We start from the raw sequence: 56,469 nt of genomic DNA, 5'->3' as shown, positions 1-56,469 counted from the left end.
TAGAGTCTGAGGGATACAATCTGAAACAAGAGACGACATATGGATTAGTAAGTAGGATCGTGGTCTCTGATGTCATGTTAAAATTCTATCTAAAAATCCGATCCTTTATCCTAAATATATAGTATGGATCCTTGGAAGTGTTCGCCGCCACATTGCACTACTAAAAATGTTGAATATCCATGAATCCTTGATTATTGAACACGTAAGTATTAATTTTTACTAGAAGATTACTACTACCATTCCATTTTATTTGTCATTTAAATATCTTTTTAACATAAAAACATGTGTATTTTTTTTACCAAAATTTGGTACTGCTTTTATTTTTTGTTTTATTTTCAAATATAAAAAAAATAAATTACACTGAATTAATATGTATGATGATTTTTTGTTAAAAAAGATTAAGTTTTTGGTAGCAAAAATGTATTGCTTCCAAAGAAATAAACATAATGCCATCTTCAACATCAATCTTCATGCAGCGTAAGCCGTGTTTTATTAATTTGCAGAGAATAAAACACAAAATGACACCACCACCACCTCCAAACAGGCCGTAGGTTTTTAATTCTCATTAGCCTATGTACCTCATATACCATCTCTTGGGTTTGACCACAATGGTCGCTGGTGTTATTGGGTGTGATTCAATGATGACCCTGTCAGGGGAATGATGACCACCAAGTAGATGGCTGATTCTGGTATCTGCGGGAGCCGCATCTTGATGCTTAGGATTCCAATCTTTGAGCACCAGTCGGGGATTTGTCCCTCAGTTTGGGCCTTTTGGCCGCAAACTCACTCCTTGGTGCTTTGGATTCTCATATGCCTTTGAAAAGTCTTGGATGTCTCGAGATCACAGGCAGTGGCCATTAATTTTGGCTTTCACTGCAAAAGTCTGTTCTCTCTCCCATGCTTGTCTGACTTCTGGAGTGCCTTCTAGTCTAAAGTTCTATTAACTAAATGAAAAGATAAAGTTTCCCAAGATGTACCCTTGTTCCTCTTTAGTCCTTGCATCCTGCTCCTTTCTCCTTTAGGTTGCAGCCAAGAATCTATCATGGTCTCTGATCTCTGAGGTTTTTTATTCTTCTTTTGATGTCTGTACTCTTTTTTAGTGCTCCACAATATTGGCTCTTGACAGAAATTTCAGCTTATTGGTTTCTTCCACTTATGTTACAAAGAGGAATGTGGGCAACTGCCTATATGGGGTGGGAATTCCTTATGGTTTAAATTGGATGGATGGAATGTTTTATGGTCTACCATGTTGGGGGATACATCTAGAGTCCTGCCCCATGTTATGGGGAGTACTGCACCCATGTTCTAAATGCTCAGCTCCACATGGATTGATGCACATTCTCTGCTGACAGATGATTGGAAGGCCCACATCACATGTCATAATATGCTATGGTTCAGTCTTATCAGAACCAGTGATCAATTATGTACTCAATTCACATGTCCTTCAAACCATTCCTGGTCTATGTCTGCTTTATATTAGACAAACCTTCGGATGCGTAGATGGATAAGCTGCTCAGAACTTTTTTTTTTTTAAAAAAAAATCTCTTTTTAAAATGGGGAAAAAAGCTCTTATCTAACCAATCTTCATCATTTGCATATAGCCCATGGAGTTCTAGACTAATTCTCACTAGCTGCTTGTGTCCGGTCTCTGCACAGAACTTTTCTCTGTATCAGTAGGCATCCCACAAACCAAACACATATCTCTTTATCCATAATGACTCCAGAGAAGAATGGGTTCTATCCATCATTTCATGTCTAAAGTTGACGAAGTAAGAAAAATATATATATATATATATATATATATATATATACATATAGAATTTAGAAACACAGCTTTTAACAGAACAAATGAAGTTTTCAAACCTCTTAGTCAGATTATGCAGTGTTATCATTATTTTTCAGCTATAAAAACAGAAGTTGATCATACACCATGCCTCACCCTCTTTGATGAATGATGATTTTTAGGTGAACTTTTAATTTAGTGGTGGTTCCTATCTGTAAACCATGTATGAGATATTAACCCAAGCCAACATAATAAAGCTGTTCATATTGCTTATGCTTGACCAAGTTGTAGAGACGGATGGTCTTCAATGTGGCAGAACACTTTTCAGTTGTCAGAGGTCGCTTAGTCAACAAATTCACCTGACTAGGAGACTGATACAGATATTTTTCCCCCTGTCAATGCCTTAAATCCCGGCATTCCATGGAGCCTCTTTTAAGGGGGTGGCATCTCCATATGGATACAGATATAAAATATTGCCAATGCCTTCCTTTTCTCTTTCCAAGTAATGTGGACTTCGCCCCAACTACGAAGACCAAAACAGCATCAGTGGGCATGCCTTCCTTTTCTCAGTTTTGTCGGGATATTCGTTTAGCAAATTTGTCGAGATTGTTAGTGTCACGCCCCAAATTCGGATCATGACACGGCCGTGCTATTGCAAACCTTTACCCGCAATAACATGCAGCCACTTAAAAAAAAAAAACTTCAAATGTTTCATCAATAAAAGATTGATTACAAAGCATCTAAAAATAGCAACATTTAATGTGTCATTTTCTTTTCCCGATAACCCTGAAGCATGTCACGCTCCTCGTTCCTAGCATCTCCTATTCATCTGTAAGAACATAAATAAATAGGTATGAGCTATAAAGCTCAGTAAGTAACCATGCATAATCTTATCTGATCAAGCATAATATTTTCTCATACTAGTGCATTAATTTAAGAAACTAACAGTTGTAACAAAGTAAGCATTTCATATAACAAACCAGTCATAAAACTATGCATGTCCATTTATGCAACTTCATAAACATGGATATGCATCATAAAACTTTTGTCATTATCTCATGCTTTGAAATCCGTACTCGTCATTATTCATGCTTTGAAATCCGTACTCATCATTATTCATGCTTTGAAATCCGTACTCATCATTATTCATACTTAAAAATTTGTGCTCTCATATGATAGTGCAGCTATGGTCACTATTATTACCCGTGACAGGGTCATAATCTTTACCAACTATTATTCCTCGTTGGCAGGGTCTAAGCCAAGCTATTATAACCCGCTGGCGAGGGCCATAATCTTTGCCAACTATTGTTTCCCGTTGGCAGGGTCTAAACCGAGCTACTATAACCCACTGGCGAGGGCCGTAAGCCGAGCTACTATAACCCACTGGCGAGGGCCGTATGCCGAGCTACTGCAACCCGCTGGCGAGGGCCATAATCTTTGCCAACTATTGTTCCCCGTTGGCAGGGTCTAAACCAAGCTACTATAACCCGCTGGCGAGGGCCGTATGCCGAGCTACTGTAACCCGCTGGCGAGGGCCATAATCTTTGCCAACTATTGTTCTCCGTTGGTAGGGTCTTCTTTCAGTTACTATTACCCACTGGCGGGGGTCGTAAAGCCAAGTTACTTTTACCCACTGGCTGGGGTCGTATGCCTAGTTACTGTTACCCACTGGCGGAGGTCGTGCATAGCAATTTGAGAGTTCTTAAAAACATATCATGCTTTTTATAAATCTTTTCTCATCGGTACATTGGAAAGTGTATAATGGCATCATGCTGAATAAAATTCATGATCATGCTGAAAACTTTATTTTTCTTTCCATGTATCTTTCTACATCATCATAATCATGTGTAAATAATATAATAATCATGATGGATGCTATTTATCCAAAATCATGCAATCATTTGCTAACACATGTTGGATCCTAATTTTGTGAAAATATAAATAATCATATACAATTTCATAACAAATAGTCACAAGTATTTGATAGAACATAAGATTATATCCGGGTTACTTACATTTTTCACAATTCATATACACAATTCTAATAATACTTTTTCATCATATAAAACGTGATACATGATCCATAATAAGATTAAGACAGGTTACTTACATTAATTTGCTCACCAAATGCTAATTCTCCAATACCTAGCAATATCATTAAATTACATGTTACTTGCACATTTAATTTCTTTTTATTTATAATCTTAAAATCATTTACAGCCCATCCATAGGACTCAATTTCATTTTCGGGTCCACAGCCTAATTCAATTTCTGGTACAGGTCTGGGTCAATTGCATACTGATTCAGATCTGATTCAATTTCTGGTTCAGGTTTGGGTCAGCTTCTGGTTCAGACTTGATTCAACCTCGGATTCAGGTCTGATTCAGCTTCTGGCTCAGTTACTTCTGGGTTTAAGGATATTGGGCTCAGACCAGGCCCAGTCCGGCCTCGGGCCTTTAAAGCCCAATTCATTTGAAGCCCACCACCGATATCGGCCTAATTCGGCCCACAGTAATTTTTTATTTTATTTTATTTTTCTTTCTTCTTTTCTTTTCCTCCTTCTTTTCTTTTCTTTCTTCTTTTTCTTTTCTTTTCTTTCTTCTCCTCCCTTCCTGAACCTTCTCTTTCTTCCTTTCTTCGTTCCGTCCCGATCTCCTCCTCCTCCTCTCCTCCCCCGCATGAAGCTAGGGGCGAGCTCGGAAGGATGCTCGGGATGAGGCCGGCCCGAAGCCGGCGGCACTGCAGCCAACCGGCGGTACCTGCAGCGGCCGTGGCCCGGCTGGCCGCTCCCCTTCTCCACCTCCGATGGAGGAGATAGGGCACGGGCACCCCCCAAGAAGCAGAGGAACCGGCCGAAGCCGGTGGTGCCCGCGTAGCACGCGGCCGACGCCCGTGATCGGCCTGACGGCATCCTCGGTGCCCCGAGTCGGCGGCGGCTATGGGCAAATAGAGAGATCCCCCTTCGGCTCTTCTTCTCCAGTCATCTTCGGCCAGAAATCAAACCGGTTCCAGCCATGGGAACCGGATCTACTCCAGCCGAGAGCTCTTCCGTGTATTAGAGGTAGGTATACATTTAGGGTTTTTTAGATCTAGGGTTTTAAAGGAAGGGAAAGCCATCGTTGAGTGGAGGGGAAGGTTCTTCAGCATGGGCCGTCAATGGTTTCCGGTCAACTGATCCAGTGCCGGATGAATGTCGCCCATGATGAGATCTTCCCCTCTACTACATCATCTTCCTACCCATCTTTCTCTGTTAACATCTCCTAGTTAGGTTAGATCTAGCTTAACAGCATGTCAATGGAGTTAGGAGTTTACCTAGCTTCGAGGAGCCGTAAAGTGTTTCCGGCGAGCTGCTGTGCCTGCTCCGGTGGCGCAGTGCGACGACGAGCTGTCAGTCCCCCCCCTCCTCTGGTGCCACTGCTATCTGGCTCCTTGCACAGAAGGAAGAAGGTGAGGAGTAGGGAGAGTGTAGTCGATGGGGTCCTATACTCAGGACTCCATGGGTTTTTATAACCCTCCATCAACCTCAGAGGGTTGGGGGACCGCGGCTGTTAGGTGGTTATAACCGCCTCAACAGTTGCCGCCCTCCACCTCCTTCCTTCCAAAATTTCCAGATGGACCGTCGGCTTTGGTCCATGCCGGTCCATCTGGTCCGGGGTTTACAGTTAGTTGTGTATGAATTGGAAGAGACATTTTTTGTGGGGGTAAAAGGAAGATATATTCACTATGGTATTGGACTCACTAGATCCTGACAGAAGTTATATACACATACGTGTGTGTTTCCATGTTCTACGCCATTTACATGCTTGAATTCCGTTTCCTGAGAATTAGCCACTTTGCGTTGCAGCTATCATGAGTTTGATTCCACAATGAGGCCATGAGGTGGCAATCCAGGAGTGCTTATGGGACAGGGTCTCTGATCCTTCCTATGTCTCCAATAGTTTGCTCTCCTCAAATGAATTCCCAATAGTCATGGGCATCGAGCCGTGCCGGGCTGGCCCAGGCCCACCGGGCCACGGACTAAACGGGCCGTGCCTGGCCCTGCACGTTACATCATAGCAGCACCACCAAATGGTGGAGGCGGAAAGCAGCTTCAAAAGAAGGGCGGGTCACGGCCCGCTCAGCCAAAAACCCAAGCCCGGCCCGGCCCTAGGCCCGTGGATTGGCGGGCTGGGCCCGGCACGGCACGAGACGGGCCGTGCCAGGCACGGCCCATGACGGGCTGCCAGACGGGCCGTGCCAGGCACGGCCCGTAACGGGTCCAAACGGGTCGTGCCTGGCACAGCCCGTCTGGCAGAAAAATTCTGCTCGTTACGGGCCATGCCTGGCACGAGACGGGCCGTGCCTGGCACGGCCCGTTTGGACCCGTTACAGGCCATGCCTGGCATGGCCCGTCTGGCAGGGGGCAAGAAAATAGCCGTTTCCAACGGCTTTTTTTTGGTTTTTTCCCCAAAATACCACTCCCAACAGTCCAAAAACGGCTAATTTGAGGGGTATTTTGGGAAAAAAATTTTGGAGTCCTATAAATATCCCTTTTCTCCCTCATTCTCACCACACCAAACCAACTATTCTCTCCTTCTCTATTACTACTATTTCTCTCTTCTAAAGTGCTCTTCTAGCAATTTAATTTTTAGTTTGCATTTAGCAAGTGTTCAAGTGCTACACAAGAGGAGGTTCCTGTTGAGAAGAGAAGGTCACTCCTGTTGAGAGCACAAGAGGAAGCTCAGAATCTCGGCTCTACCTCTGCCCTCTGACCCTCTACTCAATTCCTTCTTGTGGTTAGTTTTTATTTTTTGCATTCATCAATTTAGATATGTCATCTTTTGAGGAAAGTCATTTTGGCATTCCTCCTGTTTCTGAGGGAGAAGAAACTAATCCCCAACCCCATGTTCCTAGTTCCTCTAGAACTAGTGAACCGAGTGAAGATCAAACCTCTTCTCGTAAGAGGACTAGTGCTGTATGGAATGAATTTGATAGAATTATGGTTGATGGAGTCTGGAAAGCAAAATGTAAAAAATGTGCCAAACTTTATAGTTGTAGTAGTAGTGGGGAAACAGGCCATTTAAAAAGACATCAAGAGAGTCATAGGGTGCATGATTCTCATGCTCAAAGTATCCTTAATATACAAGGGGGATCACTTGTAGGTAATTTTGCATATAATCATGAAAATTAAAGAAAAGCACTTGTAAAATGGATAGTTAAGGATGAATTACCTTTTAGTTTATGTGAATCTTTTAATTTTGAAGAATATGTTCAATTAAACCTACAACCTGCTTACAAAAGAACTAGTAGGCGTACATTTAGAAGAGTAGCTATGACTAACTTTTTAGCAATGAGGCAAACTTTAATTGAAACACTCTCTACTTTAAATGTAAAAATTTCATTAACTTCTGATATTTGGTCAGCATCTATAGGTAGTAATTGTTTTATTGCCATTTCTGCTCATTATATTGATAATGATTGGCAATTAAATAAACGTATTCTTGCTTTTCGTGTTTTTGATTTTTCACATTCTGGGCAACAAATTTCAAATGCCATTTATCAAACTGTATGTTCATATAATATTAGTGATAAAATTATGTCTATTACTTTTGATAATGCATCTAATAATAATTCTGCTGTTACATTATTAAAGGACTCATTGCATCCCATGTTAAATGGAAATTTATTGCATATTAGATGTGCATGTCATATCTTAAATCTTTCTGTTCAAGCTGGCATGGGCATGATTCAAGATGTGATTTCAAAAATTAGAAATGCAGTTTCTTTTATTCATGCTTCAAGATCAAGACTTCAAGAATTTAAGGAACTATGTATAAATCATGGTAAACGTTTTAAAAAATTTAAACTTGATGTAATTACTCGTTGGAACTCAACATATAGCATGATACATGATGCATACCCATATAAAAACTTATTAAGTGCATATATTAATGATCGTGGATTAGGCTTTACATTGACTGAAACTGATTGGAATAAAGAAAAAATTTTGGAAGATTTTTTGCTTAGTTTTTATAATGCTACTAATGTTCTTTCTGGTATTTATTATCCAACTTCATATTCATTTTTACAACAAGCATATATAATTAGTCAAAAATTTGCAGAACATAGATATGATGATGTTTTAATGCCTATTATTGAACAAATGGAATCTAAATGGAATGAGTATTGGGACAAGATATGTCCTATGCATAACTTAGCTGCTGTATTTGATCCAAGAGTTAAATTAAATGGCGTGCTAATTTTACTTGATGCATACTGTGAAAATATGACTCAAGATCCTGAACCTGCTAAAATTGAGGTAAAACAACTTCTTTATGATATTTATGCTATATATGATGAAAAAATTCGTGGATCTAGATTCTCCGTACAAAGCTCTATTTCTTCTTCTAGTAGTTCTCGTTCGTCATCTATTTTTTCATTCATTGCACAGAGAAAATACACACATGCTTCAAGTTTATCTTCATCTTCTTCATATTTAAGTAGTGAACTAGAATTTTATTTACGAAATGATCTTCAGTCTGCATATGATGAAAATCAAATAGAGAGTCTAGATGTATTATCTTCGTGGAAGAGTGTTAAAAATCAATATTCTGTTATGTCTGCAATTGCACGCGATATTTTAGCTGTGCTGATGTCCACAGTAGCATCGGAATCCACTTTTAGTGCAGGTCGGCGTGTTCTTGACGAAAAGAGAAGTAGGATGACTGGCGAAACGGTTGAGATGCTTCTCTGCTTCAAAGATTGGTTGGATACTGAGGCAAGACTTCAAGATAAAGGTAGACATAATACAACATCCTCTGATGATGATGATACAAACACTACTGAATAGTGAATACTGAATCACTGATGATTAGTAAGATTTCTTAATTTTTTATAATTGTACATTTTTATTTTTTTAATTGTTAAAGTGAGTCATCTCTATTTTTTCTCCTTTCTTATTGTATTCTGAAGGTCAGACAAAGGTCCAAACCTCCCTTCATGTACCATTTTGATTTAAATTAATAAACTGGTAGGGGTCTATGCCAAACCCCCCACCATTAAGGTGGCTTTATATTAATAAATCCTTAGTTTTCAATATTTATTAATTTATTAAAAAAATTATTTCCATTTATTTAAGGGGGACGGGCTGTGCCTGGCCCGGCCCAGGCCCGGTTCAGGCCCTTATGGGCTGTTCCGAGCTGGCTCGCGGGCCGTGCCGGGCCCAGGCCCTTATGGGCCGTGTCGGGCCCGGCCCGCGGGCCAGAAAGTGGTAACCCAGCCCGGCCCCCTTTAAGGGGCCGTGCTAGGCATGGCCCGTTACGGCCCGCTTCGTGTCGGGCCGTGCCGGGCCATGGGCGGCCCGGCCCAGTGCCCATCTCTAATTCCCATGCCACCTGTTACTATTTTCCACCCAAGTTGTGAGCACTATTGTTAAAAGTTGTGTTATCTCCAAATTTTCTCAAGGTTAACTTTGATGAATGCGTGCTAGATGGTGGCAGGAGGAGAGGTGCAAGTTTCATCATCAAAAGCTCGGACTCCAGCGAGGTTGTTGCTAGTGGGTACCAGATCTTCGACACTTCTATCCTTAAGGTGGAGTTTAGGGCGACTTGGGCTAGTCTGGATCATGCTCTGCGCATTCTGCGAGCTAGAGTAGTCATGCTTGAGGATAATTCGGCTACGATGATCAACTGCATCCAGAGGGTACCGATGGCATGGGTGGGTGCCATCTCTTGCTCTGAGACATCTGGGCCATGGTTAGCAGTAACGTGGCCTTCCAGGCCAAGTATGTTTATAGAAAGGCTAATGGAACTATGGATTAGATAGTCTTTATGGATTGCGAAAAGGGAGTTGCCAAAGTGCTTCAAGATTTATTGTATTTTAACTTTTATGGATGTATCCATACTAGAAGTATATGCGCAAAAAAAAAAAAAAAAAAAAATCTGTATTGCTCTTTAGATTAACTTTGATACTCTATTTAAGAAAGAGAGAGTTACTATGATGCTGTTGAATGTAGTGGAGAGTATGATATAAGTAATTCTTTTTTTCTCCTCCTCTCCAAACAACAAAATTAACTCATGCAATATTTCCACTCTTTGCAGAAAGGATAACTGGGAGCGTCCTATGCAAAGGTAGCCATCCTCGGTAAATCGAATTTGAGAAGGTGGTGAAACTTGAGACTATAATATATGTATCGACGTTAGAATACATTACATAAACAAAAGAAATCTCAACAGCGCAATGAATGGGTTGGCCAGGGATGGTAAAATGGCAAGAATCTTTGTTCCTTGAGAAAAAGGATTCCAACCATTTAGCTTATCCCAAAAAAACGGTAAGTTTATCCAATAACTGTCCTGATGCAAATCAAGAAGAAACACCATCCAAACCAATAAGCAGCAGACGCATGGCACAGAGACAGATAGAGAGAAAGAGAGAGGCTCCACTCCTTGTCAAATTGATGTGGACAAGATCTTACAAGGGTCAATGCCCCACCTCCCCCTTCTCCCGTACAAACGCCGTTCAAAGCTCACGCCCCCAAACACTCCCAAGTGACCCCACTCGATACCTGTGCCCCCAAACATCACACACATCACACCACAACGGACCTACAGTCACATCCAACGCTTCTTGCTCCTAGATGAAGCTAAAGAAGAAAACACTTACTTAATAACAGACCCTCCCGTGCCCTCCTTAGCTGCACTGGGGTCCTTAACTCCATACTAAAACATCTTAACCAAGCTTGCACCTAAACCTAAGTCTATAATACTATATTATAGATAACAATGGGACTCATACATTCCATTAGTTGTCGAAGTGCGTTCGGTCTAGAGCTGGCCAAAGGAGTGGGCGAGGTAGGCGAGGGCACCCACGAGGGGGGCGTTGATATAGGTGGCCGGTTCGGACTGCTCGTAGTCGGACCGCTGGTCCGGGAACCGGTCCTGCGCGTCCGGTCCGCCCACGACGGCGCCCACCAGGACGTTCGGGTTGGGGGCCGGCGAGTTCAGCGCGGCGAAGCCGCTCGAGCACGGGATCCGGGCCGGATGGGCCGCCACGGACGGCAGCGACGAGGCCCGGTGATGGATCCGCTGTGGGTATCTTGCTCCGTAGCCCACCATGTACGACATCCTCGCCGGGTTGTCCCCCAGCAGGTAGTCCACCTGGGACCCACACCAAAAGCCACACAGCGTAGAAACAGTCAGTGAAAGATTAACTCCGCGGGACAAGTTAACGCGTCACGTTTCCCCCGTCCGTTTCACATGACGATTCTTCCCCTCTTCTGGCGACAATGTGATCTCATGGGCAGCAGCGCCCCAGCTAGCATCCGATCACGCGGTCGCCAGAATATGCTTGTGAAGAAGTTCGGAGGAAACGAACTCGGGAATCGCGTTTCCCTAGAGGGGGCTTCAAGTGGGGAGGAAAGAATGGGCTCACCTGGCGCTTGGCAATGGCGCGGAGCTTCTTAGGGGTGACGGAAACTCCACCACAAGAGACCACCTTGGAGGAGTAGGTCAAGTATTTGGCGTAGGTAAGCAGCAAGAATGAGGTGGAGGTCACATACTGCATGTTGCTGTCACTCATCTTAAACAGCAGCCCTCCTGTATTTCCCACAACATAAGCACTTTTAGCTGAATCTAAGCCAGTAGAGCATTTATTTATTGTTACTACCAAGAATGCTATGAGATGGAGGAGAGACCTCGAGTGTACTGGGCTTGAGAGAAAGGAGTCCCTGGGATCAAGGAGCAAATGAAGTTATCAGCATGGCCCTTGTAGTCATGAAGGGACTTCACATTTTGGACTAAGAAAGCCTGCAAACCCGACAAAAGAAAACTTGGTTAGAACCTGGAAGTTGAAACCAAAAACCTGTTGTTCCAATAATTAATAGGATGATGGGAGAAGAGGCTAAAAGGAGAGGACTGATGCCTTGGAGAGGAGGATCCTGGCTCCCACATGCTTGTTGTCCCAGCCAAAGGTATTGTCAGACTCATCAGCTCCAAGAGTTTGACCGTTGACCTGAATGTAGTTAAGGTAGGTTGGGTTCTTGGTGGCCTTGTGAAGCCAAGCAGCTCCCCACAATAACTCGTCCTTAAGCATAGGAAACAGAGTATTTGGGTTTAGGAACAGAGGAGCGGAGGGGGTAAAATGTTTTAGGGGAGAGAGAGCTTAGAAACCTGGTAGCCAGAGTAGGAGCAGTAGAAGGGGCAGACGACGTTCTTCAACCCATTGCTATAGGGGCCTCTGTGCTCGTCTGCAAACTTAAAAACCTGGAAGCCATTTGAGGAAGAAAGGTGGTTTCAGAAGGGCGATTAATTAAGATGGGTCTCTGTTTTGAGATGTTGGGGTGGTGGTTGCGTTACCCTGATAGCTCTGTTAAGGAGAAGCTTGGAGTAGGATGGATCAGACTTTTTGAAGACCAGTGAGGCGGAGGCAAGCGCTGCGGCGGTTTCGGCAGCGACATCGGAGCCCGGGTTGCTGCTATCTATCTTGAAGGCTACTCTTGGGGTGTCCATGTCCTCTGGCCTTTCCCAACAAGAATGGTCCTTGTTTGCATCTCCCACCTGAAACCAACAACCCCAAAGATAAAATGCTTCAAAACCTCCGCAAAAAATTCAAAAGCAAAGGAGCTAAAGCTCTAAAATACCATTTTCTTAGTAGAGACTAGAGTTATTTAGTGCTGCACTGCAGCATTACAAAGAGAAGGAAGCGGATGTCTGTCTTGGGGAATGTGGAGCATTTTCTTGCGCTTTTGTACTTTAACAAAGAAGCTACATTTGAGTTCTTCAGCATAAGATCAACAGAGGAGCCACATTGCTCACGGAAAGAGAGAAAACAGAGGAAATGTCAAAAGGACAGGGAATGGGCGGAGGGAAGGGAAACCTGGACGTAGATGGTGTTGGGGTGGGCAGTGGCTTTGAGGAGGTAGTCAGTGGCCCAACGGATGGCCTCCTTCGCGTTCTGGAGCTCCCCTTTCATCATCCCACCGAACTCTACCACACTCCATGAGAGCATGGTAGTGGTGAAAGCCATGGGGAACCCAAACTTCACATTGTCCCCTGCATCATAGTACCCACCCACCAAGTCCACCTGCTTTATCCCAACAAAACCACATTAGTTTTCCCCATAAAATGAGCTGAAAATAAGAGAATGAACAAAGAATGACTCGAGTTAGAGCTCTTGCATGCATTGTCGAGCCATCAGAGAGGCCAGAGTTCCTCCTCCAGGTCATCCTCTGGTTGGGTGGAAGCCTCCCTGACCTCTGCCCTTCGAAGAAGAGTATGGATTTAGAGAGGGCATCTCTATAGTTTTGTTTGGCGGGGCCGCGGTGGGGATGGTGGTTATGCTCTTGGGCTGGGAAGGCCAAGGTATTGGAGAGAAACAGAGAAAGGAGGAAACAGAGGAGCAGAGGCAAGTGAGGGAAGAGAGCCATTTAGCCGTTAACCAACCCAACTGAACCCCAGCTGAGATGAGCCACAATCAGTGCAAAGTGCCCTAGGAAACGACCTCTATTTATAGAGCCGAAAACAACCCACTACTACTCCCTTGCCCTGCCATTATTGTTTGCCACTGGAAATCACACTGTAAAGGCTTCGCCTCTCATTTATTAGGTCTTTCCCTGTGTGCTCTGGGTCACATGAGAGAGCAGGGCTTAAATTACTTTCCTCTGTCTTGTCTTTTTTGACCAACATGCCCTTATAGAAATGTATTTATGCCCACATAGAATAAGTATATCCACATTAACTTTCTTGGGGAAATGGACAATATACTTTATCACTTTATCCACTAGCAGATTAAGATTTTCTTTATTATATTAGGGACAGGTGGTGTATAAACGTAAAACGGATATCAAAACTAGGCTGTCTTTATGAGGGCTTTTGGTTTCTAACGGTCACCTTTAATGTGGGGTATGCTCCCGGACCGTGTGACAGTTTGTTGCCTTCGCTCGTTCCCTAATGTTGTAAACTGTCAAGTTTTAACTACAATGTTAGTCTATTAATTAGTACAGTTATTGTTAGTTAGAATTCCAGAAGTCAGAGTGGCATGGTTGGCCTAGGGCCTCCGGACTCTCTATTTATTAAAACCCTGAATGTATTTGGACTACCCCAACCATTGTTAAAATGGGCTGTAGAAATTTGAATAATAAAATCTAAATTTTCAGGCTCCGAGTATATTTTATTTCCATTCTCCATATTTGTGGCTTTATGAGAGTCATGTGAAGTGAAAGCTTAGCATGGGTATATCTTTGTAGAATTTATCTTTGTGGAGATGTTTATGAATGTGGTTTTCCCTCATCGTGGTTATTATCATATTTCCCTCATTGTGGAGATGGAATGAGTTTTATGAGAAAAATCCAAACATGGGCTGTAATTCACTTCCACCCAAAAGAAAACAGGCATGTAGGATCCTAACATTTCACATAACAATGCGATCTCTGTCATATAAAAAAAGGATGATGCCACACTTTTATCTTAACCATAAAGAGCACACCTGCAATATATATACCTTTCACACTGTTCATTGGCAAACTAAGTAATGTCCTCATTGGTTTCTTTAATTTTTTTTAAGCCCTCTAAGCTCGGAACCTAATTCTCGACCATGCTAACGTCCGGAAACGCCAATGGAACTGACATTTAGCAGCCAATGAGACTTGACACATGAGAACAAATGGCAAGAACACAGCGACGTAACGCTCAGAAGGGCACATGAGGAGCGTGACCCAAGACCGACCAGCTCCTGGCTCGCTGCACTAGCCTAGGCCAAAGCCTACTCGGACCCGGCTCTCAAAAAACACCTATCTGCCACTCTATTTGCCTATCTTTCAAACAATCGTATGGCTTCTCATGGGGAATCTCCATGGAGAAAGGAACCGAGGGATCGTTCTCCATGGTCTTCTATCGCTGAGAGAAAAGCTGGCATAGAAGTTATTTTGGGCAGGGCCCCTTTCACACATATTTTGGCACCACCTTTTACGAAAACGAAGAAGGGCACAGAGGTATGTCTACTTTCTCTTTTTTTTTGAGGAAAATTAGGGAAACACAAAAGGAGAGAAAGATATAATTTTCTTATAATTCCTTAAAAGAAAAAAAAAACGTGAATAAAGACCCATAAGCCTGCAATTGTATGCAAATTGCAAGCAGCAAGTCTAGCCCTTTGCAATTGCACATCTAACTTCTGGTCCATTCTCAATTTCACCTTCATCGTATTCAATCTAAGTTGGCAATTCTTAAATGTATATACATTGGACCTTAAGGACTCGTTTGATTTGCAAAAAGAATTTTTTCTCACTCGAATATTTTTTTAGAAAGTTAATACCTAGATATATGATGTATAAAAAAAATGATTCTTGCATGGTTGGTTGATCATGAGAAAGTGATATATTTCAGAGTGGCTTATGTTTGGTTGAGCATTTTAGTTCTTTGGAAAGTTACTAAGAATTTTATTTTTTTCATATCACATATAGATTTTTTTTCATGAAATATGACAATCTTATTTCCACAGAAAAGCCTCTTTCTCATCTTTCTCATTTGAAAAATTCAACCAAACATTCTTTTCCTCCCCTCTTTCTACAAACCAAACAAGTCTTAAAAGTTGACTAGTAAGATGAGAAGAAGGTGGACAATGCAAGCAATCTCCGATGTAGTGATGATTGCATATTCCTAAATAACAAAGTAGCTTGTCCTAAAAATATCCATAGCATTTCCAGCTTTAATAATTTACCTTTTTTTTACTTAGTTTCTGGTAGCTTTACCATATTTGTTCCATTAAAAATAATATATTTATTTTTCTAATTTCTTTGGTCTTAGGTGGTGTGTGTGGTGATGATTACATATTCCTAAATGACAAGTAGCTTGTAATGTATAAGAATATGAAAAGATAATATCCCTATTTTTAAATTTCTTGGTCTTATAGCTATTAGCATGTTGGCTAAAGAGCGAACTTAGAGAACATAAAAAGCATAAGAGGACAGATTTGACCTGATAGAGGGGTGCGGAAGGTAGGCCCTTTTGCATGAGCGACTGATTAGGGTCATGTGCTGCCTGAAATCTCGCACATGCTCCTCCCGTGCTTCTCCCATGATCCCATCCCCCATCAGCCGTAGCCCCTCAGAAAGCCCTTGCAATTGGCTGAAATCTCTGAGAGCGCCCTCACCACCTTGGGAGTCTCGCCAGGAAAAGGCGAACGCTGCCGCCGTGGAATGCGGTGACCTTTTTCGTCTTCGTCGCGGGGTTTTCGGCTGATTTCGGCGGGAAAAGAGCAAAAGGTAAGGAGAGGTGGGAACGGTCCGACCTCACGGCCCCACCCCAAACGGGACGCAATGCCGTTGGACTTCTGATGGCAACTAGCCGTTGCGCTATGGACGCATCCAAAGTTCAATTAGGATCCGAGGTGCTAACCTACTGGGGGAAACTTACCACAGCTTTACAGTCCACTGCTTGAATTCCACATGGCTCGTACCAATTCGTTTGCTCAATCAAGTGGGTGTGATGCTATCCACCGGCTACTTAACCACCGTTTGGCAGAGCTATTGCCAAGAGAGCTTTAGATAACTATATTTTTAAAGTACTGTGAAATTTTAATATGTGCTTGCAAATAAACTAAGAAAATATTTTAGTATGATAAAATGATCGTAAAGAACATTACATAATATTATCGAAAGAACATAATAAAATATATTATATATAAATATATAAATATATGATATAGTATAATATTACTATAATGTAATATAATATTATTATAATATAGCAATATGATATTGTATACTATAGCATAATAATGTAATATAATTTGATATTATATAACATAACATATTAATGTATTATGATATAATATAATATAATATTTATAGTATAATATAATAATAAAAATAATAAAATATTATAATTATTATCATTATATATTAATAAATATAATAGAATATTTTTCGTAATTAAAATATTTTATCATAGATATTTTATTTTAAAAAAATTTTATACAATAAAATAGCTTTTCGATGCATGTTAAAAGTGCTTTTTCGAAGAAGCACTATTTTGGAGCTTTTTCGAAAAAACTATTTTAATTTTCTGTCAAAATTAAAATAATTTTTTGATATTTTTAATAAATACTTTTATTTTATCTGAAAATATTTTTAGACGTCAGAAAGTACTGACCCACCAAAAGTTCCGCGGTCTTAATATCTTCTCCGCATGCCACAAGGCTTGTTTCACCTCGCCACTCCATTCCCTGTTTCGGTCCGTATGCCACTGTCCACTGGTCACCCACTGTGGGATAATTACCTGGGCCCCAACTGTTACGGATGCACAATTATTAGGGACCCTAACCGAGGATCTTTGGTTGCTAAATAGAGGAGCAAGCATGATTGCTGCTACAAGCCCCGGTTCATTTAATTCAATAATTATTATATCAAATTCAATTATTATATATTATTAGAGAATACTAATGTTATTTGATAGCATGATATACTCGTACGAGATGTGTGAGAAAGAAAACCAGCATGCTAAAATACTTAGGAGTTGAAAAGAAGCCGCAAGTCTAAATATGCTGAAAATTTAAAAGTTAAATAACCATTTTGACCGCTGTGTTATCCATATTTCTGAGGGGACCAATAAATCCAGCCACCGATGATCTCTCCATTTTGACACCCGTGGGCCAGTTTTTCTCGACAACTAAAGGTCCAGGGATCTTGCAAAGCTCATAACGTGATAATAGGTATCGAGAAAGGCACTTCAATTTAATACCCAAATTAGTGCACGTTCTATCAATTGGATGGGCAAAGCTTTTTAAGCCGTAAAAGGCCACTGCAATTGTGAGGCCTAGACTCATTAGGGCGGGTATGTTGGCCCGATCCAACTTTTAAATGCGACCGAAAGGTCCATCTGAACGAGAACTAGGGCAGAGCCCTAGTTCCGCACAGCAGAGGAGGACGAGTCCTCCTTCACCTCGGGCCATGCTAGAGACTAGGCAACCCTAATCTCCGCTCTTATGAGCTCCTCCCCATCCTCCCCCACTGGAAAGCCAGCCCCAATCGAAGCCTACCATCGAATTTTTTTTGAATTCCTCCTCGATCACCGATCGCAATCGCGTCGTCGTGGCTACAATTTTACTGCCGAAAAGCCAGGTGAGAATCTAAAAATCTTTGGATAACTCTTTTCTCCTTCCTCTGTGACTTTTGGAAGCTCGATTCCCGCCGGTGGTCGCCGGAATTTGGTCGAAAAGGGGCAAAGCCCCTATTTTTCCAGTTTTTGGAAAGCAAGATTTTTTTTCTTTTGATTTCGGCCGATTCTGTGGCCAGTCCTTGCCTCCGAAGTCTTCTTCCAATCTTCTACAATGGCAGGAGACCATGGCCAGAGCTCCGGCCATTAGGATGTTTGATTTTCGTGGTTAAAAGGGTCAGAACCCCTATTTTGAGTGGATTTGATGATGTCGGGTGCTAGTCGTTGTCAGCCACCAGCCGCTTGTTGGTCGGCCGTGCTCCTTGACCTTGACACCACTTGCAACCACTCTCTTCCTTCCTCTTCCTTCCTCTTCCTTAGTTAGAGAGGAAAGCTTGTTCTCTTTTCTCTCTCTTTCTTTCCCCACAAGACTCTCTCTCTAGTCTCTAGGGAACTTTCTCTCTTTAGATAGGCTTAAGAATCCTAGTGTAAGCTTTGCTCTCCTTATTGCTCGGATCCAAGTTGATTAGTTTGGAAACACTGAACCACCCCGATATCCGATTGTAGACTAGGCCATTACTTCATTACCAGTTAAATCTTTTGAAATTTAGCCACTATTGATCTTTACCTGACTAATTGAATCTCTTGGTTTGGACCCACCTTGGCAGTTGAGCATGAGGCTGTATCTCCAATAGTATTTTAATTTTAACTTTGCTTGACTTTTAATATATTGATAAAAATTAATTATATCTTAATGATATTAAAGCACACAAACTTGACTCGTCTAACTAGAGTAGGATTTTGAAGTGTAAGAGGTAAGTAACCTAATGCTTCAAAGTGTGTTTTTCAAATTTTTGGCAAAATAATAATCAGGTGATTAATTTGATAATAAAATCAATTTTATACTTAGTTAAACGGGTCAGGCATGTTAATATTATGACAGAAAATATTTTTAAAATTATATTATATATTATGTTATGAAATTTGGAAAATACGACTAGGCTAATTATGAAATTTATTTTATATGTATCTATTCTCAGCATGGCTATGATCTGGCCCCGCCAATAGAAATTATTTAGGGGTGCAAATGGGTTGGGTCGGATCATGAGTGACCCCGACCCGACCCGATTTCTTGTTTGGGTCCCAATTTTGGACCCAAACCTGATCCAATAGACGATTGGGTCGGGTCAAATCGGGTCCACCGTTATAATTTTTTGACCCAATGTGTCATTTGGATTGGGTTGGGTCCATATATAACCCAAACCCAACCTGAAAAATTCAGGTTCAGGTCGGGTCCCGTTCGGGTCAACCCATGTATGGCTTCAGAATTTGTTTGCACCCTCGTGGGCCCAATAATTTTATAGATTCGGGTCAGATTAGGTTGGGTAGAGTCAGGTTGTAGGATTGAAATTCCAAAATTATCCAAATTTCAAATGGATCGGACTGGTCGGGTCTGAATTCGGTAAATCCAAACCCGACCCAAAAAATGGAATGGGTCTAATTTTAGGTTCCGACCCGGCCCCACGAGTCATCCAAAATGGGTCGGGTCATGGGTCAACCCGACCCATTTGCAGCCTTAGGATTATTCGTTATCCCTGTTGACTTATAATTTGCGAGAAACTAGTTTCGACATCGCACAACCATTGATTAGAATAGTGGTATTTGGACACGGTACCATTGGTGGTTAATAATAGTAGTGTTTGACACTTTGTGCATTCTCACTCATGCCACTGGGTTACGTAGCCGTAGCCTGTTCTTGAATTTTTGGTATTTCTTTATGAAAACAATTAAATATACTTCGAAAAGAGATATACGTATTACTTAAGAATTGATTTACTTTGGAGTCAATATTTTGCTCTTTAACTTATTATTTGGCATACTTAGATCCCACTTTGGGAGTGTTATGTTGCTTACTGGGCTAGTGTAGCTCAATATTATACTTTATTTTTTTTAGATCCAGATGCATGATTGTTTAAACCAGTTACTTTATATTATTGAAGTTCTAGTCAGACTATTTAAACCAGTTAGAATATTTTATTTAATTTTAGTATATAGTTAGCATATGTTCACTTGTGTCACGTTAAAACTATTGTAAGAATTATTTGAACAAGTTATTGATTAAATAAATTTTTAAGAATTATTATTGCTTTGATATGATCTGTAGCCTTGCATGCTTGTATGGTTCGCCATACAAATATGCGGCATTTGTTCCGCTCTGGGTTCAGAGCGTGACAACAATAACCTAAGAAAGGGATCATAAAAGAATACATTGTTATTTGCACACTAGATATTCATTAAGGCAAACGGAATCAGGCGTGCCACAGACCAAGTTTACACACGGGGGATATTGGCACTAAAGCTTAGGAAATGGTTCAATTTGGATGAGGGTTTACGAGTTATGAAAGGAACATTTTTTGAAGGATTGTTTGTTCTGGTTGCTGGACGTGAAAACTCATCGTCTAATGGGCTAATCATACTCATATCGGAGTGCATGGGCCTACGATGGGATGCACGCCCAGGAAATATTACAAGAAAAAATTGTGTAACGTGCCCTATTCTAGAAAAGTTTTAGACTCCAGCAATTGATTCAATTCAACATTAAGGAAGATCGCAGCAACATCGATGAATTTTTCTTAAGTTAATCCCATACCACATTTTGAATTAAATCAAAGACCAATCCGACACACCCTTTCAAGCAAATTAGTCACAGCCCATAGTGGAAGGTGGCCAACATACTTCCTCAAGCTTTAATATTGCAACTATTAATCCATCAACCCTAGAGTAGGCAAAGCCTTTATTCCGAAAAATCCGAGGACTCGACGGCTAAGCTATTCCCCCTCATAACCCTGAAGTAAATGGAACAGAAGTTGCACCCAACCACTGATCACCCTGGATGAATGATGCCACGGTGAAGTTGCTAGCTTCTGCTGCACTGGTGATGACCCTGTATCCTGGCCATGTCACTCTTCTAGAGGTATTAGAACCTGGTCCTTGGTTCATGTACTCTCCATAGTATAGAGTGCTCAGTGCGAAGTCACCATCCCATTCCAGCCACCCTGCAGGATCTATCAAACTACCAAGGAATGACTGCATGAACACTGTCCTCGAGTATTGTTTCCATGGCCGACCCAGGTATGTGGAGAAGTTGGATTGCACCGGGATGAGATCGGAGGCTGCAGCCACCTTGCACTTCTGGATGGAAATGCCGGTGTTCTGATTGGGGTCTTCCCTCCCTTGGGCTGTGAATATATTCTTCTGGTTCGGATCGGGTTTCCGAGCATACAAGTTGCAGCTTTGGAGCACCACCGCTGCATTCCCAAATATGAAATCTACGGTTCCGTAAACATCACAGTCCCTGTAGAACTGGCGAAGAGAGTGGACGTATAAAGTGTCTTGGTAGGCCACAAAACTGCAACGGTAGAAGGCGGAGAGGTCAGCGCCAACCCTCAGGGCAACGGCTTGGTGCTTGCTAGGTCCTGCTGAGTTCTCTATTGTGATATCTCGCGCAAGGAATCCATCGCCAACCACAGCTGAAACCAATGCAGAGGAGATGATGATCATATTTTAGATCGATTGTAGAAGATTAAATTGTGCATGAACTTTAACAAATTCTTCATGGCGATGTGAATCACTAAGAGTTAAGCCCTGGTTCTCAGAAGTGTCGCAAATTATTAGAAATGCTGCAAAGATTATGGTGCCATATATAATTTTTTAGGCAAATATCCAAGTCTCCAAAGAGCTGGGTTCTGGATCTCTGTTCGTAGTCTTGATGAATGCGTGGGAAACCTCCTCTTTTCTCATTTCATATATGAGCTTGGTTAGCATACAAGTAAGGTCATCAAATCAACTGCTGTAAAGGATTTATGATCGCTTGGACCATTGGGTTTAGTTAGAGGTGCTAGTTACATGGTCTAAATAGATTGAGCTCGCCTCAAACACAGTGCGTAAGATTGGAGCTTGATTCGAAGTCAAACATTCCGTGTTTGAATCAACAATCTAGATTCGAAATTAATTTTAAATCATAATATATGAAAATAGTCTGCCTCGTCACCTCGTATCTCCCTCCGCCCAAGCCAAACATGCCTCAGTCAGTTCAAATAAAATCATAATTAGGTTGGAAGAGTTTGCATAAGGGTCTCGATCCAAAACTAAAGTTTCAATCTATTCTAGGTTCATAGTTGATACGATCATACGAACAATCAAGCATCTGGCCCCATTGTCCGTTTAATAAAAGTTTTGAAACAGCTTGTTTTTAATCCTCAAAAGCATAAAGATCGAAGTCTCCCATTGGAGCTTTTGGCCGAAAGCTTTACTTGTGATGTACGACAGCATTCTTTTTTAAAAAATAGCCACAAGATAATTTATAAATTAACAATATATACTTTATAATAATAGTTTTAGTAGTACAATGTAATAATAATATAATAAAATCATATAATATTATATAATATTACAATAATATTATATTACCATCATCATTATTATACTATAATAATTATATTATTATATTATAATAGAATAATATAGTATTTTTATAATAATAATATCATGCTATTATATAATAAAAATATTGTTAATATATAATAATAATATAAAAATATAGCTACTATTTTATAAAAAATACTATTGGACTCTCCTCATTCTTCTCTGATTATAGTTCACTGGTCATGCCTCGGGAGTATTGAAGATTAACTTCGATGGGTCTACGAAAGATCAACCTGCAGATGTTGGCTTCCCAGTTAGAGATCACAATGCAAAACTTATACATGCTAGATCAATAGCCTTCCCTCATCAACATTTATTGAAGATGAACTACGAGCTGCATAGAGAGGTATTTGCCTGACTTTGTTTAGGTATAAAGCCACTTAACTTTGGATAGAAGGCGACCCTCAATACAGTGGTACAAATGGATTAACTGTTCCTTTACTTCTGGTCCTCTTCATCTACCTCTACTCAAAGACATGGAATTAAGAAGTTGTTTATGTATTCAAGGCTTCTCAGATTTTTTGTGAAGGCAACCAATCAGCAGATTGGGTAGCTAATAAAGAAATTTTGGGAGATGTGGATTACATGAGGACTTCTCTATTCCAGTTCAGCTCAATGCCTTAATTACTTCAGACCGAGATGTATGAGTGCAGTTTCTTGAGAGTTTAGTTGTTCCAATTTTTGCTTTGGTATCCTTTTTTGCTCTTTCTTTTGTGAGCTTGTTCCCTATTCTAATTGTACTCCCCCCTCCAAAAAAAAAAAAAACTTCATAAATCTATCGATGACCAGCCTGCAATAGTCCGATGTGATAATCTCATCAATAAATGTAATATATGGACCATTCATAGCTCAATCTGATAAGCTCATTAAATGTGGACCAAAGTCACCAAACCTTAATGTGATCTGAGGAAAGATGTTGTTTCTTTGTCGTGCCAGGGCATCGTCGATGGCTGCAAGTGGCTAAGTTCGCTGTCCAGGGATCGATCAGTGGTTTTGCATGTCTGTAGGGATGAAGATAAGCCAATACATTGGCCGGCAACAGCTGTAGGAACTTGAAAATTTTGTCGTCGCCGAGTTAGGGTTGCAGCAAGTAATGACATTATATAGGTTGCAGTCCTTAAATAGTCCAAGCTCGTGTATTGTTTCTACCCTAACTTATGCATCCTTAGCTATATCCTATTTCGAACCGCATGTGCAAGCAGTTCAATTCTTAATCTTTTATTGTGATTAGGACAAAGCTTGAATCTAGTTTTCTGGTTGAGCCAAGCATAGATCTGCCAAAACTGGGTCACATGTACCTAATTCAATGCTTATGTTACTGATTGGAAAAGACTTGTCCAATGCCTTGTTCTTGCCCAAAGAAAGGCCTTATCTTCTCAGTCTTCTTTTTTTTTTTTTAACACTAATTAAGAAACAAAATGCAACTCTGGACCTCATTCAGTGCTTATCTACCATACGGAGGAATTAGATCTTGGATTAAAATCTCTGGTGTAACCCAATTAACTTGGTCGCACCCCACTCATACAGAAGTTTTGCCCTTAAGAGAATTAGACTTAGCCACACAAGTCTTCATTCTTGACTTGTATTATATAGAAAAACTTGAAGTATAAATACGACTTTTTTATATATTATATTTCTTTTACTACAACTAGATGTACTTATTTTGTTATTTGTATTGTTGCTAATATTATTACTATCACCGTCAAAGTAATATTTAGAATTTGAATTTTGGACATTTTTCGAGAACAAATTTTTAGAAAGAGATGCGCTAATTTTTTTTCATACTATTAATGATAATGCTATAAATATTATTGTTGTTGTTATTATTATTAGAATTTTTTGTATAAATACCTTACTCAATATCAAATTTTGCATTGATACCCTCCTAAAATTGATATTTACATATATACATATATACCCTTGTAAAATACTTGTTTTGCTATTCTACTCTTTTTTATCCGTATTTTTGCACACGTACCCACACCATCTAACGCCGTTAAAAAATTAACAATTTTCAAATAAAAATGACTAAAATATGTTTAGTGGGTAGATGTATAAAAAATATAAGACGACCACGATGAAGAACAAAAAAAATAATTTTATAATTTTATTTTATTTTTAATTAAAATAAATATGATTTTTACTAACGGTGTTAGAATAACCATTATATTAGAGGCATACGTGGAAAAACAGTATTTTATGAGAATAAAAAATAAATATAAATTTTAAAAAATATTTATATAAATTTAAATTTTTAAACAAATTATTACATCTATTGCTACTGCTGCTACGGTTGCTTTCTCAGCTACTGCTATTTTAATTTATTGCAGCCGGATGGAGACGCTGATCGATGAGAACAAAACACTTTCGGTCTTTTCAACAAAAAAAAAAAAAGAAAAAAAAAAGAACAAGACTTTCGGTCTTAATATTAAAGTAAAAAAGTTCTGACCTTTATTGGTTGGTGCTCGCCAACAAACCATTCATGTCTTGTGAGGACATTCAAACCCCGTAGATGCAGGGGAGCAGATCTATGTGCGCTCAACCAAGGAAAAATTATTACGTGGATCAGCTTTAGTGGACCGATCCAAATCTCGGAGCATATGTGCGGTGGCTAATAGACACCCTCATTTGATCATTGAATTGTTTAAATGCAAGGGGTAATATGGCCAGTGCATGCATCTCATAATTAGACCTTACAAAGATTGCACTACTCTGGTGGACCCAGGCCGGCAACTTCCTTGGCATTAAGTATGGAGGCACGTTATTCTCGGTCCCCGCTCTTTTAAAATAATCAAAAGTATGTCCAACCAAATAATGTTTTAGAACGCTTGGGGCTCAGTCATGACATGTAAAAAAAAATTATAGAGACATGCGAGGATCATAAAGATATTTTAAATCACAGTCAATCTCACCATGTCACAATTAATCTCACATTGTCGCATTGATCCTAAGGGTTTCGCCTATCTCCCCATGCCATATGGCATTGAGATTGTTTTTTTGAGTGAGTGTAGTACTTTTCGGGCCAGCCATATCTACTGTAAGACCAACGAAGCTACGAAGTACTAGATTACATTCTTTGTGGTGGAGTACTCTAGTGATAATATTATGTGCTGATTATGCGGCCGCATCTCTTCTTTTGTAACATATTATTTTTTAATTTTATTGAATATATTTATACTAGGCTCGTGTGACTCCTCCAATCTATCAAGAAAAAAACAAAAATAATCTGAGCACCAATCTACCATACATCTGTGTTTCTTATTTTGTTTAGTACCTGACCAATGAGATAAAGTATAGTATGGTGTCAGTTCACATGCATCGGTCACGCATCGAACAGGTTCTTTGCCGTTTCGAAGAAAACAAAGAAACGGCTGATGAAGATATAAGTAAAGATATTGCTCGAAAGCTTGGTGAAATGTCCACCTCTGCTCGTGGCGCTGTGCACTTGCATGCATGTGAGCTCGCTCGATTATCTCTACTTTAACACACTTTGTGAGCTAATGTTTGACAGAAGCTGAAGGCACCCACATAAACTTATGTGGCATCCGCAAGATAGAATAATTAGAACCTGAGCTATCTCCACTGCCTCTCTACGTGAAAACTGAGGCTCATCACCTGCTTTACTATAAATTGTTCTGCTGCCGTATCTTCAGCACCCGATAATCTTTTTCTAATACCTTAAGGGCTCATTTGGTTTACGAAAAGTATTTTTTTTCTAAAAATATGATTTTTTTAAAAACTCCAGTCAAATAAGAGCCACTTCATTACTTTTTCATTGACCATACTTTCTTCCCGTCTTTTTTCACAAGCCAAAACAAGCCCTAAATGGAACTCCTTGCTCTCTGGTAGTGCACGTCTCTGGGATGTAGACTATGTGCTTTATATAGCTAAAAATTTAGTAATATTATGTGGCTAAAACATTTGGATATTTGAATTCATGTTTGGCACATGATACATTAGAAATCGAGCACAGTGCCGAGCATGAGTCTTGAGTTTGCCGTATGCTGAATGTTCATAGATTGGGCTCCATGAGCTCCTAACTTTTTAGGAGCAGTTTGTAATCGGCTAACTATTTATCCCACCAAGTCAGTCTCAAGATGCAGTTATGTCACGTCACGCGTAAGTCAGAAAATTACAATAGAGCATGGAAATTAAAAAGAAAAAAAAAAACCTCACAACCCAGAGACACTATTTCGACAAGCAAATATGGATGGAAAGTGCGACTATGGAGTTAACCGTGTAGCAAAATAAATACATGGTATCGAAAACAGTATTATATTTAATACTAGATGGCTACTAGCTACAAAAAAAATGGATGGCTACTTATGCGATCAATCAAACTATATTATAAAACTCTGCATTAGATCTTTCATTTTGATTTTTAAATACTTTATTTTCCCATTCCTACGAATATAATTACTATTGATTAATTTAATTTAGCTGACTTATCAAAAAAAGAAAAAAAAACTAGATGGCTAAGAATTGATGAGTGTGAGATATATATAAGAAAAAGAAGAACTATAGATGGCTAAGAATTGATGAGCGTTGAGCGAAGAGTAACTCACCAACAGTAGCCGACCTGAAGGTGGTCCAGCCATCCACCACATTCCGGCTGGCTTTCACCACCGTCTTCCCGATCCCGTCCCCGATGAACATTAAATTCTTCTTGTTCTTCGCCACATCCACGTTCTCGAAGTACGCCCCGGCCTTTATGTAGATCACGAACCTCGTCGCCGAGTTGTTCGGCGCAGCCGCCACCGCCTCCCCGATGGTGGTGAAGTTGCCGCTGCCGTCCTTCGCCACCACCAGGTCCGGCGACGTCGCATTCGCCGCCGCCTGCAGCAGCCGCCGGTCCTTGCTCGTCACCCACGTCGGAAACCCCCCCGACATCCGGCCGTACTCCTCAAACGCCTCCCTCCCCCGACGCTGCCGGCGGATCTTTTTCACCATGGCGAGGGAGTTGCTGACGAGGTGGGAGACGTGGTAGAGCCGGCCCTCGATGGACGGCCGAACGCCGCCGCCGTTGACGTAGGCGAAGCCGTCGAGGCAGGTGTACTGGTTGGTGATGGCGGCGGAGAGCACCGTCTGGAGGTCGCTCACGTGGGCGGAGGAGTTGCAGCCGGCGAGGTCGGCGATGGCGGTACGAAGGTCATCGAGGGTCTGGTCGAGGAGTTCAAGGCAGTCGTTGAGGGCGAGGCGCTGGCGGAAGTCCATGTGGCCGCGGCGGTGGAGGTAGGATGTGCAGTTGGAGGCTGAGGAGCGGACGGCGGCCGCGGTGCGGTTGACGACGGCGGCGATCACGTCGGGTAGGGGTTTGGAGCTGAGGTTGGGGATGTCGGCGAGTGTCGAGACGCAGAGGTCCGGGTAGAGGGTGCCGTCGCAATGCCGGGAGGCGACTTGAAGGTGAGACCGAATGTGGAGATGGTGCTGGCGGCGGCCAATGGCCGAGGGTTTTCGTTCTATGGGAAGTATTAGCAGCAGTAGAGGGAGAGTAAGGATGGAAAGTATAGCGAACGAGAGCTTTGCGCTTTTGTTTAGCGTCAACATGGTGACAGGAATAGAGCAAGAGATGGAGAGTGATGGGACTGGTGAGCTCGTAGCGCTCGGCTACTTCTAGGATCTTATATTTTTGAGACAAGGAGGGATGGGTAACGCTGAGAATTCTGTGACAGCGTCGGCTCCGTTGGATTTGTGTTGTGGGATTTATGTTGTTTTGAGGGCCGGAGAGGTTGTGCATGAGAGGGCATGGGACCGGGTTCACGTGCGTGGTGAGAGAGAGAGATGAGGGGAGCCGATGGTTTGGGTTGACGTCTTGACGAGTGTTGGGGGGGATGGGGCTCACCATGTGTTTGTTGGTCTATGGAATCGTGGATGGACTAGGCAGGGAGGTTTAGAGGTTTTATGAATTTTGGAATGGAAGGAAAGCTACCTTGAGATCTAGGAGGGCATAAAGCTGCAATCAAGACTCTAGTAAAGCTTACAGCGCTGCTTGCGATCAGAATTGTCATTGTCTTCTAAGAGTCCCCGCATTCTAAATTTTTTTAAGATAAACTTTGAGAGAAGATAATGAGAGAGTGAATTTTATGATTAGAGACCACAATGTTCGGCTTGTTGCGATCGGAAGCCGGCATTTTTTCGATGCTACTGTCCTCAGAACATAGCTGAAAGCTACGTGAAAGAGCATCATCTATACGAAGCTTGTTCCAGGTGCGAATAGCATTCATCTTGAAGGAGAATTTAAAATTAGCATAGCTATGATGACGGACATTCGTTGCTCCGAGACATATGTAGGCTATCGAGAAGTTGTGACACTTTTCGGACCATTCATATCTTTCGAAAGGTGAATAGTGCTATTGGCTGGATCTTTTTTTTGGATTCATTATTTTGAAAGGATTTTAGAAAAATCTAGTGTCGGCTTCTTTCTCTCTTTTACTTTTTTTTCTAATTTTGTTGGGGGTATCCACGTACGTTTGGTGTAAATCGCTATTGCATATTAAAAAAAAACCCGTACAACGCTGCTTTACAGTCCCTATGGTAGGTTCGCAGGTTACTAGAGTGCAGAATTGTGAACGTATACAATCCATGCAACTGACAAGCTTTTATTGGCTATTTGGTCCGTGCAACCATCGGCTATTGGAATCTGAAACCACGAAGTCGGTCTGAAAGAGGTAAAGAAGTTCTCAATTTAGTAACTCAAAAGTGTTACTTGATAGAGTCATTTAGCTGGTGATTACTTAATAGAGTCATGCAATTAAGCAAAGTTGATGGTGCAAGACAGCTGAACAGTGCGTCTTTTGGGTGGTTCTCACAGTTATTTGCTCAAATAATTTCATAGAGTCAATCGTAATCCATGCCACGCAATTGATTTGATGAAGGAAATATTGGTCTTGTTGGTACTAGGTAGGCTATTTGTATCTTATTACATTAAGAGATAAATGGTTGTATAGAACGAAATAACTTCCTCACACTCAAAGAGAGAGTTAATGTTGCCCTGAAAAATTGGCCTACTTTCATAAATGTGAATGCCGATTTTGAAAACAGGAAAGCTAGTTGATTAACTATAAATAGGTTGGAATGGCTTTCCCCCCAAAAAAATAAGGAAAAATCAATTTAACCGAAAAAAAAACTCTTATCTCTTTGATTCTCTATTCTTCTTTTCTCTTTTACTTTCCACCGACAGAGCTTTTACTGATTTAAGCATTGGTGGTCCGAATGGACCCGATCCAGCGAGCGTTCACTTTTTATCTGTTGTTATTTTGCAAATCTATAAACACGATCGGCATCGACATCTTAAGATCGGCAGCAACAAACCTAAACACTAACATAACTGGTGATACAAACCTCACATTTATCTTTGCATTAAAATTAAAGTTTCTGCCGAATAATCTCTATGATCCTAGTAGGAACTCTCAAGAGACAAATCTTCGCCTACTTTTTGATAATTTCAAATTTATCACCGTCTCGCCGCTATGCGCGGCTGCCACCAGCGGGTCCTACATGTTCTTCAAATAAATAAAGCCCATGCCAAGTAATATCTCACTATTCTTGCACGCAAAATCCGCGTCCCTTCCACCACAACTGGCCACATGAACACAAGAGCGAGAAGCCCATCTGATATGGCCCACAGACAGAGCCGGAAACATCTTATTTCACCATAGAGAAATAACTTGCGGAATTGCGGTCATTCTCCTCTGTTGGACCGGAATAAGACAGGGCACGAAAGAAAGCTTCTCTGTCTGAGTGGTCAGCGATCATAGCTGTTTCCGTCTTATTAGAAGGTCACGATGTTAACAAGGCAAAGCACAATCACAGGTATGCTGATGAATAGACCGTGCATTATTAAATCGCAGTCTATAGCGGTCAAAGAGAACTAAACATTCGCCGGAATGTTTTCAAGACCTTTAATCCGATACAACTGGCAGCCACGCGCGGCACCGACACATTGATTCGCTGAAGAAAGCTGTTATCCAGCGTTCGCACGGCCCTACCGACAAAATCCTTCTAGTAAAATATTCCTTTGGTTGTTTACTTTTGCCCTCTCCTCCTGCAAGCCCTAATATCTCTCTCAAGTCTCAGCAGCTTCCCTGCTGATTACCAACATGGCAGCTTTTTTTTTTTTTTAAAAAAAAAATCCATATACCCGTGAGCAAAGTTTGATATATATAGTTTGGTATAGCGAGCACCAGGATCGTCTACCTGCAGATCTGATTCCTATAGGATATTTAAACATACCGAATAAATTCTTTGTATGCATATTGCATCGATTCTTGATTGCAGCAAAGGTAGGAGATGCAGCGCGTAGTCTAATTGCCACCGAGGACAGGGATATCCTTAATGTTTTGATTGCCAGTGCAGTAAGATCAGTTGAAGCATAGTTTCTCTATGGCAAATTTATTTTATCTCCACTGAGGTATGATAAGTGGATGCTAATATGGTACAATTAAGTTCTCTATCCTTGTCATCTCGGTATCATAAATTAATATAATGGGATGACTACCTAATATAATAGCAATATATTTGATGACATTTTTTTCCTAAATTATTTATTATATTTCAAAATCAATTTTAATGATCAAATATTTATATTAATTCATGAAAGTGTTTGGCATTCTCGTCGTTGCTATAATGAACGGTATTCTAGTTATACTTTTTTTTTATAATGCTGATGGAGGTGACACAGTTTCTCAGCTCATAATCTATTTTTTCTAACCTTTCTTCTCGAGTCTCAACCTAGATCAACCGTTATCTCTCGGTTTATCTTGGCATCAACCACCTACCTTGTTGCTAAGGTCTCCCGTAGTAAAAATCTTATTTTGTCACAGATACTATTTGCCCGTCACTGTGACTGGCTTTAAGCGGTCAGGGGATAGCTTGTGCTAGATGCTGTCCCATTTGCAGTTTAGAGGCACGATACATCACAAAGAATTGACAGTTAGTGACCTCTAGCTACCTGTGATGGAATTCATGTTCCCTCCTTTGGTTATTTTTTTTCTTCTTTTGTGCTACAATGTATGATTTGATGATTCATGTGACTCTAGTACAAATATAATTTAAAAAAATTAAAAAATAATAAGTTATGGAGCGTTTTAGGTAGCTTTTTCTCACCAGTCCAGAAATTTTTTTCTAAAATGATTGGCCACAAAAAAAGCCACCCAGTCTGCAGCTCCATTTATCTTTCTATAAATATGTATGGGCCAAAAGGCAATGTCTCTGCCTACCATATTTCATATATTTCAGATCGTTTGGTAATCTTTGGTGTCACATGAGAGCAGACATTTTTTGGTTCGTCTTTTCCTATTTTACACATACCAACAAATGAACAACCATTTATCATGGTTTTGAAGAATCCTGATATCTAATGTATAACTTTATATGCATACATCCCACATACATTTAATTAATGATCATTGTTTAGTTATTAGTATTATTTGCTACAATAACTATTATAGATTATGAATATCATGTAACCCTATTTAAATAATACTTTAATATTTTGACACAATCAGGAAAATCAACTACTACAACTACTTAATCAACTATTGCAATTTTTTGCATCATCTTTAATTTATTATAGGGGTTGATGGTCGCAGGCGAAGAAGGTTTTTTTTTTTTTTTTTGTGGTAAAAAGAGAAGGTATTGCTTTATTTTGGTTTGAGGGCTTTGCTTTCCAGGGGCACGTTGGCCTGAGAGACGGAGAGGAATCGAAGTTCACTTATCGCGTAGGTTTGGTGTGGTTTGCATACTGCCAATCGCATTCTCTCTGGCTGAAAGTATGATCCTAACGTCTTATGTCGTATTTTCTTTGTTTTGTTCTGTTTGGTTGAGAACATGCAGTCCTCTCAATCGGAGCATTAATTAAGATTGCATGGGAAAAATGCACAATACTTCTATTGGCCACACCAAGTACAAATGAGACTGACTTAAGGTTGTTTCGGTTTCTTAAACCAGGCCTACTGGATTGCCAAGCAACGTTTCAGGAGCTTGGCCCATCTAGGACTCATTTGGTTTGTGGATTTTTTTCTTTTACTAAAATATTTTTTTAAGAAAACTGATACTTAAATATATGATATCTAAAAAAATATTTTTTATATATTTGGTTGATTATGAGAAAGTGGCATATTTCAAAATGATTTATGTTTGCTTGAGCATCTAATTTTCTCAAAAAGTTATTATACTCTTAATAAAGAAAAAGATCTTGCTCTAGAAACTTAAAGGCACTTATGAAAAAAAAATTAATTTCAATTCCCAGTCGGCGGAAATTAGACTTTTCCATATCCCATATAAATTTTTCTTTTTCATAAAATGTGAAATCTTATTTTTATGAAAATTCTATTTGCTTATCTATCTTTTGAAAACTCCAATCAAATATGAGGTATTTCTCTATTTTTTTTGCTGACTACAATTTTTCCCCTCCCCTTTTCATCGATGAGTCTTTAGTAAGATCTCCTTGTGCTTGTTGTGGTGTTGCTGGACAACCCGTCCATGCTATTTAGGGGGGCACAAGGAAATGGCTACAATTGGATATTCAGAAGGATAGATATATATGTCCTCATCTCAAAGATGACAACCTAGTTAAATCTTCTTGTTTTTTTTTATAAAAATATATTTTATTATTTTAAAATTAGAAATATCTTTTTATCATGTTCATTTTTAGTAATATAAAAAAAAATCCAGCAAATCAGTGATTCACATTATTTTTAAAAATCAAGAAATATGACTGTGGCTATTTGGCTGCCGCTTCTAGTCGAGAGAAAACTCCTTTTACGTTAGAAAAATACAGGGCTCGTTTGGTTCGCAGGAAAGGGAGGGGGAAAAGTGTGGTCAACGGAAAAGTAATGAAATGCCTCTTATTTGGTTGGAGTTTTCAAAGGAGAGAGATGGGAAAGTTGTATCCCATGGGAATATGATTCCCACATTTCATGGGAAAGTCTTTCCCATGAGAAACATGGGAAAGTTACTTTCCCATGAGGTGGGAATCACTCCTTTTTTATTTTTTCCCAAAAAGACCCTTCAGCATTAAAGAAGCATTAAAGAGGCATTAAAGACCTAATTTTTATTAAGGGCATAATAGGAATTATACATAACTTTCCTAGGAAAGTGGATGGTCAACCAAACATAAGCACTTTGGAAATTTGTCACTTTTCCATGGTTAACCAAACATGCCAAAAGTGCTTTCCTAGGTATCCTCTTCCTAGGAATCTGATTCCCAGGAATCATATTCCTAGAAGGGAAAATACTTCCCGCGAACCAAACGAGCCCACAATAGGAATGTTACTATACAGAGTTGAATTTGATTTTTCTTCTTTTAAGAGAGAGAGAGAGAGAGAGAGAGTATTAACCAGCTAAGATAAATATTTAGCGAGTTAGGAGCGTATTTAAAATACATGACAGGAGCATTTGCACTTGGCTTGGTGCATTCATCAGTCTTGCCTTGAAGCATATCCTTCATTACATGATACAAATTTGCAAATATTTTATACATGATCAATCTACCTAATGAAGCATCATCGTAGCAGTTAGATAAATATAAGAGTACCCTTAGTCTACCTCAAATGAGCGTCGAACCAGATTTGTGCACTACACTCTAGGGTAAGTGGTTCATGAAGGGCTTTGCCATGCATTTTACCACTGGCATCTCGCAAAAATCCGAATCCTTAGGAGATACACAAAATATTTTCCTTCAATAATAACAATAGGAATAGGATTTTTTTTTCTTCAGGATATTGCTTCACTAATATTTGCTAGTTTTAGCGATAATGTAGCTTATAAGAACTATTCTGTGGACATCTATGATCTTTTGACATATACTCTAAAAACATTAAGATCTATCAAATGTAGCAAACTTTGTCAATCTAGAGAGTGCTATCACGAGCTTTGCATAACGCCATATGACTCCGCGGAAAGAATAAAATAAGACGTACGTGAAGCATGCTTCAGCCCTTCCCTGGACGCAAGGAATGTCCATCATGAGGCGCCGGCTTAAGTTATTCTCTCATCTTACTTCTCTTTATTTCTCATTAGGCCTAATCTCATCTTAATCTCTTTATTCTCTCATCTTACTTCCCTAATCTGAGAACCCATTTGACTCTCCAACAGTCATTAGTCGTAATGACGTCTTCATTTGATCTGACTTAAGATAGCTGAACCATCATGATATGCCCTCTAACGGGAATTTGTTCGTTAAGCCCATGGCGGCACCTTGGAGCCCACCAGTAATAGTTTGGCGAAAAATTATTAAGGTCATTACGATTGTAAAGAATGGTCGACACTTTCCATAATATAAGAGGAATAGAAGTGCGTAATCGAAACGATTTCCTTTGGTTTTGCTTTTGAACGTATAATATAGGTGCAAATTTATATTTTTCGACGGAGATAAAGCTGCACCAGATGTCTTTTCTCAAACTATATATATTTTTACATCTAGCATCATGAAAAAATTAACCAACACTAAAGCACTTTTGCTAATCCAATAGGCTTATGGCCTAAAGATGTCTGCGTATGTTACAGTGAGAGAATCCCTAAATTAACCATCTGAAGCAAAATAAGGAATAACACACCAACACAAAAGGATTTTAGATGTCATGCCTTATGATATCTGAAGGCTCAAAAGGATTACATCCTAAAGTCTGTGGCATCCTGTGGTGGATCAAAGCCACAAAACCTAGGCCTCGCAGAATAAGTTGGCATTAATATAGAGCGAGCAGAAAGAAAAGTATAAAGGGAAAAAGACACCTTTCTTCCAATGCAAACTATACCCTCCTGAGGAACAGAAAAAGGAACCTCTATAAAAGAGCGCTGGCTATTATAGTTTCAATATCATATTTTTCCAATGGCATTGGCGAATAACATTGTCCTTCTCCTCCTCCTCTTCCTTCCCGCCCTTGATGCACTCTCAAACCATACCTCTTTCCCTCAAGAAGCAGCAGATGCCTTCGAAGAATCCTTGGTACACCAAGCTTGCTTCAACACCACAAGCCATGAGGCTTGCACCTCGCGCATCCACGCCGAATGCCATCGGGCGGGGCTCGGTACTGGTCCCTTCTCGATCCTCCACGGCGCGCTCAAGGGAACGATCGATGAGGTGGTACGAGCAATTGACACCACATTGGGGCTCGCTGCGTTCTCTGAGAGCCTTCGCGAGGAGATGGCGATCCATGACTGCGTGGAGCTTCTCGGCTACTCAGTAGATGAACTTGGCTGGTCCTTGGCTGAAATGAGTTGGATTGAGTCAGAGACCAGCAGCATGAATCATGAAGAGAATCTACGTGCATGGCTTAGCGCCGCGCTTGGCAACCAGGATACGTGCTTGGAGGGCTTTGAGGGCACTGATGGTCGGCTCAAGCATTACATCAAGGGGAGCTTGACAGAAGTGTCACAGCTTCTTAGCAATCTGCTCATGATGCACAAGAGAATGCGTAGTATAATACCCCATGTACCAATTAAAAATATTAGTGACAGTAGTCAGAATCTAGAATTGCCGCCATGGATCGAAATTGGAGAAGAGCTAACGCGTGCAGATCCAAAGACGATGCATGTGGATGCAGTGGTGGCCTTGGATGGCAGCGGTAGGTTCCGATCAATCAACGAGGCAGTAAACCAAGCACCAAGCCAGAGTCCGAAGAGGTACGTTATTTATGTGAAGAAGGGGGAGTATAAAGAGAACGTGGAATTGAAGAAGAAGAAGACCAATATTATGCTCGTTGGGGATGGAATGGGCCAGACGGTGATCACAGGAGGTAGGAATTTCATGCAAGGGTGGACTACTTTCAGGACTGCTACCTTCGGTGAGTGGCTCGTTCCATTCTTCTTTAGATTGACAAAAGTTTGTCCTTTGTATATATAAAATAAACCTACTTTGCTTGTGATTGAGGTATTGGAATAATGTGGGCTTAAGCTAATTAATTTGGGATTGCGGTGCAAATGGTTGGGCTTCCTTGGATCAACCAAGATGTCCACCAAATTATAAGACCTGCTAAATGACTCAACCCCATCAATTGGTTCAGTCAAAGCAAGTTGGAATGTAGATCTGATTTTATTTCCATATCCGAGGGTGGCTGCCAACATCATTTTATGCTTCCGTTTAATACGCCTTGCTATTTTTTTCGTCTTTATATGCATATATAGTTGCATGCGAAAGAAAATCATGGATGTAGAAAAACATGTTATATTTTTTTGATGCAATTCTGTTCTCCATGCAGTCCATTCCATATGCATGGATTTTATCAGCCGGTTTTCAATATGGTTTAACCGTTAAAAATCAGTTTTAGGCCTCAAAATTTGATAACAAATAAAAAAAAGAATGCTTACGCATATGCTCAGCTCGCAGTAATGAATTTCTGCGTATTCATTCTTGGTCGCATACTCCCATCCAATATTTTCCAAAGTTTTACAGAATGAATAGGATATTGAAAAAAAAAAAAACAAACGACATAACCTCCGTTACAAATAGTACCTATTTTGTTATGCCATCCCCTGCTGTATAATTTTTTATTCTATCTTCACCTTTTCTTTTCCTCATAATCTCTTTCAGCGGGTTCGATGGGCCCTATTGGTAATGCCTCTTTGGTATGAAAACCCAACCCATTAATCAGGGAGCCCACCGAGCCCAATTTGCCAAATCCGCCAACTTTAGTGGAACCAAGATATCTTTTGCAGGCTAACGGCTATAATTTATGAATCTGTGCAGCTGTCTCCGGCCAGGGGTTTGTTGCAAGGGACATAACCTTCCGCAACACCGCCGGGCCGCAGAACCACCAAGCAGTCGCCCTCCGGGTTGGCTCGGACCGCTCGGCCTTCTTCCGATGCAGCATCGAGGGCTACCAGGACACTCTCTATGCCCACTCCCTCCGCCAATTCTACCGCGACTGCAACATCTATGGCACTATTGACTTCATATTTGGCAATGGCCTTGTTGTGCTTCAGCATTGCAACATCTACACCAGAAAGCCATTGCCCTACCAGAAGATCACCATCACCGCCCAAGGCCGAAAGGATCCGAACCAGAAAACGGGCTTCTCGATCCACAACAGCTTCGTACATGCTACGTACCCCACGTACCTCGGCCGACCATGGAAGCCATACTCGAGGACTGTGTTCATGCAGTCATTCCTGAGCTCACAGGTGCAGCCGGCAGGCTGGTTGGAGTGGGCCGGGAATTTTGGACTGAACACTCTCTGGTACGGGGAGTATATGAACTATGGGCCAGGTGCTGCTCTTAGTGGGCGAGTCCGGTGGCCTGGTTATCATGTCATACGTGACGCGTCGCTGGCCAGCTTCTTTACGGTGCGGCGGTTCATCGACGGATTGTCATGGGTGCCGGCAACTGGTGTGACTTTCACAGCTGATTTAATCAGGTAGATATTTATGTTTCTTTTTTCTCCCATCTATGAAGCATGTGTTTCTGATTGTTTGAAGATGTTGTAGTTTATATCCCTCATTTTGGCAGGGTTTGGTTTGTATCAAAAATGGCCATGTCACTCCTGGGTCCTATACCTTATTAGAAATTTTAAAGGTTCCAACCATTGTTTGTGCTTAAAGGTTATATATTGTTGAGGTCGGGGGGACCTTAGCCCCCACCGAATTGGAATAGGAAAAAAAGACTGCATCCCCACAGAAGGTATTGTCCGTTTTGGGGAAGTGCGTACATATCGCGCGACGCGTGTCGTGGGCAGCTTACTCCCCTCACAGTTTTGCCCTTTAAAAAGCATCTCCTGAGGGAAGGGTAATCGAGCCGTCCATTTAAGGCACAGACCTTTTCACTATTCAGTCGATGTGGGATTAAGTCCGAGATCCTTTATTCCCACAACATATATAGTCAGCCAAATGTGAATGACTTCTTTCAAAGGCTCATCTAACACTCATCATACATAAACCACCCCAAGCTATGTGTTAATTTTCATGCGAACAAGCACATATTCCGGGGGGCTATATGGCTAATATCCTACCCACGGACCCAATCCGAACTGCAATTTCTGTATGTACCGTGCAGTACCATAGCTCGGCAAACATGGTCCTAGTCAGGTGCTACAACCTGATCCCGCTAACTAAACATGGATAGAGATCTATTCCCCTCTCTTCTACTTCCCATGTAAGGCTTGAAGTGGGGCCAGGCCGAGTTTGGGTCAGGCTATATAGGCTAGGCCCAGGCTTGTGTAGACATGTAGCCTGGCCAAGGTCCAGCCCGAGCCTAGACCAGGCCCAAATATGAAGTCCAGATTCGGGCTCGGAGGCGGCCTGGCCTACAGCCTGAGGTCTAGCCTGGAGAAGTTAGATAAGTGATGTGGTTTGACCATGCCCGGTGGAAGATTTGATTCATCTGTGGTGCGGACACGAATACTGGACTGATTATTTTGCGGGATTATGGTTGTCGCAGGAAGACGGTCCAGCCACTTTCATTGTGGCTGGATTGATTGATGTTTTTCTTTTATTATTATTTATTTTATGTGGATAGGATTAGTCTGCATATTGTCTTGTGAGGACCTCTTTCGAATTGTTTTTCTTGTTGGGACTTATTTGTTATTTGGTGGCCCTATATATATATAGGGCATGCATTTGTTATTTTTTTAATGAATTAATGAATGAAAATTGGTCTTCTTCTTCCTCCTCCTCTTCTCCTCCTTCCCTTCTTCTTCCCCTCTTCTTCTCCTCTTTCTCTCTGTATTTCAATCCGTACTTCCGTCCTGCATCAGCTTTGGTATCAGAGTAGGGCTGACTTTGCCTCTGTTGCTGAAGTCGAAGGATCCGGTTTATGGACGGACCCCCGCCGATTCCTTTTCGGCCTTTTCCTCACCTGTATTTTGCTAGATCATTTGCACCGCAAACGCCGGAACGCACGGAAAGTCGTCGCACGGCACGCATCCCGAAGAAGAAGGGTCACTCCATTTCTTCATTATTCTCTTCCCTATTCATCACCTCACCCGCTGTGAAGAGAAAAGAAGTGAAACCCTCCCGTCGGTCGGCTGCTACCCGGCGTCGATCCACAGAGCTCCTTCGCAAGACGCCGTCGCCGCCTTCATTTTCCTCCGCCGCTGCCTCCGACGCTCTCTTCCTTTCTTGGCCGTCCTCCTCTGTCGGATCTCACGCAGGCTCGGTCGCCGGAAACCCCCAAGGCAGCCCGGGAGGCGAATAAGCCGGCCTCCTATCACTGTGAAAGCATCATCCACCGCCACCGTTTCGCCGCGCCGCCGATTTACCTTCGATCGCCGTCGATTCGCCTTCGGTCGCCGCCGTGCTTCCCGGAGGTCTCGAAAGCCTTTTGCTGCCACCGACCGTGGCCGGATCCAAGTGAAGGACGTCGCCGCCTCGATCACTGCCGCACCAGCACCCTCTTCCGCCGGCGCAACACCTCCCCGCAACCACCGCCGCAAATCAGGCGAGATCCGGCGGAAGCGGACGGACGGTCGAAGGTGGGAGACGATCCACAGTACGGGTAAGATTTCGACCCGTTAACCCATAACCCGTTAGCCCGAACCAATTCAAAATTCAAATTTCAATATTGCGGATCGGACTATCTTAACGGGTTAGGCCTGTTAACCCGATAACCCGAATCCATTTGGGTTATCAAAAAAAAAAAAAAAAAAAAAAAAAAAACACGCTGCACGTGACGCGTAAGTCACGCACGTGCCACGCTTTATTCCTCTTTTTCCCCTTTTCTTTATTCTCCCGGTCTTCTTCTTCATCCCCGATCACCGCCTCCCGCCGCCCCACACCAGCCCCCACACCGTCCCACCCCCAACATTCCCGCGGCCTTCCACTGCTCTCTGCGCCACCGCCCTTGTCCCACCGCCGCTGCCATCTCCGCTGCTTGCACCACCGCGCCGCGCGCCGCCCACGCCTCTTCCGTACCGCCGCTTGCCGCTGCTAGCTGCTGCCGCACCGCCGCGCCGCCGGGTTATTCTCACCGCCGCGCCGCCGCGTTGCCGTCGCCGCCGCCGGGTTGCTCTTCTGCATCATCATACTTCCCGTCTCTTTCCTCTGCCTCAGTGGTGATACTCCGCCGGCAGTCATCGGCCCGCCCGAGTCCACCACCCACCACCACTCCCTACGCCCTCCCACCACCACCGACTTCTGCCTTCCACTGCTATCTGCACTCCCTCCCGTTTCCACAGCCGCTGCTATCTCTGCTGCGTGCCCAATCGCGCCGCGCGCCGCCCCCGCTCTTCCGTGCCGCCGCTCGCCGCTGTTAGTCGCCGCCGCGCCGCCGCCTGCTAGTTGCTGCCGCACTGCCGCGCCGCCGGGTTGCTCTCACCGCCGCGCCGCCGTCGACTGCTGCACCACCACTGTCGGCTCTGACAGCCATCACCACAGACCGCTCCACCGTCCCTGCCATCAGTTGCTCCGACCACCTCCACCGGGCCCTGCAACGCCGTGACCTTCTTCCCAGCATCATCTCAGCTCGGACGTCTTCTGCAAGCACAGGCCACTATCTGGTTTGGGTCAACTCTGTTTCCCCTCCCCGCAGGTTACATTTGTTCATTTAAGTTGGCATTAATTATCAAATTTTGTGCTTGGTGATTCGTTCCACATATTCCGACACATGCAACCACATACATCCACAAAACAACCAGACACCCTAGTGGTCACATTTCTTTAATATTAACTGTGGAGCTAGATCAAATCGAGAAGACATATATGGCTCCGTGACACCTTGCATAGTCCGAGAACTTGGTACTACTTGTTTGCAGCTACTTGTTGACCTGCGTATTATATTAATTTCCAGTTTGCAATAACTATTTGCTAGGGAGTAGTTTTAGTTTATATTGAGCATTTACTTTGCAATTGTGAATTCATTTCATGCATTAGGTCTACTTAGGAACCTTTATAGTTGGTCGGCTCATATATTTGGTCATTCATTTTATGCATCTACGTAGTGGTCGTGTCGCATCTCATCTTGAGTTTCCCCTAGACATGGATTCCAAAATTGAAGCCCTATTAAAAGCTATCCACGACACTAATGATCAAGTCCAAAACACTAATGCCCAAGTTCAAAAAACTAATATTCAAGTCCAAAATACGAATGCCCAAGTCCAAGCAAACAACGCCCAAATTCATGACCTAACCACAATGTCCACCCAGGTTAATGCTCGACTCGATTCAATTGAGGCTTCACTTCAAAGGGTTATTGAATCCCAAAAGGTTAGTACTCCCCATTTACCGGATCTTGATGAGGACGATACCCTAGAACAAATCCTAGAACAACAAGGTTCGGTTCGGCAGGGCAACTTTGATCATAGGTCTGTTCCAGGTCACCATTATGCCTACCCTCGCCCTAGAGGACCTGGTCCCATTCCTCCTGTTGATAGAGGTCACCGACATACCGTAGAATCTAGAGAGCCTCGTGACCCTGATGAAGATGTAATGCGAGGCATTAGGATTGAAGCCCCCACTTTCGATGGTCGTCTTGATCCGAAGGTCTTCTCCGATTGGCTACACGAAATGGATCACTTCTTTGAGTGGTACAATCTGTCGGAGGAGAAAAAGGTCCGCTTCGCTAGAATGAAACTCCTTGGTCGAGCTAAGTTGTTTTGGCAAAACACCGAACAACTGTTAGCCAGGAGACATCAACCTGCTATTACCGATTGGGTAGAGATGAAAGAAAAATTAAAAGAAAAATACCTTCCATTAAGTTATCAATCTGACCTCTTAGATCGATGGAACAATTTAAGACAAGGTAGTCGCACAGCTACTGAATACATCGCCCAATTTGATGAATTTATGATGCGTAGTAATGTGGCTGAAGATGAACGTATGATTTTGAGTCGATTTCGACGAGGTCTAAATGATGAGCTTAGGAAAGAACTTGTCCTTCGTGAAGTGTCCACCTTAGACCAAGCCTATACATTTGTGCAAAATTATGAACAATTCTCCAAATCTATGTTTGCTAGGCGCCCTGACACCAGGCGGGTCCCCACTAGTGCCCAACCATCTGGACCCAGACCCCCAGTCGGTTCTGTCCCTCCCAAACCCTTTTCTTCTCCACCTATCCAAAACCGAGATATTAAAGGCAAAGGAATTTTAGGTGAACCTCCAAAATCAAGCTCACGAATTCAGTGCTTTAAATGCCAAGGGTTTGGTCATATTGCCTCCCAATGTGCAAATCCGACCCTAGTTATTGACACACATGAACAGAAGGATGACATAGATAATTTGGAGGAACAAATTTATGAGCCTAATTTAGATGATATTCACGATGTCGAAGACGAAACTGAGGAAGAATCACAATTTTTAGGCTGTCTCCGACCTAACCCCCAGAAAATTGCCCACGAACCTGATCAATCCACTCTGAATGTAGTAAGGTGTGCAATTACCCAGCCTAAAGAGACCGATGACTGGAGACGAACCTCAATTTTTCACACTTACATTAAATGCGGCGAAAAAGATTGTAAAGTCATCATTGATAGCGGGAGCTGCATTAATGCGATATCTTCCAGCATTGTCGCCCGCTTGGGTCTGACTCCTGTGTCCCAACCTCAACCTTATAAGGTCTCCTGGATCGACACGTCGTCCATTCACATTAAGGAACGGTGTCTTGTACCTATTCAAATCCTCTCTTATAAAGACACTGTCTGGTGTGACGTACTCCCAATGGACGTAGGTCATCTGATATTAGGTAGGCCTTGGTTGTTCGATCTCGACGTCACCATCTACGGTCGAACTAACTCTTGCTCCTTTGTATTCCAGGGTAAAAAGATTAAGCTTAATCCTTTACGGCCCAAAACGTTAAATAAGAGTACGGACAAGAGTAACTCAAAGGGGAAGGAACTGCATATCCTTAACCCCACGGAATTTGAGAGGAACGTCTTTAAGGACTCTCCGGTGTTTGCCCTGCTAGTTAAAGAACTTCAGCCACATCTTAAAAGCACATTATCGGCTGAATCCCTCGCTATTCTCGAGGAATTCACAGAAGTTTTTCCTGAAGACCTTCCAGATCATTTACCCCCTTTGCGTGATATTCAGCATGCCATTGATCTAGTCCCGGGAGCTACCCTTCCTAACCTGCCCCATTATCGGATGAACCCTTCTGATCATGCAGAGCTCCTAAAGCAAATTAACGAGCTTCTACAAAAGGGATTTATTCGAGAGAGTCTTAGTCCTTATGCCGTACCTGCCCTTCTTACTCCAAAAAAGGATGGGACTTGGCGAATGTGTGTAGACAGTCGGGCTATTAATAGAATCACGGTCAAATACCGTTTTCCTATTCCCCGGCTCGACGATATGCTGGATATGATGGCAGGTGCCTCGATTTTCTCCAAGATTGACTTAAAAAGTGGCTACCATCAAATCCGGATTCGTCCAGGAGATGAATGGAATACAGCCTTCAAGACAAAAGATGGCCTCTATGAGTGGCTGGTAATGCCTTTCGGCCTCTCAAACGCTCCAAGTACATTTATGCGAGTGATGACTCAAGTACTCCGACCTTTTATGGGCAAATTTTTAGTCGTGTACTTTGACGATATCCTTATTTATAGTCAAACTAAGGAGCAACATTTAGGCCATTTAAGGCAAGTTTGTACGACTTTACGCAACGAGAGCCTCTATGCTAACCTTAAGAAGTGTTCATTTTTCACTACTCACGTAAACTTCTTAGGGTATATAGTCTCTTCTGAGGGTTTATCTGCTGATCCTGCGAAAATCACCGCAATTGTTGAATGGCCTGAACCTAAGAATATTACTGACATCCGTAGTTTTCACGGCCTGGCCACATTTTACCGTCATTTTATTAAGGGCTTCAGTACACTTATGTCACCTATCACTGATTGTCTTAAACGAGGTGACTTTCAGTGGACACGCGCAGCCGCTAAAGCATTTAATGACATTAAGACAAAAATGACGGAAGCGCCAGTTATGCGACTCCCTGATTTTAACAAAGTTTTTGAGGTGGAATGTGATGCATCTGGCTTAGGAATAGGTGGTGTGCTTAGTCAAGAACGTCATCCTATAGCCTATTTTAGTAAAAAGCTGAATGAGGCTAGACAAAGATATTCCACCTATGACAAAGAATTTTATGCCATAGTCCAGGCCCTACGGTATTGGCGACATTATCTCCTTCCTAATGAATTTGTTCTCTATTCTGACCATGAAGCACTTCGTTTTCTTAATTCCCAGAAAAAACTTAATCATCGACATGCCAAGTGGGTTCAGTTCCTCCAGGATTACACTTTTGTCCTCAAGCATATGTCTGGTGCTGCGAACAAAGCGGCTGATGCGTTAAGTCGTCGAGTAACTCTGTTGTCCGCCATGTCTGTTTCCATCACCGGTTTTGATAGACTTAAGCTGGATTACTTGTCTTGCCCAGATTTTGGCCAATTTTATAATGCCCTTGCTGATGGACAAGGACCTTTGATTGATGGTGTTTATCTACAAGACGGGTACTTGTTCAAAGCTTCCAAGCTCTGCATTCCGCGCACTTCCGTGCGCGATTTCTTGATATGGGAAGTACATGCCGGTGGTCTCTCTGGACATTTTGGCCGTGATAAGACCATAGAAGAAGTTGAACGTCAATTTTTTTGGCCAAGTTTGAAACGGGATGTTGCTAAAATTGTGGGACAGTGTCGCACATGTCAACTAGCTAAGCACAAAAAACAAAATACTGGCCTATACACTCCGTTACCTGTCCCAGATCGCCCTTGCCTTGACCTTAGTATCGACTTCGTACTCGGCCTTCCTCGCACATTTCGGAAACATGACTCCATTTTTGTGGTTGTGGATCGTTTTTCTAAAATGGCCCACTTCCTTCCTTGTTCCAAAACTTCTGATGCCTCTCGAGTAGCCAAGATATTTTTTGATGAGATTGTTAAGTTATACGGTTTACCAAAAACCATTGTCTCCGATAGGGATGTCCGTTTCATGAGCTATTTTTGGAAAACCTTGTGGCATCTGGTTGGCACCAAACTTAAATTTTCTACGGCTTATCATCCTCAAACCGATGGCCAAACCGAAGTCGTCAACCGAAGTCTAGGTAACCTTCTGCGTAGTCTAGTCGGGGATCACAATCGTAACTGGGATTCTATTCTGCCTGTCGCCCAATTTGCATATAATTCGTCAGTCAATAGATCTATCGGGATGAGTCCATTCGAAGTGGTCCATGGTTATAAAGCTCGCAAACCTGTAGATCTCCTACCTATGTCCCCCCATATTCGCATTTCTGAGTCTGCACATGCATTTGCACAGCACATTCATAATCTGCATCAGGAAATTAGCAAGCGCATTCATATGAGTAATGCTCAATATAAGCTACAAGCTGATTCTCATAAGCGAGATAAATCATTTCAAACTGGAGATTATGTGATGATACGTATTCGGCCTGAGCGGTTTCCATCTGGAACCGTCAAGAAACTGCAGGCTCGTAGTGCTGGGCCCTTTCGGGTATTGCAACGCGTGGGTACTAATGCTTACGTTCTTGATCTTCCCTCTGATTTTGGTATTAGCTCCACTTTTAATATTGAGGATTTGGTTGCTTACAAGGGCCCCCTTTCTATTCCTACTGATCCTTTCGCTCCGCCATCACTTGAGCTTGATGATACTCCTCTTCTTGATTCCATCCCATTCCCGACCAATCTAGCTTTACCACCAGCACAAAAAGAACATATTGATGCCATTTTAGATGAGCAGACTGTTTCTACCAGTGATGGGGGTGTTCAGCGTTTTCTGGTTCGTTGGCGAGGACGCCCGGAGTCTGATACTACATGGATTACCCGTGCGGAGTTACAGCGCATTGACCCAGATCTTTTGGAGTACTACCAGAGTCATTCGTCGGGGTCGACTTCTTCTTACCCGGGGGGAGTTGGTGCGGACACGAATACTGGACTGATTATTTTGCGGGATTATGGTTGTCGCAGGAAGACGGTCCAGCCACTTTCATTGTGGCTGGATTGATTGATGTTTTTCTTTTATTATTATTTATTTTATGTGGATAGGATTAGTCTGCATATTGTCTTGTGAGGACCTCTTTCGAATTGTTTTTCTTGTTGGGACTTATTTGTTATTTGGTGGCCCTATATATATATAGGGCATGCATTTGTTATTTTTTTAATGAATTAATGAATGAAAATTGGTCTTCTTCTTCCTCCTCCTCTTCTCCTCCTTCCCTTCTTCTTCCCCTCTTCTTCTCCTCTTTCTCTCTGTATTTCAATCCGTACTTCCGTCCTGCATCAATCTGTTTGGTGGAATTAGGGTTCACTAGGCCGGCAACTTTCACAATCAATCAAATCATCCTACTAATTCCAGTTTTGATATCCAAGCATGGATCCTTTGGGGTATGCGTGCCATGCTTCAAAATCACCATCAAGGGATGGACGGCTATCAAATAAGATAGGTTTACGTACCATACATAACATGTCGCTATGCTGGCTCTATAGAGTATTTCTCAAAAACTTAAGCTCATCTTCCTCCTATTAAACAATGTCTGGAATGTTGATGCTCCAATCTACTAATATCATATCAGGAAATGGCATATTACAAAAAAAAACCTACGACATGAAAGTTGTTTATACATAAAAAAAAAAAAAGAAAATCGCTGCATGATTTTTTTTTTGTTTGAGAACCAGATTGCTGCAGGAAATTATCGTGTCAAGAGCTTAAAATGATTTAGCCTACCCGGTCAGAAAGTCGTCTTCGCCTCCATTCCAAGGTTAGGCAAATGGATCACGCAGTCCTGGTCAAATTCTGACAGCGGGCTCGACTCGTGTAGGCTGTAGCTGCCATCGCTTGAGTTCGCATTAAAACACCAACAACCAACTTGCTGACGAGCACCGTCAACACCACCAACCGCGTTCAGCCTCCAATGATTTCCAATACCAGCTGCACTTCTTTCCTTCTCCGTTTTGACTCCATTAGTCTCCATTCCAAATCCTTCGAATCTGATGCATAAAACTACCGAGTCCTAATGGCCTAACCTCATTATTTGGGAGGGACCCGGAGAAGGAATGATTTGTTTGTCTGGTTTGGAAAGACTTGCACCGGCCGGGTTCCATGTCCTCCCTACTCTCACGGCTAAAGCCCTTTTTTGGCTAAAGCTCTTTCTTTTAATATTGAGGAAGGAAGGATAAAAGAAGCCCCTCCCACCTCGCGACCAAAGCATGTCGGAAAACATGCAAGTAAAACCTCGGAGAGGGAGAGAGGGAGAGAGAGAGAGAGAGAGAGAGGGAATTATCTCCATGAAATATTATCACATGCACGTCTTCCTAGTTTCTTCCTACCAGTTGGATCAATTAATAGAGAAACCGCGTTTCTGTGCCTGCCATTAGTTACTAAGCCTAGAGATGACAACAATGGACAATCTGTTTTTGTGCACTTATGTCAAAGTCAAGCATACGAACAAACAATTTTTAGTTGCTTTCTATCTATAGTGGACTTATAATGTAATGTTCTCGTGAGGTTTGACATCGAGAGTGGCTTCGATTTGATATTAATTTCTTAATTTAAGATGAGTCGCGATCCTAATATGATGTCGGTGGTCATTCTGCCATATAACATCAGTTTTCTATTTTTTTTAGTACATCGGTTGCTCATAGTGCTCTTGCATGAGCACAGTTAGCTACATCATTAGCAAGAAGACTATACAAAGCAAAGGAAACAGAAAACTGCTGAGTCCAGAGGAATTCTCCGAAATGATGAGCAGCATATGAGGCGACCCAATCAACAACTTGGTTTGCCTCCCGAAGAACATGCCTGACCTAGATAGTACGACACTCTTGCAACATCCATCGTGTGTCGCCTAGAAGGGGGTGCTCTGCCTCCTCCCACCCTCTTCCCATAAGCGCTCAATCAATAAGGCTGAGTCTCTCTCCAGGATGATACAACCAACCTCTAGCACAGGTCTTGTATAGGAGAGCTCCTTCCATGCTGCCCTGAGCTTCGTCCCAAATACTGAAGCCTCGAAAAAACGACATCCCTTCGCAACAATCAGCCTGGAGCCGTGGTGTCTAATCACAAATGCCACTCCAGCACTACCACCACCAGCAGGCAGGCTTTCATCGAAATTCATCCTTACTAATTCTCAGGATTTAGAATATATAAACTTGGATTAGGCTGGAAATGATCGTTAATTTAAATATTCTAGTGGAAATAAATAATTAATTGTTCATTGGTGACATGCATTCAATTAGAATGGAGAGGCAACCAAAGGAATGTTGGATGGACAGATTATTATGGATCATGCACAAAATTAGACCCAAGGTAATCGAACTCGAAGAACCGTGATTCGTTCTAATAAAAATGAAGTAAGGAAAAATCAAATCTAACCTTTCAAACTTGACACAAGTCGAGCTAGATTGACAAGAGGATGGAATCTCGGAATTTCACTCAAGTTAAGGCTGTGACTATTTAGAGCTAGATTCAACAAAATCTGCCTGCAAACTTAGAATTAATATCTTTACCTCCAGTACATTGTATATAGTTTATGCATTCAAAATTCTTGAATTTCAACAAAATCTACTAAATTAAAGCACACAATTCAATAACAATCCAAGATAGCCTTGATTCAATGGTGAAAATTATAAGACCCTTTTATTTAAAAAAAAAGAAGAAATTGTAAGACCCTTCTCCAAGCTATTTTCTTGACAATTTTTATTATTTTTAGGAAAACAAAAAAAACAAAAAAATTAAAATATACTTTATCAAATACTCGAAGAACCATCATCCATATTTTCAGTAAATAACCTCGTCCAATTGGAGGAGCGAACTTTCCCCTCCTTTAGTTTCCTCAATAGAGTGCGGAAAGCATGGAGGAGACCTTCAATTCTCCTAAACTATCATAATTTTGCTGCCTTTTCAGCAGATATTTTCATTAACAGATTAATGCCACTCCCAACCACCACTCTAAATCATAGCTAATTCGTCATGTAAGCTGACTCCAATTCCCGGATTTGGTCTAATCCCAAATCCGCTACAAACTTCTAGATGGTACAAACTCTATCCATCTATCAAACATATGCCTCCTCTCCATTGGACAAAACAAATAAATATATGTTGGGACACTCCACAACTTCCCCCACAAATCGAATAAACAAATATGTTACTTGCCAAACCTGGCCCATCTTTTACGGTTCTTCAAATTCTAAAGACACTACCGCGCATTAAGCCTTACTACCCCAACTAAAAATAAAGATCATTCCTTTTGACAATCCTTTCCAAATATCCAGCCTGCCAAACATTTGAAATTTCCCCCACGACTTGCTTCCTGGTTCATCGCTATCCCAAGAGCAGTAGAGCACAGCCCCCGGTCCTTTGCCCATCACCCACTTGTTAATAAATCTAGTGCCAGCTTTGTATTCCCTGTCGTTGCTCCAACGTTTCCACAAGCGTCTTCCTTCCACGCGCTTTGGATCTCTCAAGTCACCCATCTTGACCCTAACTTGCATTAGAAAACATAAAATAAAAAAATGATAGAAGGACAATGGAACCTCTCAAAGCCTCTTCATCTATATATATATATATATATATATATGTATAAGATCCCCTGACCCTTACCACCCTCATTCCAAACAAAAGTCTTTAACCTCCAATCCATCTAAGGTCATGAATTCCAACACCATTGCTCTTCTTCTCCTCTTCTCCTCCTCCTTCTTCTTCTTCTTCACTCCCTCCCTCGCCGACACCCCACCATTGGCCCCCGTCACCCCGACAACCGCATGCAACTCCACACCTGACCCGAACTTCTGCAAGTCGGTCCTCCCGCCGCGAGGCGTCCAAAACCTCTACACTTATGGCCGCTTCTCCCTCGCCAAATCGCTCTTGAATGCCCAGAAGTATTTAAATTTGATCAACCGCTATCTCGCTCGCCCCTCCACCCTCTCCCAGACCGCCATCCGAGCACTGGAAGACTGCCAACTTTTATCTCAGCTCAACATCGACTTCTTGACCTCCGCCGGTGTTACATTGAACTCCACTAATAACCTGCTCGACCCTCAGGCTGACAAGCTTCAAACTTTCCTCTCAGCCCTCCTCACTAACCAGCAGACCTGCCTCGATGGCATCCAGGCCACCGCCTCGGCATGGTCCGTCAAAAATGGCCTCACCGTTCCCCTCTCCAATGGAACCAAGCTCTACGGTGTCTCGTTAGCTCTCTTCACCAAGGCTTGGGTCCCAAAAAACAAGAAGACCAAGTTCCACCATGCCTTCGTCCCTTCAAGAGTCCCGAATTCCCGGCTCCTCCGAGGGAGGAGCTTATTGTTCCATGAAGTCGAGATCGGCCGGGACGGGAGCTTACCGTTGAAAATGTCGAACCCCAGCCGAGAGCTCTTTGAGGGCAGGACCGGCCGGAGGCTTCTCCAGGCGACGGACGCCGTCTTGGTTAATGACATTGTGGTGGTAAGCCAGGATGGGAGTGGGAACTTTACCACCATTGGTGACGCCGTGGATTCGGCTCCTGATAACTTGGATGGAAGCAGCGGTTACTACCTGATATACGTGGATGCTGGAGTCTATGAAGAGTACGTGGTGATTTCGAAGAAGAAGAAGTATTTGATGATGATCGGAGATGGGATTAACCAGACGGTGGTCACCGGCAACCATAGCGTTGTTGATGGGTGGACGACCTTCAACTCGGCAACCTTAGGTAAGTTTGTTCTTACTATAATGGTCACCGGAAGTCCAAACTTTCGACAGTGAATTTTTGGCTTTAGCTCTTGGTTTTCGGTGATTTTTGAAGTCTTTTCGCTCTTAACATTGACTCCGAACTAGGCGTTATTCTTGATCAACAACTAGGTGTCAAACAACGTGGCAGTGAGACATCATCTTAATCTAGTACTGTTAGAGGTCCGATTCTCTTGAGGTTTAGATTTTTGCCACTATATTATCCATCTCAAAAAAGGACGGCTCTCATTTATCTCAAAAATATGTTCTGATATTTTTCAGCGCAATACACGACACGTTGTGGATGAGATGAAAAGCTGTCTGTCTCCGAGATGGATACTATGGTAGCCGTCCATGATGGTATAAAATTCTAAAGTTCAGAAGTCTACCATAAAAAAATCCCATTCAAGTACTTTGATTTCTCTGAACAAAACCATGTAACATATAACTCGATAGTTGTGCATCTTACCGCGATATGACTAAAATTAATTACTATCTTCTACCTTAACCATGCATGATCGCTAAAACCAATTAAGGTCGCTTGCTTGACCTATAAATCGACCACGTGTGACATACGTCCAACTCGCAACTTCACGTGCCATGTGTTTAAGGGCAAAAAGCGTAGGAAGTGGAAAGTTAGCAACTCAGCACTTTTGACTAGTTTAACGTAGGAAATGTTCTCCACAGTTACTTCAGCACTAATCACAAGTCAAAACACTCCAAAGACTAAGCCAATAATCATTTCTCGAATGAAAATAATTAATAAATTTCACACTAGGATCAATCTGACAGATCATGTTTTTTTTTTTAAAAAAAGAGTTTCTAATCCTTTTACCTTAATCTTGGCGTCCCCACTTGGGATACGAAACCTGATCTATTTGATTAATTTATGTGGGCTGCAGCTGTTGTTGGACAAGCATTTGTGGCCATAAACATGACCTTCCAAAACACGGCCGGTGCCATCAAACACCAAGCAGTCGCCGTCCGGAACGGCGCCGATCTCTCCACCTTCTACAGCTGCAGCTTTGAAGGCTACCAAGACACCCTTTACACTCATTCCATGAGGCAATTCTACAGAGAATGTGACATCTATGGCACAGTAGACTACATATTTGGCAACGCAGCTGTTGTGTTCCAGAACTGCAACATATATTCTAGGCTGCCCATGCAAGGCCAGAGCAACACCATCACAGCCCAAGGCCGGACCGACCCGAACCAGAACACCGGGACTACCGTCCAGGACTGCAACATTCGTGCAGCAGCCGACCTTGCCGCCGATAGCGGGTCGACGATCACATACCTTGGTAGGCCATGGAAGAATTACTCAAGGACGGTGATCATGGAGTCATTCATGGATAGCTCAATTGACCCCCGGGGTTGGATGCCATGGGATGGAGACTTTGCACTGAGCACTCTGTACTACGCGGAGTTCAACAATACTGGCCCTGGCTCAGACACCAGCAATCGTGTTACATGGCCGGGACTTCATGTGATCAATAGCACCGATGCGAGCAATTTCACGGTGAGCAACTTTATTCTGGGGGATAACTGGTTGCCTCAGACTGGAGTGCCATATTCCAGTGGATTGCTTTGAAGCTTCATAATATTTCAATGTCAGCTGGAGTTCAAAGTTCTCATCAGCAATAAGTTGTATCAATACCCCAAGCATTACTAAGTATGGATCGATTTCATCCATTCATTTGTATCGTGCCAGTTGAATATATATATATTAAATTTGAAGTTCAAATGGTAGTTTTCTTCTTTGTATTATTGTACAACCTGATGTCAACTCAAAATCTCACCAAAAAAAAAAAAAAAAAAGCTAACTGGAAGATATTATTTGGGTTCCTTAATCCTGTATGAGTACTTAAGATCTAGCTAGCAAATAATTGATATGAGACTAAATACACACCTGCACAGAGCCTCATAGTTATGGTCGTTGAAGAACCCCTCATCTTTTCTTGTATGGTCGGTCTGGAGTGGTCTGTTAAATTAATGGATATCTAGAGATAGGGATGATACGATAGGAGGGTGACTTCTTGGTTGGAACAGTGCTATATTTGAAATGTTGAGGAGAGAAATCCGAAGGTTCTCCTTTACCGTATTATGGAAGGACAAAATACTTAACGAGCCTTGGTGCTTCACTGTTGTGCATGGGCCTACTAACTATGATCTCAAGCAAATCAGAGTTACTTTCAAAGGACCTTGGATTATTGGCGGTGATTTCAGTGCCACTTATAAGGTACATGTAAGGAATGGGAATCCTCGGGCTCTCAAAATATCCAAAGCTTTTATCTCCTTCATTAGAGTTGATCGCCTCATTCATCTCCCCCTCAAAGGGAGGAATTCATGGGGAGCAATCGAAGACCTGAACAGATCATGGCTAAATTGGACAGATTTTTAATTTCTATTGAACGGGATGATCTATGCCAGCAGATCATGCTCCTATCTGACTCTCTCTTTCCAATCATCATCGCTCCAAAGGTATCTTCAGATTCGACAGAAGTTGGTTGTGTCAAAAGAGCATTCAAGATGTGGTTGTTAGAGCATGGACATCCATTGATGAATTGAGGGATGCAGCCATCAACCTTGTTTTAAAACTTAGGGCGATTGGAACTGCATTAAAATCATGGGCATCAAAAGTTAAAGCCTCAACAAGGATCAATAAATAATGCCTTCTTAAACAGATATAGGAACTGGATTACAAAGAAGAAGAGCAAAATCTTTCATCCACTGAGAGAGGATTCAGAGAGTAGAAGAAATATATTGGAAGCAGAGAGCTAAAATCAGATGGTTGGCAGAAAAGTAATAGCATCACCGCTTTCTTCCATAAGATTGCATCCTATCACAAAAAGGTTAATTGGATTACTACAGTTGTTTGGTATAGAACTAAAGTCTCTAACTCCCAAGGTATCAAAAAGATGTTCTCTGACTTCTTCAAAGGATTTTTTGATAAACCACCGGATTCACCTGTTGAGTTTGACTGGGTCAGTCTCTACTCCTCACTTTAGCCGGATCTGAGTAGCCTGACAACCCGTTTTACCTTGGAGGAAATTAAAGAAGCCGTATTTAGTTTCAAAGGCGATATATAGAAGTTGTGGGCACCCGACCCACACATTAATTGGGCTCACCGGCCCATCTTGAGCCGAGCTCATATGGCCTGCATGTGAACAAGGAAGAGGACTCCTAACCAGAGTCCATCTCGCCGATTCCATCTATTGGTCCTCCCTTCTAAACCTTCAATTTCAACAATAAAACAGACCCCTAAGTCCCTCTCAAGCAATCCACCTTGAGGATCCTTGAATAGAGCCATAAAAATTCAAATTTTCCATCAGGATTTCTCAAATGTTTCACCATCGATCCGGCCGTTAGAGCTCTCAGAGGCAAGGTGTAAGGATCTGAATTTGGGCCCGTTATTGGGCCCAAAGAACTGAAGTCGGCAATGGATGCCGACTTCAGTTTTCTCTTCGTGGTCTCCCCACGAAGACCACGCCGGCCGAACGGCCAGCGGGATCTCCGCACACCCCCCCCCTCTTCCCTCTTCCCTCTTCCCCTCTTCTCTCTCCCTCTCTATCTCTCTCTCTCTCTCTCTTTCTCTTCTCTGAGAGCCCCATTCCTTCTCTTTCCCCTTCCTTGAGAGCCGCTGCCGCCGCCGGAGCCGCCGCCGCTACCGGAGCCGCCATCGCCGCCGGGGAACCACGCCGACGACTAGAGGTGAGAAAGGCAATCTATTTATTGTTTTTTTTTGGAGATTTAAGGGGAGAGAAAAGAGGGATGACAACCGGTTTTCATCCCCTGTTTTTGGAAAATTTTTAATGGAATTCGGCCGGCCGACGGTGGCCGGCCGGGGTCAATTCGGCCGAAACGAGTTCGGCCGGAGGTGGGTGAACGGGGGCCGGGCTTCCAGCCCCGGTCTCCCTCTCTTTCCTCCCTTTCTTCCTCTCCTTCTTCTCTTCTTCTTCCTCCGCTCGGCTTGTGACAGTGGGATGGCCGACGGCGGCGGGCCGAGCGCCGCCGCCGAGGGCCGACCGGAGCCACCAGCCACCCCCCCCTTTTTCCTTTCCCTCTTCTTCTTCTTCTTCTTCTCTTCTTCTTCTTCTTCTTCTTCTTTATTCGGCCTGGGTGTTTTTCCTCGCTTTGGAATCCGTGCTTTATTTGGGAACCAGATCTTGAACCGGGTTTATATTGTGAACCGGTTCCACCTATTTCATGAATGGGTTTTGTTATGGTCTGATCAGACCTGGTTTGGGTTGGGCTAGGAAACTGTTTTTGGGCTGAGTTGGGCCTGATTGGATCTGTGGGCTGGGTTGGTTTGGGCCCGAGATCTGATCTGGACCTGTAATCTGGTTTGGTTCAGTTGGGCCTAATCTGTGTTGGGCCACAATTGGTTTTGGGTTAAAGGATTCTGATTTTTGGGATTTAGTCTATTTATTCTTAGGGTCTATGCTTGATTTTGGGGACCCATTCTTGGATCTTTGAACTTAGAAATTTAAGGGGTTGGAATTAGTTTAAATTATGTTTCAAAATTAATTAAATAATTAATATTTATGTTTAACCAGGGGTTCGTGATATCTGTGGCAGGAATTTTTGAGCGAACCCAGGTAGGTGACTTATTGCTTTAAAGTAGAATTTTAACATGTATCTTGCATATATGGATGTTATGATTATTATTGGCATTATGTATTAGAATTAAAATTAAGTATTTAATTTAATAAACTGTTATGTACTTTACTATTGGGAGTATGATCATGACTTGATTTGGAAAGTTGATTATTGATTTTTAAAATCCGCGTGACTATAGTCTAGGCCCCGCCAATGGGATGATACGTTGGCCCTGTCGACTTGTACTGAGGAACTAGTTCCGACACCGCGACCACCGGTGATAGAATAGTGGCGGCACAGGGGTGCGTTTTGCTTTTCGGAGCGGCTCAGTGGAGCGTGAGTTTGGCACCAAGGGGTGCGGCACAATGGTGCGTTGGCTCAGTGGAGCGGCTCTTCGGAGAGTTGTATTGGCACTTCGGTGTAACCATGCCACTAGGTGATGTGGCCGTAGTCATGCGGTGGAGTTATTTTGAGTCTCGGATCGGGTTTACGGATTGTAGTGTGAATTTTTGGATTCATGAGTTTTAGCTGCTTTTTATATGCATCATGACATGTTATATGACGACTTTATTGCATGATGTTGCCTACTGAGCTGTTAGCTCACTCCTACTATTTACATTTTTTACAGGTAATGATATGTGACTATGGGGATTACGGGGTGGAGTGATCATGATGTAGTTAGCTAGTAGATATTGACTTTTTCTTTTGACTTATGTATATATGGACATTTGAATTGAAAGTTGGAATTTATCTTTGTTTAGCTATTGATGTGGAATCTGATTCATCTGCCTTGCGTGCCTGCGGGGTCCGCCCTGCAGGTGCGCGGCGTCTGCTCGCGCCCCGGGCCCCGGGTTCGGGGCGTGACAGATTTATTGGTATCAGAGCATAGGTTAAAGATCACTA

General features: G+C 42.3%; 4 protein-coding genes across 4 annotated transcripts; 2 read left to right on the top strand and 2 right to left on the bottom strand.

The window, feature by feature from the left end:
- Window positions 1-10,179: 10,179 nt before the first annotated feature.
- On the bottom strand, window positions 10,180-13,247 carry LOC103711412 (endoglucanase 3). The gene is made up of 8 exons (XM_008797544.3): window positions 12,936-13,247; window positions 12,635-12,841; window positions 12,115-12,315; window positions 11,929-12,021; window positions 11,681-11,842; window positions 11,454-11,565; window positions 11,192-11,355; window positions 10,180-10,917 (listed from the first exon to the last, which is right to left on the bottom strand). The coding sequence occupies exons 1-8, from the start codon at window positions 13,182-13,184 to the stop codon at window positions 10,585-10,587; spliced, it is 1,521 nt and encodes a 506-aa protein (XP_008795766.2). The 5' UTR covers window positions 13,185-13,247; the 3' UTR covers window positions 10,180-10,584.
- A 7,266-nt stretch (window positions 13,248-20,513) lies between these two features.
- LOC120107429 (pectinesterase-like) lies at window positions 20,514-27,990 on the bottom strand. Its single transcript, XM_039120705.1, has 2 exons — window positions 26,958-27,990; window positions 20,514-21,437 (listed from the first exon to the last, which is right to left on the bottom strand). Exons 1-2 carry the CDS (start codon window positions 27,937-27,939, stop codon window positions 20,746-20,748), a joined length of 1,674 nt encoding a protein of 557 aa, XP_038976633.1. The 5' UTR covers window positions 27,940-27,990; the 3' UTR covers window positions 20,514-20,745.
- A 7,231-nt stretch (window positions 27,991-35,221) lies between these two features.
- On the top strand, window positions 35,222-37,917 carry LOC103711451 (putative pectinesterase/pectinesterase inhibitor 22). Its single transcript, XM_008797590.4, has 2 exons — window positions 35,222-36,176; window positions 37,079-37,917. Exons 1-2 carry the CDS (start codon window positions 35,222-35,224, stop codon window positions 37,747-37,749), a joined length of 1,626 nt encoding a protein of 541 aa, XP_008795812.2. The 3' UTR covers window positions 37,750-37,917.
- Window positions 37,918-49,860: 11,943 nt separating this feature from the next.
- LOC103711415 (pectinesterase-like) lies at window positions 49,861-52,704 on the top strand. Its single transcript, XM_008797548.4, has 2 exons — window positions 49,861-50,947; window positions 51,867-52,704. Exons 1-2 carry the CDS (start codon window positions 49,909-49,911, stop codon window positions 52,556-52,558), a joined length of 1,731 nt encoding a protein of 576 aa, XP_008795770.2. The 5' UTR covers window positions 49,861-49,908; the 3' UTR covers window positions 52,559-52,704.
- Window positions 52,705-56,469: the final 3,765 nt, after the last annotated feature.

This window comes from Phoenix dactylifera, unplaced genomic scaffold (genome assembly GCF_009389715.1).
Source record: "Phoenix dactylifera cultivar Barhee BC4 unplaced genomic scaffold, palm_55x_up_171113_PBpolish2nd_filt_p 000861F, whole genome shotgun sequence".
NCBI lineage: Eukaryota > Viridiplantae > Streptophyta > Magnoliopsida > Arecales > Arecaceae > Phoenix > Phoenix dactylifera.
The sequence above is the reverse complement of the archived record's forward strand: the minus strand, read 5'-3'. Positions and strand labels throughout refer to the sequence as shown.

Bases quoted from the DNA above. Each gene is read 5' to 3' on its own strand.
- LOC103711412 (XM_008797544.3), bottom strand. From the start codon at position 13,184: ATGGCTCTCTTCCCTCACTTGCCTCTGCTCCTCTGTTTCCTCCTTTCT. The intron at 12,842-12,935 runs GCAAGAGCTCTA...GGGATAAAGCAG, and splicing joins CTGATGGCTCGACAATGCAT to GTGGACTTGGTGGGTGGGTA. The intron at 11,356-11,453 runs GTCTCTCCTCCA...TGGGAAATACAG, and splicing joins TCAAGCCCAGTACACTCGAG to GAGGGCTGCTGTTTAAGATG.
- LOC120107429 (XM_039120705.1), bottom strand. From the start codon at position 27,939: ATGTTGACGCTAAACAAAAGCGCAAAGCTCTCGTTCGCTATACTTTCC. The intron at 21,438-26,957 runs GTGAGTTACTCT...CATTGGTTTCAG, and splicing joins CTTCAGGTCGGCTACTGTTG to CTGTGGTTGGCGATGGATTC.
- LOC103711451 (XM_008797590.4), top strand. From the start codon at position 35,222: ATGGCATTGGCGAATAACATTGTCCTTCTCCTCCTCCTCTTCCTTCCC. The intron at 36,177-37,078 runs GTGAGTGGCTCG...GAATCTGTGCAG, and splicing joins TTTCAGGACTGCTACCTTCG to CTGTCTCCGGCCAGGGGTTT.
- LOC103711415 (XM_008797548.4), top strand. From the start codon at position 49,909: ATGAATTCCAACACCATTGCTCTTCTTCTCCTCTTCTCCTCCTCCTTC. The intron at 50,948-51,866 runs GTAAGTTTGTTC...TGTGGGCTGCAG, and splicing joins CTTCAACTCGGCAACCTTAG to CTGTTGTTGGACAAGCATTT.